Raw genomic sequence first — 71192 nt, 5'->3', positions numbered from 1 at the left:
GTTCTTGCATTAATATTGTTTCTACAATTTGTTCAACTAGCACACTGCTCTCGCTCATTTCACCACCAACTGAAAACTTTTTTTGTTATTGTAAACCACTGGAACCATTTTTTCACTTTGTGTACTGAGTACTGATGCGTACTGATAAGTTCTGATAAGTACCGACGCGTTCTCGATCCGCTAGTATTATATAATGATTTCACTTACCATGCGGTTGTGTTTGTACCTATCTTTATTTTTCGCGTATTTCCAGTTCTTCTAGTAATATTGTTTCTAGGGTTTATTCAAATAGCATCGTATTGCTGTCTTCCATTCCTAACTGGCGTGTTATTTAGCAATGTACCATTTGTGCTTTCTTATAGAAGGTCGCCCTAAGTTTTTATTTCGGAACCTCCTTGTGTACACCATGTACCATGTAAACTTGTCTGCGAAAGTTCGTTTGAAATAAACCTGAAATCGACAAAAACCGTGTGAAATCAGTACTCCCGCGGGGAACTAGAAATTCTCCCTTGTGGCCTCGAAAAACTCCTTTCGGAAGGCCTACAAAACTCCCCAAGCTTTGGAAAAACTCCATGCAAAAGAAGTAAATGCTTCCCTTGAACCTCCTAAAAACGCCCCTAAAATACCATAAGTACTTCCCAAGGGAGCCATAATAGGCTCCTATTCAACCGCCTAAAAATTCCATAAACATCACTTAAAAACGCCCTTTAAAAGTAAAGAATACTCCATTTTCAACTCCTTAAATTCTCCCGGACATTTCTTAACACTCCCTAAATACCTCCTTTCCATCACCTAAAAACGCCCTGTTTTGAGGAGGTAAACAAAACCTCCCTGTTCCATGTAGTAAAAAAACTCCTACAAGGAGGATCACTAGAGGACAAGCGAAAAAGAACCTCTAGGGAGTATATGGGAGGCAAAAAAGTTTAGAGTGTATCTTGGGGAATGATGGTATCTTGAGGCAAGTACACCAACTCGCCCAACTCGCCACCCTGCTACAATGATGGTATGCACGTCTAAAAAGCGACCAATGCCTTAACTGAAACCGCCCCGTCGTAACGCATCCATGACCGGAGCCTAATTGAGGTTACCTCTATATAAAAGAAAGTGTTTATCGCACTATTATATCGATATTGATCTCCGAAGCGAGGGCATGCTGTTTTGAGGACGGAGGCAACACCTGCAGAAAATTTCGCCCTCAAGAGTAGCCTTATCAGCCCAGCGGACTACGGACTATCGACCATGGCGCCGAACCATTTGTGCTTGGCCCTCACTTTGAACAAGAGTTTTCGTGGCCCAGTCAGCCCTTTACGGTGACATCATCCTATAACAGGACATGTTCATTTCAATGAACTTGGAAGTACATCTGCCGCTCGCCCGCGTAGGTCGCACGGACGTTTCCAACAATCAATATGCTTTTACAACAAAACTTCAATTGTATATATCTGTATATATCGATGGTTTTCACGGCTACAATACTCGCCTATAGCTGCCTGCTGACGGCAACGCATTAGTACGCGAAGCGGGAACGGGCAAGCGGTGAGTTGCAAACCGGTCCCGTCCACCGCTCCTTTTAGGTCCAATGTTATGTAGCATGGTTGTAGGCACGTATACGGCGAGGATAACGGGAATTCTTGTGGGGGTGTAGCTCAGATGGTAGAGCGCTCGCTTAGCATGCGAGAGGTACTGGGATCGATACCCAGCACCTCCAAACATTTTCTTTTGTTTCCCTTTTTTCAGCAATCTATGCTTAGCGTTCAGTTTCCCGCAACTTTCGCAAAAGAGAGAGAACTGTTGTTGTTATTGTTGTTATTGTTTTTGTCCTTGATTAATCACGGGAATGGGATGCGGCCAAAATAGGGGAAGGAAGGAATAGCACAGTTAAAGAAATGATGCTTCCATGAAGACCACAGAGGAGTTCCCTTCAGACAGCGGAGGCCCGGCTAAGGTGAAGAGTATTCACCTCCCTTGCACCACGCTTTGAAAATGTATTTATTGTGTCATCCTCTTATTTCCCGCAAAACAAACAAAAAATTCCACACCGGTGCCGACTAAACGAAAGACAAAAGAAGGCATCTATACAGAGCTAGAATATCTCTATACAGCTCCGTGTGGGAGCTATTATGCGATGCAGTACTGACCGGCACATTGGTGTATTGATTTGCTGGATGACGCCAGAGGTGTTCCTAGTACAAGAGATAGGAAAGAACTAACTGTGACAGGCGCTTCGTTTCGTTGTGCTTCCTCTGCGTTGTGAGGGCGAATTGCATAACAGAAGGAGGTTTGCGGAGATCACTCAGCCTCGTTGAACGTTGTGATGCCATGGTGCATGGAAGTTACCCTCCGTGATCCTGCGTTTACACCAACGGCCCATGTCAGATTTCAACGTCGACTCAAGAGACTCTGTGCAGCAAATCGCTCTTTTAATGCGTAGCATCAATTGCAGAGCATACCCCACACGCCCCAACCGTGCAACTCAGTGCATTTGCACCAAAATTCATAACTGGCGGAGTTAACACGCTTAATCGTTGCAATGGCGTTAATGCAGATAATTTCCCAAATGGGACATTAAAAGCAAGACCTAAAACAACTAAAAATCTTAAAAGCTATATGACATCGAACTTTCAAAGCAAAAATATGGATTTTATACGTTTTCAACAAAAACGAAAACGAAAATTAAAAAAGGAGTTGTTGCTGGGCTAGTTGGTGCATATTGTTTAGAGGCAAACAGCTAAACGTTGAAAGAAAGTACCATTAAAAATAAGTGACAGGGACACCGCTGGACTAGCAACTGGACGCTTAATACAAGTTCAAAGAAATATACTCCAAGTGAATGGTTACCACGTATGAAAAATAGAAGACCAAGGTGGTGGCTGAAATTAATTATTAGTAACAACAACAACTCGCCATTCGCCGTTTTCATTCAGCAGGCCTCCGAGCTTTGCTTTAAAAACCCTGATGTTTCTCATTCATGTGTATATGAATTCATGTATATGAGTTGTTTCTGCAATGTTCTCTTATTCGCATTTGTGCGAAGAACACTGTGTGTTGCGCGGTAAAAGCTGGTGTGCCGAGTCCACGCAGGCGTAACCTTCTTAAATGTTGTTATGCTCCGAACATGTAGCTCAAGTACATAAATGTAAACCAGGGCTAAGAGGAACTTACCATATTGGCTCAGAGTGTCCCAACTGTTTCTTGTTTAACTATTCCAACTCTCGACCAATACTTTGGTGGTAGCTCAACTATGTTCACCTGAGAATTTTTCCCAATCCCTTTATTATTGTTGGGCTATGCAAACATACCTCCACAGCATCAAGCAGGAGCATGCTCGCTGAATTTAGGGCCCAAACCGTTCTTTAGTATATCACACAATTGCAGCTGTGTGAAATGTTGCCTCTGTTTACCTTGTGCTAATATATTCCAACAAGCCGCTTAAATAGAATCAAAACCATTTTAAACCTTTATTTGCTACTTACAGCAAACAGTATTCTACATCTGGACGCCACCGCCCGTGGATGCACTGGGAATCTGACCATCAATGGCGAGGAGCTCCAGTGGAGGATCAGGGTGAGGTACCTGGGGCTTACCCTGGACCCCCGGCTGAATTTCCCACTGGCAGCCAAGGATCTCCGAGTCAAGGCGCAGCTGGCCACCACGGCAGTGCACAAGATGGTGGCCCGGGACAGTCGCTGCTCACAGTGGACGGTCCTCCGGCTGTACAGCGCCTCGGCTGTGGGTCTCCTTGTCTATCGGCTGCCGCTGCTGAGCCCGCGGAAACCAACCTGGCGGCAGCTGGAAAGAGACCAACGCAAGGTGGTCCGCCCTTGCCTTGACCTGCCCCAGAGCTCGCCGCGCGAGAGGACGCTGGCCGGGGCGGAGGCGTAGACTCTGGAGATGATGGCTAACCACTGGGCTCTTGGCCAGATTGACCGGCTGCGGAGAGAGGCCGCCCGCTGCTGCAGCGGCTGCGGAGCCATCCCCACTCGTTCATGGGGTGCATGCTAGCGTTCTACGAGGAGGTGGTGGCCCCCGTGGGTGCGGGCCCAGGTGGCCCGGCTCCTGCTCTATAACAGCTGACGTGTGGCTAGACATCCCGGATCATCGCAGTAAGCGGCGGACGCCCCCCTGCGGACAACTGCAGCTGGCTCGGGGCATCGTCTGGGGCGAGCTAGCCAGCAACGCCCTAGTTTACACGGACGGCTCGGTGGGCAGCAGCAGGGGTCGGTCACAGCGGCCGCCGTGCTTGGAGAGGCCACCCGGCAGACGCGGCTGCCGTATGCCTCATCTTCGACCACAGCTGAGCTTGGGGGGGTCGGACTGGGCCTGGACCTGCTGCTGGAGATGGAGCCATTGCCCAAGCGCTGTACCCTGTTGTGCGATTCCCGGGTGGCCCATCTCCGGGATGGTGATTTGCACATCGTGTTGGTGCGGGCCATCCGGGAGAAAGCGGTGCAGCTGGCACACAGGGGCACTCGACTGTGCCTGCAGTGGGTCCCCGCCCACATCGGGATGGATAGCAAGGAGCGGGTGGACAAGCTGGCCACCGAGGCACACGCGCTGCCTCTCTCGAACACGGTGGCCCCTACGGCAGCAGACGACGCCCGCGTGCTCATCCAGCTACATCTCCTGGCTAAGCATCCACACTCGCGGCTGCGTATCGGAGGTAGACGAAAAGCAAAAACGCCCGTGTGTACGAGATTGCGGTGCACGTTAAACATCCCCAAGTGGTCAAAGTTAATCCACAGCCCTCCACTACGGCGCTCCTCATCCCCTGCATTGCGTCGGCGCGTTAAACATCACAATCACATCCCAACCTATCACAACCTATCCCACCTCCCCTACACCATAGACGTTCCGTTGTCTGCCCCTACGCGAGCGCGAGACAATTTACGCGTGCTGGTGGGTCTTCCTCTCTTTCTAATGATCAATAAATACATACATACATTTTCGTAAGGCATTTCGTTGTAGCCTTACTCAAGGGTTTTTTACCCGGCTAGCTTGGTTCATATATTTAGGCGTGAACATCTACAACACACGTGCCTTATTGCAATACATTCACACGCCCGCCTTACAGCAAAGCTGCTGCGACAATAGCAACACGTTTTGGCTCTCCAGCAAAGCACTGGTGTCATGCAAAGAAGTATCGTCTTTTGTAATCTCTGCAGAGCTTTGCAGTCAAGGTGGTGGTGGTTGTGGTTTGCGACGGGAATAGGAAATGAAATTCACTGGGGATATGTTGAGCTCGGCAGGGAGCTCACCTGCATACAACCAATTGCAGGAAAGGGAAGTAAAGGGGGAGTGATAGAATAAACTAGAAAGAGAGAGAGATAAAGGTATAAAGAGAGCTGTCAGTCCTAGAAAGCTGTCAGTCCGGGCACATCAGTCAATCACTGCACTCCGGGCTACAGCCGCTGCGTAAAGCCGGTCGCCTTCAGGAAGTGAAGCAGATAAGCGAATTCCCGTTGGGTTGCCACAGGCCCCTTCGGGAACAGGTTCTCCATGCCGGCGGTAGGAAGGCCTCGACGCTGGAGTGCTCGGTAGAGCTCTGCTCTCGGCCCCGCGTGGTGGGGGCAGAAGCAGAGTAGGTGCTCGAGCGTGTCCTGTTCAGAACAGTCCGCACATGTAGGGGAGTCCTTGCGCCCGTGTCGGTGCAGACGCTCCGCCACATTGCAGCAGTTGAGCCGCATGCGGAGAAGCAGGTAGCGGTCGTCCCTGCTGATGCGTGCGGGCAATGGTCTGGGCGCCAAGCCGCTCACGACCCGAGGGTCTGAGTGCATCGTCTGCACCATGCGGGCCAGGGCAGTGCGGGCCTCGTCGAACGCAGTGACGTCTTGGGAGACTCACTATGTGGTTTGGCTATCCTGCAGGACCGTTGTGTAATGCAATAAGGTAACAGTTTAGTTTTGGCTTTTTGCAATGCTCTGGTGTCGCGCAAGAAAACTTACTGTAAGCCCTGGCATTTTGTTTGGAAACGGAACTTCACAGCCCAGACTGTGCAGAGAAAGTAGAGCTACTTACTGACTTTTACATAGCTACAGAAATCTGACAGAATCACTTGGCATTTGCAAACAGTGTTATATTTTCTGGCTTAAGATGTGAAGCTAAGCTATATGGTTAAGATTTGGGGGGGGGGGGTTACAAGCCGAAGAAATGTACTCATGTACAGGGAAAGGTGCTGTGATGAATGCAGTGTCCACGTGTTGTCAGCTTTTACAGAAAAGCTGTATACGTGTACCCCCACCGGTTTCATCTCCGTGGGCAAGAACGCCAGGGCCCCACGGCCTAAGTGCCGAGCACGTGCGTCAGGCTAGTCAGAGCATACAGCAGGGATTTTAGATTTCGTTTCAGGAAACCACAAAACAAGCATCGAAACCACATTATGTATAATAAGCCGCCTGTGAATAATGGCAATAAAGATTGTGTTTGCAAGTTATATTTGAAGTGTAGGCAGGACTATAGTCGGATACAAGTCAAGAAAAAAAGCGGCATCGCCCAGTCAAAGGACCCCCCTCCAGCCAATGATGTCGCTCTATTAACGTGACGTCGCGACCGCCTCCACGCACGCTCGCGAAAGAAATCAAAGACCGTGTTGTTCCGCGCTCACGAACTTCTGCCAAAATGGCCACCTCGGCTGTTCGCGTATGACCATGAGTGGCACCGTGCTTTCTGAGGGTGGCTTTATTGCCACTCACTCGTATCCCAAAGTGTTCTTTGAAAAGCATTGTTCGCGTGTTTTGTGCAGTGTTCTTAACATGCTCGGTAACGACGATCGCTGTGGTGTTTCGTGTGCTGCGTCAGCGCTCGCGGCGTTGCCGGGAAACAGCCGCCGCTGCAGGTACTGGAATGTGTTATCTGCAATGTCTGTACGCTTTGTGATACAAAGAAGCGGTTGACATCACCCTGTGCGGGCGTTTGGTCTTGAGTGTGAAGTGCTGCTCGTTCTACCGTTTATTTCCTCGCGTCCGCGCTGCCCACGTTTTTACACCAGTGACTGCGACGCGCCTCGTAGGCGTTGTGAAATCTCCCCTACCCGAGACTGATAATTCCGTGCAGTTCGCTTCGCAGCTATTCTGCTCACGAGATCGGCTGCCGCCGCCGCGACCGTGCGGCTCACAGAAGACGGGTGGACGGTCCACAACGCCTTCGATGCGCCTGCCGCGATAACTCATGGTTCATTTCTCGTCGATTACGTCGATTATTTCTCGTCGAGTAAGTTGTAAATGTTACTGTTGTGCATAGCGCATGAGGCGAAACGCAAACAGCGCGACGTCGCGGGCTGCATTCCGTTAGAGCATGTCGAGACATGTGTCCGAATCCATGCCGGGCGCAAGCGTATTCGCCCAAACTATGACCATGTCGCCAAATAGAAGAAGCTGAATTTTCGCGCTTTTTGCCCGTGAATGCGTACGATCCTGCTTAGCTCTGTGATGTGATCTAATATGCCAAATTCCCTATTTTGATTTTCGGTTGCGCTGAGATTCAGTTGTTAAATCTGTTAATTGCAACTGGTATGTTTTCGTCACCTGTTTTTTCTCAGAGTGCTTTGAAGTTGTTTTTTCGAACAAAAATCCTTTGTGAATTAATTACGAATAGGGATGTGGTTTGAGTTTGCATTGTCTATGATTATATAGGTTTAACGTGATTATTATCCCTCTAAGTTCAATTTCATTGTCCCACTAATAATACGTGTACAAGCTGTCCTTCACGATAGTGACATTTCAGCAGCCAGATTTCACAAGTATGACCAGCTACAACAATGCATGTCGACATGAAACGCAACATTGGAGTCAAATAAACCACCTTTCAGCTTTTCCAACAAATGGGCATGCATATTGTGCACCAAATGAAATTCTTGCATGAGAGATGTGCTTTATTGAAGCTATATAGGCACTGCTCGCCTTGTGTTTATGTCACTTAAGTAAGAAGCGGCTGCTACAAAGGTCATCTGTATGCACGTGCTGTAAATTCAAAATGGTGCGTTTAGGTTGGAGAACGTGTCAGCATTACACCCATTCTCACAAGTAGCTGCTGGAGCGAGAAGCATCCATGATGCTGCAGCAGTGCTCAGCATAATGGATGCCAATCGAACAGTAAGCTGCTGTTTTCCACAGTGCTGTTCACAACCTAACACGAGCAATGTATACACAGTATACATCAGTTCATGTGTATACATATATACACATCAAGTGATGCTCAATTCATAACACAGGCAGTGAAGTATGCTTGAAGGCTTGCTTGGTGATCTGTACCATTAAAAATTATCTGCACTGCTTGACGCATGGAATGTCGATTGAGTGTATGCATGGAAACACACATATACCATATATCATAATCAACCATTGGAGCGTCTGGTTCATGTTACACAGCGCTGGGCTCATTTGTCCGGATCATATGTTCAGGAAGAAATTCACTATCTTGCTGAATATGCACTACATGAAATTAATCCCCTACGGGGGAGGATAGATTAAAACCAGGGTGTCGAACCGGAACCGAACCGAACCGAAAACCGGAACCGAACCGGTATTTTTGCCGGAACAGAACCCGAACCCGAACCATTATTTTTTGAGCCGGCTGAACCCGAACCGGAACTGAACCGAAAAAAGAAATAACGGTTTCCGGTTCTCGACAAAACGGTTCGACCATCCCGTTATTGATAACGGGTGGTAAGTGTCATTAGGGGCTTCTTTCTTTCACGCGCCATCAACTTCGCAATCTCTCGCTCACTTTTACCCGTTCAATGAATCAAAACGCTCCGAACACGCTCATCACGGTCACAACATGGTGACAATTTGATTACTTGATTGATTGTGAGGTTTGTTAATGCGCCGACGCAAGGCAGGCGATGAGGCGCACCGCAGTGGAGGGCTCAGGATTAATTTTGACCACCTGGGGATCTTTAATGTGCGCTGAAATCTCGTACACACGGGCGTTTTCGCTTTTCGCCTCCATCAGAAAAGCGGCCGCCGCGGCCGGAAATCAAACCCCCGTCTTTCGGCTCAGCAGCACAACGCCATAGCCACAACATGGTGAAACGACTGCACACCAGTGTAGCAATTAAGGCTCCTAATTGCAATGGTATGTTGCTGATGGTCGAGCAAGCAGGGTGCAAGGCTGGGAAGAAGAAATGTCAAACTCTTGGCAGCCTGCACGATGTTTGAAGCACCGAATTCACCCTTCCCGCGGTCGCCGGTGCGCCTGTCACCACGCCCCCACAAGGGGCCTTAAAAGGCTCAATAAAACGTTTGTCGCTCTCTCTTTCTCCCTCATTGGGACAGTGCAAGTGTAATCAGTCCACGAGATTGTTGCACTGTGTACCAGCCAAGGTTCAAGCCCTACATTTGCCTATGCCTATTTACAGCAGCTAAAGAGTGTTGAAATTTTGGCTTTTAGGTACATGCATAATCACAAGAATTAAAACAGCGCCACTAACGGGACGCACGAAGAAAGGGACGCACATATGTTTGTTATTGGTTCGAGACATCGGCTTTATACAAGCGAGGCGAACCTCACGAAACGAGGAAGAGGGGAAAATAGGGCGAAGGGGCCGGAGAAATAAGATTCTTAAACGTACTGCACGGGGAAAGAGAACATTGATTGATTATGAGATTTAACGCGGCGACGCTACACAGGTGATGAGGCGCGGCCCAGTGGAAGGCTCCGGATGAATTTTGACCACCTGGGGATCTTTAGCGAGCGCCGAAACCTCGAACACACGGGCGTTTTCGCTTTTCGCCTCCATCAGAAAAGCGGCCGCCACGGCCGGGAATGGAAACCGCGTTTTTGAGGCTTAGCAGCACGACGTCTTAGCCACTGAGCCACCGCGGCGGGTGAGGTAAGCGAAGATACGTGTCTATTCGAAATTCTAGAGACTGTGTTCTTTCGAATTGACAGGTGTGCCCAGCGTTGGGCACTGTACGTTTGGTTTCGCTGATTTCCACTAGCGTCTTTGGTAGTCTCTTGTACAGGTAAAGCTGCTCTTCACAGGCGAATAAAACGCCATGTTGTGTGCGCGGGCGTGTGTTTGCGCGCTTTACGTGGAAGTTTTCTTTGTTGATTGTTTTGCAGGCAGCATTCGCTCTTGATTGTCGCAGTAAGCCCGATAACGAAGAGGCCGCAGCCCCTGGTCGGCGATATTTTTCCGCCGCGTCATCTTACATGCTTGGCCAAGGATCCTAAATGGACCATGAAAACAAAGCCCTACCTTGCCTTATTTGAAAGATCTGCCTTTGGTGACTCGTTAAGGAAGTTGTTTTTACAAGAAGTGGTGAGAAACACCGAAAAAACTTTCAAATTTTCTGCCACCCAGCATCAGCAGTGACGTAACAAGGAAGTAATTCAAGCAAAATGGGCAATGTCTTAAGTCATTATTAGCATCTAAGCAGTACAATAAAACGAAGAAAGGGGCACCAATAAATAACACACTCATGTCTCTTGGCGGCGGCTTTGTGTAGTCTCTAGGATAGGGGTGGTGAAAAAGAGGCTGGTACATTTTCTGTTACACCTGGCCAATATTTTCAAATTTGACAGTAGTATTGCAGCTCATTTTCAAAAAACCACTAGTTCGAGTGAAGAAAAAAAGTACTTCAGTTTTGATGAATTTAAAGTATACAAAACTGATTTTTCACGCCTTGCTAATAATTCAGTTCTGAACCGGTTCACGAACCGGTTCAACACTCCGAACCGGTTCGCGAACCGGTTCGTGGATAGAATTAGTCGAACCGGAACTGAACCGGAACAAAATAAATTTACCTGAACCCGAACCGTAACCGAACCCGTATTTTTTTCGGTTGGACACACTGATTAAAACCACCATCAAGTTTCCCCTTCCCAAAGCTTTGGGTACTGTTTTTATTAATAACAGGCTTCTACATTTTATCCAGTGGATTAGACAACAGGTAAAACCTATTTATCCAAATTCCTGCATAAGACAGCCGATAGCCAGACAGAAGCTAAACAGAATCAAATTCGAAATAAAACACTGAAGCAACTTTTCCTGTTCTTACTGCTGTATCAGAAGTCACATTTGGCTCACACAGCTAAACAGATGCACTGCTGCATCATGCAGAGCAAATCAAATGAGCAATGAGACACTGAGGCCGATTTATTTGTTCTTAACACTGTATCAGAAGACGACTTGGCTCATCCAGCCAAACGGGCACACAATGTTAAGTTGCATGCTTTCACGAAGGCATTTCATTTGCAACTTTGTTTCTGCATCCCATACGTGCATCATAAGTGTCCAAACAATGTAAAAAACTTGGGGTGACAACTCGAACTAACGCCTTTTCCTGTATGTTGAAAGTTGATTTAATCGCCATTTACATAGTGTCGCACAGTCCTGAACGACATTTTTGGGTGAAGAAGCCGTAGGCACGGCTTCTTCCAGGCGCGAGTGGTACGAGGCATTTCCCATGACAATAACACTACCGTGTGGCAGTTGGGGGAAAAGGGCCGAAACCACCTTTCAAAGCGGGTGCCGTCCATGTCCTTGTGGTAGTTGCCGGTCTTCGTACCCCGAAAGGTGTCGATGCAATCACCGACGAAGCCACCCTCGCTGCCGATGTGCGTTACAATCAGGCGCTATCCTTTTCCTGACGGCTGCTTCAAACCTATACTCAGACCACGCATGTAGGTGTTATGTCCGTCCAAACAGTCGATATCGCCTGTCCAGCATTCACGCAGGTTTCATCAGAGTAGAAGATTTTTTGATCTTCAATCTTGTTCCTGACGATGTCGTAGAGGTACTACTGCCGCCACGGAAAAATGTCATGCCGCTCGATCAGGAACGAGTTCCGGCCCCTCTTCTCATACCTGAACCCGATGTCATTCAGCAGACGGCGCACAGTCCATGGCTTGAGAGGAGTACCATCGTCACTAGTGTTGACATCCGTAGCAATTGCCTTCACTGTCGATATACCATTGCGGCGAAAAAGGCGATGCACGGACGTCAGCAATGCGCACTTCGTGAATTCGTCGTACACTTCTGTGCGTCGTATCTTTCCACCATTTCGTGGGCGCTTTCGGGAGGGCGTCGCAACATTTCCATCGTTATTTTTTCATTTCCTTCTTCGCGTCCACCAACCAACTCACGCTGATTCCAAGAAGATCGCTCATTGTCGCAACCGTTTTTTTAACGTTGCGCTCTGCGTGAAGATGCCGCAAGTGAACGTATGCGTTCCGGGATCATCTCCCGTCCGCAGCTGCAAGTGACACAGGCGCTTTTGTTTTTCTTGTACCATCGGCGTGGCGTGGATGGCAACGCACCACAATCATCAGTCGAGAACGATGCACCAAGCCGGAAACGGAAACCGGCAATGCATAAAACCAGAAACAAGCGGTTGAGGGAAAACCCGGAAGAGCAGAAACTTACCATCAGCAATAAAGTTAAAACTCACTACTCCAGCTGATGAATAAGTTCTTTCATGCGTTGCATTATACCGGCCAATAAAGAATTTTTAGCTAAGGCTTTTTTACCTCTCAAAATGAAGGCGTCCTGAAGAACTACTGTTCGGCACGGACTCAGAAAAGCTTGGCGAGCGCTGCCTGCAGGTGCAAGGCGGTCGGCTGTGACGTCACGTCGATAAGGCGACATCATTGGCTGGAAGGGGGTATTTGACTGGGCGATGCCCCTTTTTTCTTGACTTGTGTCCGACTATAGTGTCACTAAATCGATGCCCAGAGATACGTCAGGCTAGGCAGGGCTCACCGCCTGCCGCCAGAGAAGCCGAGCGTAGTGTCAGTAGCTAAGGTATTGGAGTACCACCAGTGAGGCAGGCAAGTCAGCAACGGCGGCCTTTTTGGTATTTATCAGTGTTGCGATGATTGCCGCATCTACGGCCTCGCCGTTAACTTCGACCGGGCCGTTTGTTAACAACACTACCGAAGAAGCAGCAAAACGGCATCTTTGGACACGCTTCTGCTGCTGAAATGCTGTTACACACGTTATCTTTGATTCGCATTCGGAACGACGTCCGTTGCGCTCAGACATAGGACAAGATAAGTCGACCAGAGTTGAATGATTGAAACGCATAAATAAAAAAATGGCGGCTTCATCAACCGTCGCAGTAAATGTCACGTAATGCGAACAGGTCAATGATCATGGCGGCGGCACGGAACAATGCGAGAAAAGAGTGCTGATTCTATGTACCCTTATCTAATGATACTAGCCGAAAGCAAGCGACAAGCCCGCCGAGATGACGAGAAACATTTCATACCCGCCTCTATCAACATTTGTAGCGGTTTAAAACTTTGCAGAACCTCCACTTCGTGGGTCGGGATGGCGACGAATTTTTTTGTCCAGTTTCTTTCCCGTGTTTTTTTTTTCTTTTTTTTTCAATATTATTCCCGGGAGTGCCTGAACATAGCCTGTTTTCGTGTAACAAAAATGCCAACAGCGAAGCACATATTAACGCTCACGTGCTGCCCATTGATACCATAGCAGAAGTATGTTCAGTGGTGTCCTTTCATTGGCGAAGCCATCCATTCATGATACATATACATTCCAGCTGTACTGGAACTTCCAAGAACACCAACAAAAACATTCACATCCACACAGGGGACCTGGTTTCCAGTTCATAAACACTGTATTAAAAAGTACTCCCCGTAGCGGGCACTGTCAAGCTCAACAAGAACCATTGCCTCTTAGTTTCACTCAAAAAACTATTTTTAAGCCTGTTATCTTAAAAAATAAGCTAATGGGCAAACAACGGAAGATACCTATGCACCACCCGAAAATGTATTTTCTAGCAGTTGGGCTCTGCCGAGATATGCACCGTTGCGAACGAAACGTCGGGCGTTTTATTATGCCCCTTACCAAGTAGAAGATTCAGTTAAGCAATTTACGCTAACTGTTTTTTACACACCTCACAGTTCAAAAGCAATAGAACGTAAAATATCCCCTCGAAATTAGGAAGTTTTTCCTGTTCAGCCCCCAAAGGCTAGGAGAGCAGACACCCAAGTACTCCTCACCACTTGTGAATACTCAAGCATTAATTTTGAGTTAAATTCCGCCGAGTGCTCGGGATGGGTATATTTATGTTGTAGCCAATCGGAATTCGTGAACCGACTGCAAGCCTTGGACTGAAGCTGTCATCATCCCACGCCCATCCCACTGAGTGAATACAAGAATATTGTGGTTACATCTGCAAAAACGTCTGCCAAGCCCTTAAGGTCTTGCCAATCATATTGTTACGGGGAAGAGACTATATTTGGAGGCTTGGTACAGCGGGATGCAAGCACCGGGCAAGACGAACATGGCTGAGCGCGCGAGAGAGAGCCGTGATGATAATGACAGGGTCAAATGATGATGATCGCAGTTAGTCGCGTAGATTGCCCACCTTGTATCATGGGTCCTGCTCACCAACAACATAACCATGACTTGTAACATGACTCCCCGCTGGAAAAGCGTCGTCCCGACGCTAACTTGTAGTCGATGAAGGCGCACAGTATGGCTTGAGGCGGAACACATGCACAATGCTAGTAGGCGGGGTTCTCTCGGAAGGTGAAGGAAGGACGGGGGTGATCTCATATGTTACGTCCGTAACCGAGCGGAGAACACGGTAAGGACCGCTATAAGGCGCAAGCAGTTTTTCTGAAAGTCCCACGCGACGGGATGGTGTCCAGAGAAGGACCAATGATCCCGGAGGGAAGTGTACTGGCCAGTGGCGCTGGTCATATCTGTTCTTCTGAGAGGCTTGTGATGCGTGAAGACGGTCGCGGGCGATCTGTCTTGGAAAAGTAGCTCGGGTGATCGCATCCTGAGCGTATTCGGTGGACAAGGGGGCAGAAGGGGGCAGTAAGGTGTCCAGGGGCAAAGCAGGCTCACGGCCGTAAAGAAGGTAGAAAGGGGAGAATCCCATGGTGTCGTGACGCGAAGAATTGTAGGCGAATGTAATGTAGGGAAGGGCGATGTCCCAATCACGATGGTCCGCTGAGACGTAGGCAGACCGCATGTCCGTAAGGGTCCGGTTGAGTCGTTCGGTGAGTCCGTTTGTTTGCGGATGATATGCTGTGGAAAATTTGTGCTGAGTAGAGCATGAGCGCAGAAGGTCGTCAACAACTTTGGATAAAAAGTATCGGCCACGATCGGTGAGCAATTGACGGGGAGCTCCGTGGTGCAGAATGACGTCGGCAAGGAGAAAATCGGCAACATCGGTCGCGCAACACGTAGGCAGGGCACGGGTGACGGAAAAACGTGTTGCATGGTCCGTCGCAACGGCCACCCACTTGTTTCCGTACTTGGATAGAGGAAAAGGGCCCAGTAAGTCCAAACCTACACGGAAAAATGGCTCAAGGGGAATTTCGATCGGTTGAAGCTGACCGGTTAGCTCATTTATCGGCTTCTTCTTTCGTACTAGCTTGTTGCGGTCCCTCCTCAAATCTAGCCTAATTCGAGATCTTACCATACGGTGGTCACTACACCTTACCCTTCCGAGCACTTCCACATCCTGCACGACGCCAGGGTTATCGCATAATATGAAGTCTATTTCATTTTTATGCTCCCCATTCGGGCTCCTCCAGGTCCACTTCCGACTCTCCCGTTTACAGAAGAAAGTATTCATTATGCGTAGGTTATTCCGTTCTGCAAACTCAACTAGTAGGTCCCCCCTGCTATTTCTACAGCCCAGACCATAGTTCCCAACTGCCTTGTCTCCAGCCTGATTCTTGCCTACTTTAGCATTGAAGTCCCCCATAACTACGGTATACTGTGTTTTTACCTTAGGCCATTGCCGATTGCACGTCTTCATAGAAGCGTTCCACTACTTGGTCGTCGTGGCTGGATGTGGGCGCGTAGCCTTGCACCACCTTGAGCTTGTACCTCTTATTGAGCCTCATTACAAGACCTTCTGTCCTTTCGTTAATGCTATAGTATTATTCTATGTTGCCAGTTATGCTTTTATGCTTTTTATGCAGTTATGCTTTTAGTCCCACTCGCAGTTCTCTTCTGTCCTCTAGACCCCGGTAACATAAGACGTGTCCATTTTTCAGCATCATAAAGGCTTCGCCTGCTCTCCTAACCTCGCTAAGCCCTATTACATCCCATTTAATGCCCTCTAATTCCTCGAACAACACCTCAAGACAAGCTTCCCTAGATAAGGTTCGCGCGTTAAACGTTGCCAGGTTCAGATTTTATTGGCGGCCTGTCCGGATCCAGGGATTCTTAGCACCCTCTGCTGCGTCACAGGTCTGACCGCCGCCGTGGTCAGTTGCTTCGGAGCCGCTGGGGACTGAGGGCCGTGGGTTAGTTGGCGTGTTCATGGGAGGTTGTGGCCGTTACTACACCAGGGTGGCCAGTCCTTCTCTGGTGAGGGAGTGCATTACCGGCAATGGTCGCCGGGGTCAGGCCGCACCCCAAGCCCCTGTGTGCAATTCCATCAATACGCGGATTTTCTTTTTTTTTAATCCGGTGGAAATTGTCCGGCACCGAAATTCGAACCACGGACCTTCTGCACGCGAGGCGGATGCTCTACCTCTACGCCATCACTGCACCAAAGTCGTTGTTTTGTTTTGCGTTTAGCCGGCGTAGGTTGTGCATTGTTTTTGGTTGTGCCATGAAAATGAAGACGACGAAATAAATCAATTTAACGAGTGCCACTCGTTAAATTGAGTTATTTCGTCGTCTCAGGTTTCAGGTAGTCAGTTATAACCGGTTCCTTCGATAGATATTTCTTGGGCAGATTTACGTACGGCAACACAGGCACTTACTACGCTCCGGATAGAACATATCTTCGTGGGGTGTAGCTCAGATGGTAGAGCGCTCGCTTCGCATGCGAGAGGTACTGGGATCGATACCCAGCACCTCCGAAACATTTTTTGTTTATTTTGAAAGCTATAAATTAGCGCTTGAAGCTCAGCTCCTGAAACGTTCACAAAAAGAGACAACATTGAAGCCCCAAACTCGCTTGTGTCGCAGGAAGTTATTGTTGCGTCCAGGCGCCATTGTTGAAACTTGGACGACTTGATTTATGTTTGGAAACAGGGCCAGAGCCAAACCGGCCGCTGCACAAGACAAATAGTAAATAAGGACAACTAAGCGCTGTTTTCTTTTCGTTTGTTTTTATTTCTTCGCTTTGCGTATCTAGTCGTGGTTGTAGTAAGCTTTATTTAATAAAAGTATCGTCCTGTGTTGTACTAGTTGTACGATGGGAAAGAAAGCTTTTCCAAAGCTCTCCTTTCCATTATTACCAAAAATTGAGCAAAAATGGAAGACACGGACGAAGCGACGACAGACACACAGCTCTGTATGTGTCTGTCCTCACTTCGTCCGTGTCCTACTTTTTTGGCGCAATTTTTTGGAATTCTGGAGTACCAACCTCCCAGAATGCTACCCTTATCAATTCCCTTTCCAGCGTACGCAAAAATGGTAGGATGTGGACGTACGGTTTTATAAATATGAAGGGCCGTAATAATCCCTATATGCATGTGGAAGACGTATGTTTCCCTTGACCGCTTATTCGTATTTCTACGTGGGATGAAAACGCTGCAGTGATCCGTTTTAACTGTCACATGACTTACAGCTGACGCGGACAACCTTGCATATCTGGTCCACGTTACTTTGCGCTGTTTCCAGTAAGTTATTAGCTGCTGCCTGTTCAGTGTGTGCTAACTTATGGCTTTTAAAATACACATGCTGAAACTGTCATATATTTTATGCAGTAGATAAAATATCGCATATGCGAGGCAATTTAAGTACAGCGCTCTCGTGCGTTTCTAAACCCTCAAGATCAAGCGTTGTTCACACGAAAATTTTTCCTTAGCTGGCACGGGAGGTTGTTGACGCGAGAATTTTTTGGAATTTTGTATCATGCATTACGGAATTGGTCGGCAGCAAATGTGACATAACAGTTATTGGTTGTTCGTACTTTTTATTTTTGCTGATCTCTTCGCGTAGTTTTTTTTTCAGATTTTCTGCAAATAATTTTATTTACTTCTGGCGTGATGGCGTTTAACTGACGTGACCATGCATGTCGAAGCAAAAAGCCTTCTGCGTTTCCTGGGCGATACGAGTTTACACGGACGACTGTAGTGCGTAAAACGGGACTATAGTGCGGGTCTTCCCGATCTATCTCTTCCTCTTCGCCTGCCCTCTCCTTTACCCCCAGAAAAAGCCCCCTTCCCCAGTGCAGGGAAGTGGGGGTTTTCTGAGGCTCAGGCGCCCTGATAAATGTTGGTGTGTGCTTCTTCAGACGGGCAGCACGTCCCGCTGCGATTCACGGCTGCGGGCGACGAGAATTTGCCTTCTCCGGCACAACCGCCGACTTCAGCCAGTGACGGCGATGATTGGCCGCACATTTCTGCGGCAGCACTGGCTCAAGATGAGCCGGCACTTTGGCGCGCACGAAGGACAAACTTTTTCCTAGCAAAATACCCCGGGCTCAAGGACTTGGTGGGCAAAACCAGATCACTCCGGTATGTCATCCTTGGCGTGCAACATTGCATGCAAGACGCTATAATTACTCCCAACGCTGCACGAACGCACTATGCAGTAGCTGCAGATAAACTACGAGAACGCTGGCGTTCTCGCTCAGATTTCTAGTTCCAAGCAATTTCAAATTCCCTGCAGAATGCTGAAGCTCACATACCTTTTTTTCTACTCAGAGTGCTTCAAATATGTGGCAGCCGAAATGAAAATATTCTGATCGAACAGCACCTAATAGCCGCAAACTTTCAGTAAGAAAGTTCTAAATAAAACGTCGTACATTCCTAGTATGCAACTCGTGTCAGTCGAGCACTACTTTATTTTACCCATGCGCTACTTAAACGGTGGTTTACTTTTCTTGCTTGGGACAAAAAACACCTCTGGCTGAAGATAACAGAGCTAATCACCAAGGTGTTTTTTTTCTGCAATATGACAGCCACACAAATGAGAACAAATGAAATCGAGAGACCTGTTGTACAAGGAGGCAAAAAAAATTCTGCAGAAATGGAGGGAATTATCTACAAGTGCGTAGAATTGTTATGCCGCCTCTCTTGTGTGAGTTTTTTACAGCATTTTTTTAATTTTTTAAAAAATCCTGTACGCTATTAAAACGATTGCAGGGGAAATTTTCGCGAAATCTTCAATATTGCGGAAATGCCAGCGTTATACGTTCTGCCACTTTCCGTATTTTTTTAATCTTTCTCTTATTTTGTTTATTTGGTACAACCAATTATGTCCATTTGCGTTATTACAACGATTACATTTGGAACTTTTCGAAAATTTGCATTATTGTGGAAATGCCAAGCGGTATACGTTTTGACATTTTCCGCACCTTTTATGTTTTTTTAGTTTTTATTTTCAAAATTTCGCCCTACCAATTATCTCAATTTACGTTATTCTAATGATTACATTTCAAAATCTCATGATTTCTGCATTATTGACGAAATCCAGGGCAGTACACGCTCCCGGCTGTGGGAGTACTCGTTAAAGAATGCTAGGCATTAAAAATGACAGTTCCTCTGGCGGTCACCCCATGTGTTGCGATCATGAGGAGTATGTCGGAATTATTGAATTGTTTAACTGTTTTGGCATCCCTCATACCTTGACTGACCTGTTCTGTTCTTTAACCGAGGAAACGTACACACCGGGAGCTTACTTCGATCTGGGAAAAAGAGTACAGCATAAACCCGAGGGTGCTTTTGGAGCTTGATGAGGCTTTCCCAGGAGGAAAGCCAGGGTAAGTGAAACTTTTGTAGTGCAAGAGGAGGAGGAAGTTGTGCGATATCCATCAACGCACGCTTTCAACAGGGACGGCACTGCAGCCGGAGGACCCCCGAAGACCTGCCAGTGCCGGTTGAGGGTGCTAGAGGGGGACCTCCTTAGGACGTGCCGGTGTGGAGCGAGGTTGCCCCCGTACCAAAGAGTATGCGGCACAGCCGGTCACAGCTTGGTCCGCTCTTGGAGACACTCCGAAAGATGGTGGAGGGGCAAAGGCATAGGCCTTCGAAGCCAGGCAGAAGGGGAAAGATGCGAGTGAGAATCGCCAGTAGGAGTGCACGCGAGGTTTGACCGCCTCCGAGATCTCCCATGGAAAAACTTTGCAAGGGATTACGAAATGGCTGGCCATGCGATATTTGGGCGCAGCTGTTTAGCTGTTTTGACTTTGCAAAATATTGTCACGAAGCCAAAGACGACGCAGTTGTCTTGAAGGACAAACAGGTTTATTGGAGGGAACTCGGGCTCCCCTAATATCTCAAAAAATACACAGGCGGTGAAGCAGCGGTCAACACACTGACGTGCGCAGGCGAGTGTCTGCGAGTCTAATACCACGGCGTCTGCTCTGCGGGCACTTATGTTGTGGGATATGTGAAGGGTTCCTCGGGGACCTTGCCAGCACTCTGGGGTAGGCCCCCACTATAGCTCCCGGCGTGTCAACCACGCGGGCTTCCATGCCTATACGGTAGCCCAGCGAGGTTCGCCGATACGAGAACACAGTAGACAGTAGTGCCGAAGCACAGCCATTTATTTGGGGAATCCCAAAGCATGCGAGCACAAGGCTCGACGGCGTTCTCGAATCACGCCGTCCGGGTCGTGACCGCGAACGGGAGGCAGGCACTCACGGCGCGCGACAAACAAAGCTCCCACCTGACATACATGTATCCGCCGACATGGCCGCGATGTTCCGCCGAACCAGCCCCGACTGCCCCGACCGGGTCTCCGACGAGACTCTTACTACTCCCGCGCGCGCACGTTCGCACCGCCCGCTTCCGCGAGCCTATGCCCGCACAGATCGGTGGTGCCATCTCTCGGGGGACGCCGACGAACCAGCGGGGCGCCGGACCGGTTTCAGCGCACACATCGCCGGCTCGGGATCGCGGGTCGCGGTTCTCCACGATTTCCACACTCCTCCCCCCTAAAACTGGACTCCACTTGAGCTCGAGTACGCCACGTTACACCACACTCGTCATGACGCCTCAAGTGAGCAAAACAGCCACCGAACGCCACTCCTACGCCAGTCCACACCAATGTTCGCCACACGATGTCGTGGTCGCGATGCTCGCCTCACAAACCCGCAAACACATCGCACAGGTTCCGAGTCTCTCGCGGCTGGGCAGCACAGCAGGTTGGCAGGCCCGGGGGTAGCCTGCCGCCGCAGCCGACGAACGCCGGGTCGCGCCATAATGCGACCCCCCCCCCCCCCCCTCCCAGCTCGGGGCGGCAACAGGAACAGCCGCTCCCACTGCGGCTGCACGAAGGCTCGCGCCGCTCGCGTAGGCGCCAGATCCCGCGGCCTCCTGGGTTCCGCGGCCGCTTCGGCCACAGGTCCTCCCGAAAGGTTGGCTGCCGCCCGGCAGGCCTGAGCAGCAACTGGCTGTAGCTCCGCGGGCAGCGCTCGACCCCGCCGATGGTTCAGCAGGCCATCCTCGCTGTCCGTGGCAGTGGGGACTGGAGTGGCTGCCGGTGGTATCCGTTTGCTGCAGGTCTCGCCCTCACCGACTGGTGCGGACGATTCCCGAACTTGAAAGTGGGAGAAGCGCGGTACTCCGCAATCTCCTGTAACTGGCCGGAAAGCTGCATGTCCGAGGGTACTCCCCCTTGCACGTTCGCTTGATCGCGGAATCACGAGTCCGGCAACTGTGCTCCAGCAGCCACCCCCGCCTGGAGGAAACTCGCCTGACTATTACGGGGGGTCGGCATCGAAACACCCCTCCGAGTAATTTCGTCTTGGTGCGTTGGTCGGCAAACCTACGTCAGCATCAAGCAGGCGGGGCTCCTGCAACTCACTCGCAGCAATGCAAGCTGCCGTAGAGCCAGCGCCAACCGCAATACCAGTGGCTTACGGGCGCACATCACCGGTATAGGTCGCCTGAGAGTCCGCCTCTTACTAAGACTGGCGATCTCTCGCGACCGATGAGGCCGCTGCCGAGCCGCGCCAAGCTCTTACTGCCTAAACGCAATCTCGAGCGGAGACTTCACGGCATCGAGACGCACGCACTCAGGAGGCGCGGAGACAACGGTCCCATTGCTCCCGCTTCCCCCCGCAGCGAGAGGAGACTGATTCTTCAGCGTTCCCCTCGCTCTTTGTCAGGCGTCAAATCGGCAAACACTCCGCCTCAGACTCGACAAGCAGTAGCGGCGGGCTTACCGTGCGGCTTGCGAACTCCCAAACGCCGCACCCTCTCTCGGTAGTGTCCGCCGCGCCTGCGGGAAACTTTAACCGGCGCCGCCGGCGCGACTGCGCGGGGACGGCGCTACGAGGAAGGCGACCCGCCGCCATGTTGGAACAAGGCCTACGTACCTCCCGTCTCACAAGCGGGCCGCGACTGCGGTGCTCGGAGCTATCCTTCTGACGTACCGCCTGGTGCGTGTAGGATGGTTTACACATTTGCCGTCACGGCTGTATAGGGCGCCATAACTGTCTGTCTGCAACCGACTGGCGCAACGCGTTTCGTCCGAAGTCTTCCGGACAAAGCGTAGCGGGCTACGACTGCAGCAACGCATTTCTCGGGGAGCTAGCAACCTCGAATTCATCTGAAGACGAGCCCCACTTCCGGCCCCATGTGGGATATGAGGGGTTCCTCGGGGACCTTGCCAGCACTCTGGGGTAGGCCCCCTCGCTAGCTCCCGGCGTGTCAACCACGCGGGCTCCCATGCCTACGGCAGCCTAGCGAGGTTCGCCGATACTAGAACACAGTAGACAGTAGTGCCGAAGCACAGCGGTTTATTTGGGGAATCCCGAAGCATGCGAGCACAAGGCTCAACAGCGTTCACGAATCACGCCGTCAGGGTCGTGACCGCGAACGGGAGGCAGGCACTCACGGCGCGCGACCGCCAGGAGGCGGCGGTTTTCTGCATTCCGCCGACATGGCCGCGATGTTCCGCCCAACCAGCCCCGACCGGGTCTCCGACGAGACTCTCACGACTCCCGCGCGCGCACGTTCGCACCGCCCGCTTCTGCGCACCTATGCCTGCACAGATCGGTGGTGCCATCTCTCGGGGGACGCCGACGAACCAGCGGAGCGCCGGAGCGGTTTCGGCGCACATGTCTCTCCCGATGCGCGCGCCGGCTCGGGATCGCGGGTCGCGGTTCTTCACGATTCCCACAATGTCTCGAAACGTCGAATTACATCCAGAACACTGTAGATCAAAGAAGATTATTAAAGACGATAGTCTTTCTTGGGCTACTTAAACCAAGAAATTTTGGTCTGTCTGTATGTCTGTCGTCTTACCATCTGTCTGTCTGTAACTCGATTCAGCCACCCGGCCAAAGTAAAATTGATATTGCGCAATAGTCTTATATACTCACAGCCAAATGTAAACGTCTAAGCCCGGTTTATATGTTCATACTTGTGAACTTTGTTGAACAAGAACAAGACATTACGCAAATATAAGACAGGAAATTAGCACACAAGGGATAGTTACAGTGCTCCTTTATTAAAAAAATTCATGGATGCTTGGTTTTTCGATAACAAATGATATTCTACATCTAATGCAGAAAACCGCCGCCTCCTGGCGGCATATGAAAACTCACGCGCCAACAGCAACGAAAGGTTCCACTAGCTAGGTTCCACGTTCTGCTTGGAACGCACGTGGAGCACGGCACGCTGTTCTATAAACCTTGTAGTCGGCCGCCTCCATTCACGCGCGTCTCCGCCGTACTGCAGCACTGGCATCGAGGAAGCCGGTCTGTACCAGTGGAACGCGGTAAATTGGAATCGCCTTGCGCAAACCTTATGTGTGTGTGTGTGTGTGTGTGTTACCTTGGGATGAGCGCGAAGGTACAGGAACAGCATGAGACGTGAGCGGGAAAGCAAAGGGGGGCATTTCCTAGGCAGCATCATCATCATCATCCCCAGCCTATCTGCGCCCACTGCAGAAAAAAGGCCTCTCGCATTATTCTCCAGTTACCTCGGTCCTGTGCCAACTGTGACCAATTTATCCCCGCAAACGTCTTGACCTCATCTGCCCATCTAACTTTCTGCCGCCCCCTGCAACGCTTGCCTTCTCTAGGGATCCACTCTGTTACCCTTAATGACCAGCGGTTATCTTGCCTTCGCATTACATGCCCTGCCCACGTCCATTTCTTCTTCTTAATTTCGACTAATATGTCTTTAACACCATTTTGCTCCCTGACCCACTCCGCTCTCTTCTTGTTCCTTAATGTTACACCTATCATTTTCCGCTCCATTGCCCGCTGAGTCGTTCTCAATTTAAGTTGAACCCTCTTAGTGAGCCTCCAAATTTCAGCCCCGTAGGTGAGTACCGGTAAGCTGCAGCTGTCATACACTTTCTTCTGCAGCGACAATGGTAGCCTGCTATTCATTATCTGAGAATGCCTGCCATATGCACCCCACCCCATTCTGATCCTTCTAATTATCTCTGCCTCATGGTTGGGATCCGGGGTCACAACTTGGCCTAAGTAGATATATTCGCTTACCACTTCCACTGCCTCGGCACCTATCTCAAACCGCTGTGCTGTCCCGCGGTTATTGATCATTACTTTAGTTTTCTGCATATTAATTTTCAGGCCCACGGTTCTACTCTGTTCGCCTAGGGCGGAAAGCATGCTTTGCAATTCGTCCCCCGAGTTACTTAGCAAGGCAATGTCATCAGCAAATCTGAGGTTACTGAGGTATTCTCCATTAACCCTTACTTCCACCTGTTCCCAATCCAATGTTCTGAATACTTCTTGTAAACATCTGAAAACTTCTTGTTAAAAAAAAAGTTCCTGCGTTTTTGCAGCCGCCCCTTTCCATACGGGCGATTTCCCGTGCAAGCCGCGTGAACTTCCCAAGCGTTGTAGTCCACACAAGAGCCGAGCGCCAGGCCGGGGAGTCGCTTGTACCTATCTTACCGGCAAGTGCCCGACGCGACCAAGGAACACGAATTCACATGGTGCCTTCTACAGCCACGATGAACGCTCAATTCGCAACCGCCTCTGGCAGGACAAGCCGCCAGACTCTTTCACCCCCGGCAATGCCGCAACGCGGCATGATGGCCGGGGGCCCCGCCAGATGGACAAGGGTCAGGGGCCCCTCGATAGGGTAAAGGCAGCTTTCCAGATGTAGATTCCCCTTTAAAGGGTCCGCACTCGACCAGGGACGCCTGTACGCATTAAAGAAACCGGTGGGTGCCCGGTGGCACCAGGATTCGAACCCAGTACCTTCCGCATACGAGGCGAGTGCTGTACCTCTCAGCCACCGCTGCGGTAAGGTAAATGTCTACAAATACTATCGTCTTTTGACGACATTTGCAACGAAAGGAGCAGATCCGCAGCCAATTTTTTCTAGGCTGGTGACGCTAGTTCGAAACGCTCTCCCTATCAAAGCAGATAACACGTGCGGCATAAACAATAAACAATTGTAACACGTGCTTCACTTGGCTTACGGATAACACAGATAACAAGACAAGTCAACCGCACAATAACGTCGTGGGGTCAGCTGTTACGATTCAGCGCGCCGCTATTCTTTTTGCACGTTTGCACGTGCTGCAAACTTCGTGCAGTGCTCCTGTGCTTAGTGGCAGAGCCTACCACTTCTTGTGCCTTCCACGTGGGCGTCTCGTTGTCGCTGACACAAGCCGTTGCTGCGGCAGCCAACGGTTAAAGTTGAAACTTGCCTCGGCGGGGTGGAGAGAGAGAGAGAGAAAATGACTTTATTGTGAAATAAATATCCTGCGGAGGTGGGTTCAAGTGCGACGCAGGGCACCCCCACCCCGACTATACTGTCGTCCTCGCGACAATGCCTCGGCCCGGGCTTCCGCGCGGGCGGCGCCACAAAGGTCTCTGGGGGTCACCCCCCGTTCCCCTCGCCTGCGCCTCCCTGCGCTTCTGCCGGCCGAGAGCCGCCTCGAGCCGCTGGATTGTCCTTCGCTGTGTTTCGTACTCGTGAGAGTTGATCGAGTCCGTGGCTTCATGGGGCAGACTCTCGTCATACCCCCGCGCACTGTGTTCCGCACAACCCCACAGCAAGTGGGCCACCGTCGCATTCGCACACGCACACTCACTACACTTTGCGTCCACGTATACCTCGGGGCACACGTATCGCGCCAACACCGGAGTCAGTACCGAGTCGGTCTGCAATTGTCTATACAGGACGGCTTCGGCTCGGGTGAGCCTCGGGTGCGGCGGCGGCCGCTCCCTCCTGCCGAGCCTGTACCACTGCAGGATTTCTCCACCGTTGAGTAGAGGTTCTTGCTCCTTTGCCTCTTCACCCTCCGTGCGTGAGACGCGGGGTGGCGCCGCGCGACCGGAAAGTTCACGCGCGACGGCGTCCGCAGTCTCGTTGCGGTTCGGGTACGCTCCCGTCGCGGTCCCCGAGTGCGCCGGGAACCACCGGACGTAAGTGACCGTAAGTGACCGCACGGGAACCACCAGCTATCTTCGCGGCCTGCGCGCACACCGCGTTCATCGCATATCCCGATATGGCTGTCCTAGAGTCACTCAAGATCGTGGTACATTCCGGATCCGCCAGCGCCAGCGCGATCGCGACCTCTTCCGCCTGCGCGGCGGTCGAGACCCTCACGCTGCAGGCGCTGCGCGTCTCTCCGCTCCTGGCCGACACCGCTACGGTCACGTACGTGTTCGGGCGGTCCGGGCACCTCGCCGCGTCCACGTAAGTGGCCCCGGCGTCGTCGTTGTAGATCTCGGCCAGCGCCTTGGCCCTGGCCGCCCGCCGTTCTCGGTTGCTGTCGGGGTGTACGTTCCGCGGCAGCGGCAGCACCCGCACTCTTTTCCGCACCTCCTCCGGCAGGCCGTTCTTCTCCTGTAGTCTTCTGCTCTGACCCAGGCCCAAGCTTTTCAGGATATTTCTTCCGGTCCGCGTGGTCTGCAGTCTTTCCAGCTGAGACGCTCGCTGGGACTCCCCGATCTCCTCTAGCGTGTTGTGGACGCCCAGCTCCAGCAGCTTCTGCGTGCTGGCGCTGTTCAGGAGCCCCAGCGCCGCCTTGTACGTCTTGCGGATCGCCGCGTTGATGCGGTCCCTCTCGTTGCGCTTCCACGGGTGAAAGGCGCCCACGTAGGCAACGTGGCTCGTGGCGAAGGACCGCACCAACCGCAACAGGCTCTCCTCCTTCATGCCGTTGTATCTGTTGGCCACCCGCTTGATCAGTTTGGTGGCCATTCCCATTTTTGTGATTACTCTCTCCACCGTGGCTCCGTTGCCGCCGTTCGCCTCCAGCAGCATCCCGAGCACTCGCAGCTTGCTGACTCTGGGGATCTCCGTCCCATCGCACGTGAACAACTTGATCTTACTCGCCTCTTCCTCGGCTCTCTTGCGGTACCTGCCCGGCGGTGGAATCACCAGCAACTCGGACTTTTGCGGGGAGCACTTTAGTCCGGTGCCCGCCAGCTGCTGTTCGATCGCCGCTATCGCCTCCTGCAGCGAACTCTCGATATGGCCGTCGCTCCCCCCGGGGACCCACAGCGTAATGTCGTCTGCATATATCGTGTGTCGAACCTGCGGGATCTCCGAGAGGCGTTTGGCCACACCGATCATCACCAGGTTGAACAGCACCGGCGAGATCACCGCTCCCTGGGGGGTACCCACGCTGCCCAGCTCTCTCTCCGGCAGCTCCAGGTCCCCCGCTTGTAGTTCCACCGTCCGGTGCGACAGAAAGTCGCGGATGTAGTCGTGGGACCTCTAGCCCAGACCCAGTTTCGAAACCTGCGCCAATATGGCCGAGTGCCTGACTTTATCGAAAGCACTCTGCAGGTCCAGGCCCAGCACTGCTCTGTTGTCCTGCGACGTTGTCGGACGCTCTAGTATCTCGTGCTGCAGTTGTATCATTGCGTCCTGCGTGCTGAGCCTCTCTCGGAACCCTAGCATCGAGTCCGGGTAGAGGCCCTTCTCTTCCAGATACCGCTGCCATCTGTTGTTCAACACGTGCTCCAGGACTTTCCCGACGCACGACGTGAGGGAAATCGGCCGCATGTTCTCGATACCGGGCGGCTTACCCGGCTTGGGTATCAGTATTGTCTTGGCCGCCTTCCACTGCCTCGGCAGTCTTCCCTCGCGCCAGCATCGGTTGAAATACCCCGTCAGCGCTTCTGTCGGCCCGTCGCCCAGGTTTCGCAGGGCTTTATTGGTGATTCCGTCGGGGCCCGCCGCGGACTTGCAGTTGAGGTTCTGCAGCGCCGCGCGGACCTCCCACTCCTCAATGTCGCGGTCCAGGTCCGGGTTGCTCGGGCCTCTGTAGTCGCCGTGGCTCTCGCTGGGAGTGGTAGGGAGATATTTATCGTTGAGCCGTTTACACGTCTCTTCCTTCCCCAACTTCTTCGTCGCGCAGTGCATGATCTGGGCGAGTCGGTGCTGCTGGTAACTCTTGCTGTTGGTATCGTCCAGCAAGTGCCTCAGTAGTTTCCATGTGCGGCTATGGTGGAGCTGCCCGTCCGCCTCTCTGCAGATGGCGTGCCACTGCTGGGTGCACAGCTGGCGACTGTATCGCTCTATTTCCCTGCCGATCTCGGCGGCCTTCTTCCTGAGATTCCTGTTGTTTCTGTTCTTATGCCAGCGCCTCTGCAGGGCCTGTCTGGCCTCTATCAGGTGCGCCAGGCGGCTGTCCATTTTCTGTACTTCTTCGTCGGTCTCCAGCTCCGTGGTCGCTCCCTTGATCTTGCGCTTCAGGGCGTCCGACCAGCTCTCGATGTCTGCGAATTCCTCGCCGAGCTCCTCGCTCTCCTCTCGGAAGCGATCCCAGTTCGTGAGCTTGTGTTTGCGCTTGCCCCTGCCGACCTCGTCTGCCGACGCCGGCAGGTCCAGCTCGATTATGAAGTGGTCGCTCCCGAGGTTCTGCCCCGTGTTCTTCCATGCCACCCCGCCTCTGGCCTCCTTCCTCTTGCGGACGAAGGACAGGTCCGGGCTGGTGTCGTGGGTTATCGACGTGCCGATGCGTGTGGGTGCCGCTTCGTCCGAATACAGGACGAAACCGGCCTCCTCCGCCGCCTCGAGCAGGGCCTTCCCCTTCGCCGTCGTGCGGCTGTACCCGAGCTCCTTGTGTGCGGCGTTAAAATCGCCGCACATCGCCACCGTGTCTCTGCCAGCGAGCTTCAGCATCTTATGCATGGCCGTCTTGAACTTCTGCTGCCTGTGGCCCGGGTTGCTGTATGCGTTGAGAAAGTACACCGACTCCTTTTTCTTTTTTCCGATCACTACTTCGGTCGCGCAGTACTCGATGGCGCTGCGCCCGAGGAGGTCGTCGTGCTTGACGAACGTTATCCCCTTCCTGACGAACGTGCACACGCCCTGCGCCTCTCCCTTGCCTCTTTCTCTGGCGCTGGGAGGGCTGGCGTGCGCCCGGTAGCCCGGGAGGGACGGCGCGTTCTCGGCGTGGGTTTCCTGGACGAGGATCACGTCCGGGGGTCTCTCCAAACTCTTGATGTACTGCTGCAACACCGCCCGCCGACACTGGAACCCGTTCGCGTTCCAGTGCCACACTCTCAGGCTCGCTTTCGTTCGTGATTTACTGGCCATGGTTCGGTGTTGGTTGGTTCGCTTGTACGTACTGCCCCGGTGTGACCTCGTCTCCACCCAGCATCCTGGGAAGGTACTCCTGTATCTTATCGAGTCTCGCATTCACGTTCGCCTCGAAAGCGTCCATCCGCTTTTCCAGCCTGCTGATGCGTCCGGCGCACCTCCTTAGGCGTAGCTCCCAGCTCACGAGCCTCTGCTTCTGCGCCCCTTGTATTCCTTCTTCCCCGCAAGGCGGGTCCTGATCTTCGTCCATCTCGGTTTCCGTTTCGACCGCGTCGCTCTGACCTTCGCGCTTCTGCAGCGCCTTCATCTTCATCGGAGGCTCCTCCTCTTCTTCCTTTTGCGCCGGCCTCGCCGGCTGCTGCGGCCGACGCTCCTCGGATCTTGTCATCGCTCCGCCACGTGGCTCCTGTTCTCTTCCAGAACTTTCTAGTAACTTTATCGCCCGCTCGAGCTTTTGGCTGAGGCTCGCGTTTTCCGCTTTCAGCGCTGCTACCTGCTCTTGCAGTCTGTCGACTCTTTCGTCACGAGGTTGCAACATCTCTCTCCGCTGCCGCGGTGACCTCGAACGCCTCCTTCCTTTCGGTGCGCCGGCGATCTCCGCACACATCACGTGCTCGCGCGACTGTGACGTGGCTCTCGACGGCCTATCGCCGCTCTTCCCGCGCGTTTTCCTGGCCGCCGATTGGCTCCTGTCGTGGGCGCCTCGGCTTGCCGACCTGTTGCCGGGTCGTTGCTCCCGCTTCTTGCTGCCGCTGCGACCTCGCTGCTGCAGGAGCGGCGGGAATTCCCTCTCGCTTCTAGAAATTTCTTTCCTTGCTGACGAGGCATCTTTCGTCTGCTGGCGGCTCCACTGCCGCCGCCGCACCAAGTATGGCGTCTTGAAGCGGTTGCTCCAGCTTGCCGCCCCTGTCGGGTGAGCACCCCCGCACAATTTGCAGCGCGGTTTGCACGTTTCTGCGTGGTTCTCGCTCGGATTTTGCTTTCCGCACGCGAAACACACGTTCTTTTCGGGCTGCGGGCACACGTCCTGTCTGTGCCCCACTCCGCCGCAGCACTTGCAAACTTCGTGGTGTTGCCTATACAGACTGCACCTAACGAGCACGGATCCGTATTTCACCGTCGTCGGCACTTTCTCGCCCTGAAAGAGCACGACGATTGCCGACGATTTTCCGATCCTTTGGGCGTCTATCGCCGCTGGATTGTAATCGTTCACGATGTTCTCTATTATTTCTTCCTGCGTGTCCTCCGTGGAGATGTTGCGAATCACGCCTTTTACCGTGCCGTTCGGCGCCGCCTGATAGGCATACACTTCGTACTCGCGGCTGCCGATCGTTAGAGCCTCGATTCTCGCGTATTTCGAGATTCTCTCCTCTGCGGGAGTGCTCACGATTATGATGTTTTGGGCCACGTTGAGGCACACCGTGTCTTGCATGGCCGTCTCTCTTGCGATGCCCGTGGCCACCATAATTGCGGTCGCCAACTCGGTCGGTCTGACCTTCTCTACCTGCAGTCCCCCTCTTGGTCTGATGATAATTTTGTGCTCTTCGCGGGGGATGCTGTTGGGCATTCTCGCCGCTCTCGACATGCTTGCATTCACCTTCTTCACGAATTTCTCCTTCCATTGTAGAGACGCGTTCGCCTTTGCGGCGGGCTTACCGGTCGACGGTGGAGATCGCGGAGCCTCCGCTCGTCGCTGCTGTGGCTTCCTCCGCTGGGTCGTCCACCCCGCATGGTCGCCCGGTGAGAGCTCCTCGCCCGGCACCACCACGGCCGTCCGACCTCCGCTGCGGTCCAATTGTACTTGCATTTCCTCGTCGCGCTCTCCGCAGGCCTCCATGGTAGCTTCCTCGCTGAATCCCGTCGATGCGGGCTCCCCTCCGGTCGACATCGGCTCGAGCGCCGTCGCCGACGGCCCGGCCTGGCCGTACTCGTACAAGGCCTAAGTTAGGCTTAGCTGAGCGGCCACGCCGCAAACATGAAAAGGGCCGTAAAATTCGGAAATTCGAAAGAACTCACCGATTTTTTGTTATTGCCAGGTCCGCTGAGCGAAGCCTAACACACTAGTGAAAAATGGGCACTGTGGGACCAATTAGTCCGCAATTATGGCTCATTAACTGCGGAGCCGATGTAACACACGTCCGCTCGTCCGGCTACTCGCAGCGCCCCCCCTCGGCGGGGTGGACGCCTCAGCTGAGATCTGCTCTCCCCCCGCGCTCAGGCTCAGCGAGCGCCGCTGCTGCCGACCATGCTCCATTCCAGTTAAATTGGTACGTGGACGTTTTTAGAGTAATCCATGGCCCGTTTGTTGGATAAACATTTTTTGGGAACGCTTTCAAAAACAGTAATGCATATTTTCAGAACTTCCATTGGGCTGAGACGATACGGGTTCAATTGGGAAATGTGTTTTGGGCGCGGGTTGAAATGGGAAAGGGCGTTTTCAGAATGGGTTGATACAGGAAGCGATCAAACGGGAAGGGCGTTTCGTAAATAGGTTCAAACGGAATGGGTTGTTTCGGCTACACCCATCTACAAACTTAGAAATTTGTTTTGTGGCCTGGCGACCGTAACGGTGACATAATTTCGACACTAGAGATCTACACAGTTATGAAGCTATTTCTCCGCAGACGCCCCTTTACAGTGACAGTGTTCCCCGAACAAGAAATGTTCATCGTAATACATTTACAAGTACAGCCGAAAAAACTCTTGTCTATAAAACAATTTTCGTACTCTGAGCCTTATCCTGCCTCGCCGAGCCGGATTTGGAGAAAAATACTGGGCCGTTCTAAAGTCTTAGCCCGCCCATTTTGTCTCCAACGCGTTTGTAAAAAGCAGTTTCTGCAGTTGTCCGATGTAACTTGTTGAATTTGAAATCGCTATTATAGATAAGCGTTTCACCGACCTTAGATACTTCCCGGTAGTACCAGCATGCTTCACTGGCGATTCCGCAAACTAAACAGAGCTTAATGAAAAACTGCTTTCATCGACAGTTCGCACCGGTAGAATGCTCTCCTAGCCGCTTCCTGGCAGCAACGCATTGGCATTCGAAGCGAAACCGCAAGTAGGCAGGCGGTGACAACAGGTTCTGCCTTACAGGACTGGTTCATATCACTATCCTTACAGAAAATATTTGGCTTAAAGAAGAGTTAAAAGGGACATAAAGGCAAAGCACAAGTTGGCGACATCAAAGAGAGTGTTGTTTCCAGATAACAATACTAGCAATTTCATCGCAAACATCTAGCAAATAATGGATATACTAAACAAAGCACATTCGACAGTGGCGACTCCACAACCATTTTCCGGTGATTTTGCTATGACGTCACTGGATTTTTGGGAAATTGGTGGCCGTCGACCAAAGCCGCCACCAAGAATCCTGACTGGGAGATTGTGGTGGGGCTACTGGTTGCGTTTGATGGTATCACTCGAATGCTAACGCACACTTAGCACACTGATTAAAATGTTTTAGTGCCGGGCCTGAAAGATGTCACCCCTCCCCGTATCAATCAATCAATCAATGAAAAAAATCTTATTCCAGAAACAAACTGGAAAGGGTCCCAGGGCTAAAAGCTGCGTTACGCAGCTTGATGGCCCCCAGAGGTCATTACAAGACATGTAGGCGACACTGGGCAATGCTATATCATGAAACACAGCAATTAATATTGACACTGCAGTTGAACCGAATACTTACATTGTAACAATACGAAACATGTTGACAGTAATAAAAATTTTACACGAGCAAACATACACACGATCTATTTGTACAAACAGGATATCACAGGTCTCAAAGAATGGAGTCATCCAAATTCACAATTTCGTCACTATGACTTTAAAGTTGAATTTTTTTTTCAATATTTCTTGCACTTCTTTTAATAAAACACGTTTATCGTGGCTCGAATGGAGCTGAATGAGCAACGAAAGCCTGTTTGTTTCAGATAGAAAAACGGTTGCATTTTATGTTCATGGCCTTTGTAAGCAACTGCACTGGGGATATTACGGAGCTCAGCTGAATGCTCACCTATATTCAATCAGGTGCGGAGATGGTAATGTAGTAGGAGAGAAAGGATGCTGCAAAGTAAACGAAATGTTAGAGAGGAAAGAAAGGTATACGATAATTTGCGACTGTTCTTAAAATCGCCGTGATCAAAACAAATAGCACTTCTCTAACGACGTACTAGTTCTGAAAGAAAACTCTCGATGCATGGTGAAGCGACGAGGGCAGCTGCTGAAGTGATGAGCCTTCTACAACGATCCCGAACCACAGATTTCACTGGCTATTAAACTACACTTGAAAATCCTGTATTGGGGATTGTTAGCTCGCTCTCGGCGGCCCCGCGTTGCAGAGCGCCCATTGCAAGACAGATGCCCAGGATTGAGACGTGTCGTTGTAGAAGATCTCAAATCCGAGACAGGATCAAGGGGCCTAAACGTAAACACGTCCATCCGCCTCGATGGCAACCAGAGTTACTACTCAATGCATGCACCAGTTTCGAAACTCCCCCTAGGTACGATGTATCAAAAAGTGGTCCACGGTAGCCCCCTTGCGCTCGTGGCAAAGGAGGGCAAGTATGGGGCAAGTTAGCTAGCCTGTCAGGAGCCCGCCAAAAAGTTGAAGTTTTGCTCAAACGCTTGCAGCTGATGCCGTAATCCATAAAATAAAAACCTTAGACGCATAAGTAAACATTACCTTACCTAATGTGTAATGATATCTAATACAATGTGTATTTTATTATGTTACTAAATGTCTAGCAAAGTTCAGTTTTTGTCCCCTAGGTGCCACGTCAATATAATTGCTCCACCGTTTCAACAAACCAGATGTGCTCGCGTCGCACGAATTCCGAGGTGGTGTTTCGCAGATGGTGTGTATTGAACTGTGGATGGCGACAACCCAACTCCATGTTAGAAGGTGAAGCAAAGCTGCCATTGTGGCTCCCATGACGGCACGCTATGCACAAAAATGGAACACAAATGCAGCGACGGATTTTCCTTTAAAATACCTTAGTATGAAACTACGCTACAAAACTGTTATTCCGTTTAAACTTTGTGCAGGTACAGTGCTCGCCTAGCTGCTTGCCTACGGCAACGCATTAGTATGCGCGAAGAGAAAACCGACAGGCGCCCAGGCAGTCAGTTGCAACCGGCTGCTTCGACCGCTCTTTTTTTGTGCTCATTTTATGTTCAGCGTTACAGGCACTCACTACGGTGCAGCTGACACTGGTCCTCGTGGGGGTGTAGCTCAGAAGGTAGAGCGCTCGCTTAGCATGCGAGAGGTACTGGGATCGATACCCAGCACCTCCAAACATTTTTTTTTGTTTTGGGCTACTTAAACCCGAAAAGTTTGGTCGATCTGTACGTTCTCCATCGTCCCTCGATTCAGCCTTTCGGCCAAAAGTTAAATATTACTCGAACGAGAGGCAAAACTTCCCCGAACAACTAATTACGGAAATACACTTAGTGCTTGTCAACATTATTAAGCGAAAGAAAAACATTCGGGATATTTGGAGAAAGACATCAATACACAAGTGGTATTTTCAGTGCCCTTGCACTTAAATATAGATGGCTGCATGATTATGCCGGCAACGAGCTCAGACCACGTGGCGACGTTCCACATCCAACCGTAACTAAACGTTCCCATAGAAGGCGCGCTAACAGTGGAACACGAAAAAATTGCACTGAGTTCAGCCAATCTCCCTTGTGCATATCGTTTGGAGGAGTAAATCGGCCATGGATAAGGGCGTGAAAGGGGGGGGGGGAATGAGACAGGCATTTTCGCGGCAGGGGCGGCAGAGGGCTATCGCCTTTCTGCGACATTTGCTGTGAAGTAAATAGATACGCGGCCGGTTTTCGTTTCCTTTTCCCCATAAATTTATGCTTGAAGTTCAGTCTCCCGCAAAGATTCACAAAAAGAAAGAATGGCAGGAACAAAGTCGTTTGTACCACTCGTTAAATTGATTTATTTCGTCATCTTCATATTCATGGAACGACCAAAAACAATCCACAACCGACACCGACTAAACGCAAACAAAACAAAGCTTATAATATATGTATTTGGCACTAGAATACCGCTGTATGGTTCCCCGCGGAAGCCATATAGAGGAATATATGCGGTGTAGTACTGATTAGTGTATTGGTTTGCAGGATGACGCCAGAGGCCTTCCTTGTGCAATGGTGAAGCGTGCAAGCGTGAAGCGGTGGGATTCCATAAGTGCGGCTGGTGCTTCGTTTTGTTGTGCTTCCTAAAAGTTGTGAGAGCGACGCGAAATTCTATGAAAAAATTCAGAGCCCTTCCACCCCGTGAAGAGGGATGGCCAGGAAAGCTGCGGTGCCGAGCTTCAACGTGAGGTTTGACTGGGTCGTAGTCCAAGGGGTGCACGAAGCAAAACACGTTTGTTTGTAATTTGCGATTGAGCATTGTTCCTGGTTATTAACTGAAGGTCCTGTCCTGTCCAGTCACTGCTTCTCGCGCATGTTCAGCACGGCTCTTCCCGAGCCACGTGAAACGGCTATCAAGTGGCTCCGACGCAGCGTCAGACTTGGCTACTGCGCAATTGAGGCGCACACCTGGGCACGCGCTGGCGCCAGTTCGTCTGCCGTGGCTATGACGCAACACAATCCAACACAATCTACTTTAATCCAATTCAATCCAAATCCAATCCAATCTGATCCAATCCAATCCAATCCAATGCCCCTCGCGCTTGCGCAGAACGGCCCTTCACGGCACACGTAAAACTGCTCAACCTCGGCCAGTGTAGCTTACGCTACAAAACACACAGGAATCGTGGGTAGAAATTTATTATAGCGCGGGTATGGTAATCACGGCGAATGCTTCATAAAGGACCTAGGACCGTTTTAATTTTGTTTGATTTTGTTCATGCCGCGGGGGTGTGGCGTGCAGTTTTACGATTCCGAGGATTTGAGTGGGCTCCGCAACGTGGCGATACGCTCGCTAGCGATTCCTGTCTGCATCGCTCTGTGACCGGTGACGATCTGCTGGATCCTAGCCATTTACAGCTTTGCTGTAAAAACGTGTTCTGCTGTGACCATTCACTTACGTAGAACGGTGGGATGCCATTGTACGTGGTGGTGACGCTCCTTTATCATGCGTTCACGTCAACTGCCCGCGTCAGACTTCAACGTCGACTCACGGGACTGTCCGCTGCGAATCGCCCTTGTAATGCGTAGCACTCATTGCCGGGTAAACCCCACCTGCCCCAGCCATGCGACGCACTGCATTTGCATAAACAATTCGTTACTGGCGATGATAAGATGTCTAATTCTTACAATGGCGTTAATTCAGATAATTTATCAAACGGGGTATTGAAAAACAAAAAATAACAATAAATCAATAATTTGAAATATATAAGACACTGAAATGAGGAAATAAAAATATTAATCCTCAGATAGAACAAAAACGAAAATAATAAAATCCTAGAAAAAACAGCGGAAGCACGAAAAAAAATGTGACAACATACGAACCACGCACAGACCTGCACTCGCCCAAAATGCACAACTGATGGAGTTAACACACAGAGTCGCTATGATGATGTAAATGCACTTCATTGACGGAAGCAAAGTAAAACTGTAAATGTGGCTGTAAAGAAGTCACGATAAAGACAAGTGGCGTAAAAACTGGTACTCATTAGTAGACAATTCTCTAAATTTCTCCAGACATCTTCGCCCTCGGTAGGCGAGCCCTACTTTTCTTAAGACAGCGGTTACTCTAGGCTCCGTGACAGCAGCCCCGTCTGTGAATGTGTTAAGAATCTACAACTAAATGTCTAAGAAATTGTAGTGAGCGCCTGGCTCAGCTTCAATCGTTCCTATTCTCTTAGCCGTGTCCCCTTGCGCGTGATCATGCTTTTTATGTGTATACAATCCGTGGTCTTATATAAATATGGTTTCGTTTTGCATTTGAATGCAATGCTCGGACTAAATTTCCGCTCTTCTGCCTATTAAAGCCAAGGTCAAGACGGCCACCCCTTGCCACTGCAGGTGATTGTCACTGTAATGATTTCCTTCCTGGGCCGACACCCGTAACTGATGCATAAATTTGTCAACTGTGCTCGGCAGAGTTCACGATCTATTTCTCGGCAGACACCTTTTTTCCCGTGACACTATTACCTAAACAGGACATATTAATCTAACAAACTTACAAGTATAGTTGCCGCAGCCCCAGTACGCTGCATTGGCGTTCCCTCCACTCAATATTGATAGGAGGATGCTATCGCCATCCCGACTCGGATAACTTGTTTGTAGAAGAGCTGTGCAAAAGCGTTGATTCAGCAATTCAGCAATGATCCCCGGATAATATACACTTAATTGGCGACTTTAATTTTCCCCAGATTGATTGCTCCCTCTTAACTTCCCCCTGCCACGAAGCAATGAAATTTGTAAGTTTAACCCTAGATTATAACCTGTTTCAACTTGTCCAGGAACCAACTCGGGGTACAAACACTTTGGACTTAATTTGATCTAACGCTCCTGGGACTGTTAGTGCTATTCTGCACCTATATGCTTTCAGTGACCATAAGCTACTTACACTGACACTTAGCCTCCGAACCCACATATTATATAGTACTGATGAAAAAATTCGGGAATACAACAAAGGTAATTACGAAGGTTTCTATAATGAATTGCAAGCTCTTTAAGGTCAGGTTTTTCTTACATCTTTCTCGAAACGATCCGTGAATGAAAACTGGGTTCTCCTCAGAAACAAAATAATTACTTTGGCTGATAAATATATTTTCCTAATTTCTATTTCTAACGACAATGAAAACCCCTGATTTAACAACACACTTAATTCCCATAGAACAAAGAAGAAGCGGCTCTACAAAATTCGCAAGCGCACTTCGAGCCCTTCAGATTGGAAAAAATACGAGGATTCCTTGAAAGAGTACTGCTCAGAAAGAAGCAAACGAAATGTAAATATTTTACGCACGACTTGCCTTCCATGTTAAATAGTAATCCGGAAAAATTCTGGCAAGTAATTTCCACTGACAATGCTACTAATTTCGTCAGTATACAAGATGCAAACCATATGCCTCTCGCAGATGCAGATAGCGCTTCAGTTTTGAACTCTTTTTTTCCATCTGTGTCCTGTGCGAACACCATTCCAGAGAGACCGAAGTTCCTGGGTTTGATTATACATTCATGGAGCATAACGCCGTCACTGCTAAATAGATTGCGAATCTTATTAGAAAACTTATACTGTCAACTTCATCAGGAATTGATAACATAAATTCTAAGGTGGTCAAAAACACGTCATCCTGCTCAAGTAAATTCCTGTACCATATCTTCACGCAATCTTTATCAACAGGAAAACTGCCGGCTGAATGGAAAAAAAGGTAAAGGGGTTCCCTTATTTAAAAGGCGAAATAGATATTCGCCAGAAAATTATCGCCCATATCACTAACCTGCATTTGCTGCAAAATGCTTGAGCATATAATTTCTTCGCACATTTATTGTCATTTAGGAACCAATAACTTCTTTTTTAAGAATCAGCATCGATTTAGAAGAGGTTTTTCATGCGACACCTAGTTATTCGAATTCACCACTGATCTTCACTTCAATATGGATAATAATTTACAAACTGACTGCATTTTTCTGGACTTTTATAAAGCATTCTACCGCGTACCTCCTTCCCGTCTGATTTCAAATTTAACAGAACTTCATTTAGATCCACTAACGTTATCCTGGATCCGCAACTTTTTGTCTTTTCGACAACAGTTCGCTGTGGTTAATAAAACTCTTGCTTTCCCATTTCCGACGTCACCTCCGGAGTGCCTCAGGGTAGCGTCTTGGGGCCACTGCTTTTTCTAATCTACATTAATGATCTTTTAACTAATGTTTCTTCTTCGATACGGCTTTTCGCTGACGATTGCATTCTATACCGTTCTATAACTACCACCGATGACCACCTTGCTCTCCAGAAAGACCTTAATCTCATTAACTGATTTGGTCCATGGCAAATGACTTCAAGTTTATCTAAATGTAAATTATCGAAAAACATTAACTGTTCTGTTTGATTACTACATAAATAACTGCACCGTGTCACGATCATCTTCGTATAAATACCTCGGTGTCCATCTGACCTATATTCTTAGTTGGGCGGCGCATGTAACCTACATATCTGAAACGCACTAGGATACTTACGTCGAAACCTACGAAACGCGCTACATAACACCGGCAAACAAGCTTACGTAGCCTATGTTCGCCGGCAGCTGGAATTCGCATTACCCATATGGTCCCCCTTGCAAGCCTACCTCATTAACCAGCTAGAAGCTGTGCAAAACAGAGCGTCATGGTTCATTTCACGCATTTACAGTCGCCCCTCGAGCATCACACAAATAAAACACAAGCTTTCATTACAGCATCTATAAATACGGCGCACAGTTGCCCTCCTGTCTTGGCTTCATAAAGAGATATTCATGCATCCAGGCCACCACCCATCCCACTAACAGCTCCACTGCGCATGTCTAAACGACTACACAATCAACGAAGCATCACATGCATCTTTGCAAAAAAAATTCATTCAATTTATCGGCTTTGCCCCGTGCCATACCACTCTGCAATAACCTTTCCGACGTCATTTTCAATTTAACTAATCATGCAACTTTTCGAGAACAAATATTGATACATCTATATCGATAGCGTTATTCAAACTCCTTCAATTCTTTTTTTTTTGTGTGTTCATGGTGGTTTTTGCGAATGTGAGATTCTTGTTGTTGCCTGTAAGCCCTCCTTGTCATTTATGCAATCGTTGTTATTAGTCCCAGTGTATTCCTTTGTAATGCGACACAAGTTTCCCCCACTAGCATTTATTTCCTATTACTCCGTGCTCCGTAATAGAGACTGTAAGGTATTTTTTTTTAAATAATCGATTTCTTCAAAACCGCTACTGTATCGACGCTTTGTGCAGGAAAATTGCTCCCCTAGCTGCTTGCTGACGGTAACTCATTGGTACGCGAAGCGGAAACTGATAGGCTTCAGGTAGTCAGTTGTAACCGGTTCCTCCGATAGATATTTCTTGCGCAAACTCGAAAATACAGGCACTCACTACGCTCCGGATAGAACAGATCTCCGTGGGGGTGTAGCTCAGATGGTAGAGCGCTCGCTTAGCATGCGAGAGGTACTGGGATCGATACCCAGCACCTCCAAAACATTTTTTGTTTATTTTGAAAGCTATAAATTAGCGCTTGAAACTCAGCTCATGAAATGTTCACAAAAAGAGACAACATTGAAGCACCAAACTCGCTTGTAGCACAGGAAGTTATTGCTGCACCCTGGGGCTATTGTTGAGACGGATGAAGCGAGGACAGACACACAGCTCGGTATGTGTCTATCCTCACTTTGTCCGTGTCCTCCTTTTTCTCCTGCAATTTTTTGGAATTCTGGAGTACCAGCCTCCCAGAATGCTACCCTTATCAATTCCCTTTCCAGCGTACGCAAAGGTGGTAGGATGTGGACGCATGGTTTTATAAATATGAAGGGCCGTAATAAACCCTATATGCTTGTGGAAGACATATGTTTCCCTTGACCGTTTCTTCATATTTCTACGTGGGATGAAAAAGCTGCAGGGCTCCGTGTGAAATGCCAGCTGACTTACAGCTGACGCGGGCAACCTTGCATATCTGGTCCACGTTACTTTGCGCTGTTTCTAGTAAGTTATTAGCTGCTGCCTGTTCATTGTGTGCTAACTTATGGCTATATAAATACACATGCTGAAACTGTCATATGGCGTATGCAGTAGATACCCTATCGCATATGCCAGGCAATTTAAGCGGAGCGCTCTTGTGCGTTTCTAAACGCTCAAGATCAAGCGTTGTTCTCACGAAAATGTTTCCTTAGCTGGCACGGGAGGTTGTTGACACCAGAATTTTTTGGAATTTTGTATCATGCATTACGGAATTGGTCGGCAGCAAATGCGACATAACAGTTATTGGTTGTTCGTACTTTTTATTTTTGCTGATCTCTTCGCGTAGTTTTGCCTTGTACATGTTCTTCGCTTCGTGGCGGGCATGAGATGGGGTCCACCTGTGAGCGCTCTTCTCCAGTTGTACCGGAGCCTGTTTTTGGGGTATCTTCGTTACGGCCTGCCAGCCATTTAAAACTTGCGAACTTCTTCCCGGCGTGCATTGGGGGGTTTGCAAGCACAAGCCCTCATAATATGCTTGGGACTGCCACGATGTACCTCTACTGCGTGCACCATTGCCGAGGCACATGTGTTTCCAATGGATGCACCTCTTTTGTGCGAACCCCTTCGAGTCTACCTTAGATGTTTCACAAGGCATGAACACCATTCATTATCGGCTATTCCTATAACGTGTTCGAGAACTAGTTTGCGGCAGCCATTTTGCGACACCAACATAGGATCTCATTAGGTTTCGCCCCAATGGTGGTTTCCCAGAACCTTCTGTAGGTACAATCAAAACCATCAATCCAGATTTCCATACTGCGAATTGAGAAGTCCTCTTTGCCATCAATAGCCTTCAAACAGTTGACTCTAGCGTTCTTGACAGACAAGTACGCTGGAACTGTACATGTATATACTGATGGCTCTGTGTCTGCATCCAGGTCTACCGCGGCTGTGGTAATTCCAAGCCTATGCGTTACCCAGGTTCACACAAGACCACAAGACAACTTCTGCTGCTACTGGGTTGGTTGCCACACGGGAGGCGATTCGTTTAGTCTCCCGTGAATCACCTCAAGCTTGGACCCTGTTTTGTGACTCCAAGCCGGCACTCCAGGTCCTCAACAGAGTAATGAGGCAAGGACCTTATTATGCCCTTGCTGCGGAAGTACTCGAATTATGCTCATTGGCACTGCAACAAGGACATGTCCTCACCATTCAGTGGGTACCAGGCCATTGCGGGCTAGCTGGTGACGATTGGGCTGACCAGGAGGCAAAGAAGGTTTCTGCAAATGCAGATGTTGTACGTCTGCCCTTCGCAAGGACGGAGATGACCGCCCTTCTGTCTACCATTCTCCGCCACGCCTCGGCGAGTCACTGGTCCCACCATGATAATCGTCATAGAAGGAAGGAAGGAAGTAAACTTTATTTTCCTGAGCACCCTTACTCCAAGGCGCCGTCTTGGGAAGCAGTGACCATGGCTTCCTCCGCTCTGGACGTCAGCAGGAGCTGTGTCGCAGCGCTGGGGTCAGCCAGACTTGCCTCCCAGGATGCTAGAGTTGTATTCGATATAGGGGTCAACTTTGGATGTCGATCACAGGCCCATATTGTGTGGAATATGTTTGGGTAACCTCCGCAGAACGAGCAAGTAGGGGTGCCGGGTAAATTTCGAAAGCGATGCGGGAGATGTTCAGTGGTTAATGTGTTTGTCAGAATCTGTCGGAGGAGGACGGACTGCCGCCTTGTGAGTGTACGATGGGGGAGGGATACACCTTGCGCTGCGCGCGAAAAGACTCGAGGTATTCGCGTGGGCTAAAAGACGGCTGTGCATCACTTAAGGACGGCTGTGCACCGCTTAAGGTTGACGAGAGCTGGTCAGGTGCCCGGTAAATAGTTACTCGGGCGAGCGTATGTGCCCGCTCACTTCCTGCCAAACCCTCGTGCCCAGGAGCCCAAATAACGTGGAACTTGTACGGTTTGTAGTTGAGCGCGTCTTTAATGAAGCGGGCTGGGCGGTGGCGCAGTTCATTTCTGATCAATTGTCTGCAGGAGGCTTGCGAATCGGTGACGATGCTGATGGGTGTTTGCGGACGAACTATATGGGTGGTAGCGGCGTATATGGCTCGTGCAATAGATCGAGTTTCTAGGTCGTCTATATCATGTACCTCTGGTTCAAGCGTGACTAGTTCGTAGTTGAGGGGTCCGACGACAGCCGTGATGCCTCCCTCATCTTCCCCAGGATGTCCGTCAACGTAGTAAACGGGCTTGACGGGGCCGAGGCGCTGCAGCGTTTTCGAGAGGACGTTGGTCCTGAAGACTACACCGTCTGGACCCCGATTGCAAGTTTAGGTTACCTCCTGGTATTCAGCGAAACCACGCCACGTTGTTTCACCGACTACAGCTTGGCGTAGCCTTTACCATTCGCTACAAGCACCTCATTGGCTTTACGAGTGACCCCGACTGTAAAACATGCCGTTAACCAGAGACTATTTTGCATGTTCTCTGGCACTGTCCATGCTATGCGCATCCTCGAGAACAATCAACGAGATCATTGGCCCGTTTGGACTGTCGTGTGGTGTCGGAGGAAGTACTGTTAGGACCTTGGCCACACACGCAGCGTTCCCATAAGGCTTTAAAGCTGTGCTCACATTTATATGCAGCGGCGGCCTCTAAGCGATATTGTAGTTGAGGCCCATCCGGCTGAACTTTACCACATGCACAGTATAAGTATAGGCATCTTCTGTACGTAGCCATTTATTCATTTCTCCGCCGTCTTCATCTCTCTCATCCTCTATCCACACTCTTTCCTCCCCTTTCCCTTACCACACACAGAATAGCTGGCCAAATATACTACCATCAGTCCGACCTTTCTGTGTTTTTTTCATTTCAATAAATGCTTCCCCCCTGCTTAAAATCAGATACTCGATCTATGATGCCTTGAAGTGAACGAGAGAGCAGCAGGCCGTTTGGCCTGAGCAGCATACCCCTGAAACAACTAACGAAGCAGTGCTGGGAGATATTGTCTGGGCGTGGTACGGAGTTCGAGAAGCTCAGAGTAAAATATGTTTTGAGAGGAGGTTGAGAGCAATGGATCCACGTAGGTGGACATCAAAAGTTTTTGGGTACCTATTCATTGAAAGCGTGGACACGCAGTAGCTAAGGAAGACTAGAAGGCTCAGAAATATATAAAGAAGAGTGCAGAATCAACGACATCCAAGGTAATGAAAACATGAAGCAAGGCAGATAGAAACAAATAAATCGAGAGAAAAAATGGAAGCTAAGACGTCGTTAGAGATGTACAGGGAAGAGAAATTGGAAATCAGAAAGGAAAACTTCTGCGATAATTCCAAGGGCAGTGCTTTGCTTTTGTAGGCTAGATCAGGTTGCTTGAGAACTAAGAGCTTTGTGCGAAGTATACACAAAATGATGGGTTAGGCGTGGTCTGCGAAAACGAAACAGAAACTATCCGGTGCATAATGTTGGAATGTGAGTGTAGCCATACCAAGGCTTCCCAAAGCCATAGGATTTAAGGGGAGCACGAAGGGAGTAATTTTCAAGGCTGTCGAGTTGACTAAAATAAGATTACAATGCTGGTGGACGAAACGGAGCGAGGACCGCTCAAGATAGCTACCACCTGTAACAGACAAATATTTTCGAGCCTGCCCCAAGATCAGCGCCAGAATTAAACGAAGAGTACAACGTAGATATATCACATTCTTCGGCAAGGTGACACGTCATCACCCCATTAAAAAGAAAATACTATTAAAAGAATCGTCCTCACCATCATCAGTACCTCTCGCATGCTAAGCAAGCGCTCTACCATCCGAGCTACACCCCCAAGGAACAGTAATGGCCTAGCCGTAATTAGTGTGTAAATCTGTACATTAAATCGACGTCCAAAACAAGCGGTTCAAGCAATCCAATGCAACTGCATGGCTGACTGTCGGTCAGCGCTTCGCCTGCTAATGCGTTTACGTCAGCAAGCAGCAAGGCGAGCATTCTACCCGTGAAAATTGTCGATAGAGTGCAGTTTTGCACTAAATTTATCAACACTTATAGCTTCATGGGAAGGCCAGTGCAACCTACTGGGGCTAGGAAATTTCACCGCAAAGGGTTGTCAGCCGAGAAAACTCTTGTTGCAGCGGGAATACCACACAAAAGTGGTTCGATGTCGCAGTCGATCTTCCCTGGTCTGCTGTACTAATAGTCTGCTATTAAGGCGAAAATTTTGTCAGGCGTTTTCTCCGTCTCGAAACAGCAGCCTTCACTTCGGAGGTCAGCCGACTTGTAAAAGTGAGCTGAACACTTCCTTTTATGTGTAGCTTAACTGTACTGGGCTCCGGTCGTAGTAAGGTCACGATGGGGGCGGTATCAACTCTTTTCCGCCATTAGTCCCTTCTATTGCCGTACCTACTGCCGTAAGATAATCACTGGGAATTTCGCCACCCTAACATCACAAATACGAACGCCTTCTGTAAAGTAAAAAAAAACTAACTATATTTAGATGTCCTTACAGAAGAAACATGCATGCTCGCCTCTATCCTTCTTGATCGTTTTTTTTGCCAACATTTCGCAGAACTATTTGTGTAAATTTTTACCACCAGCGGTACATTCGGCGTGCACTCATCCCTAACACAAGTGCATCTTTAGAAGCTTGAGACACGCGTACGCTCAGGCCGAACCAATTACAATTTGGACACACCGCAAAAGTGAAATCCTCAAAATAACAAACATTTTGAGTCTTACAAGAAATTGAAAAAATGCACTTGGAGGTGCTGGGTATCGATCCCAGTCCCTCTCGCATGCTAAGCGAGCGCTCTACCATCTGGGCTACACCCCCATGTGGAGTAGTGTAAACCGGCCTGTAATGAGTGCTTGAGATACTGCAATAAAAAGCGAACGAAGAACCGCTTGAAACTCAATGCCTTACCGAATACGGGCTTCCGCGTCGCATACTATTGCGTTGCCGCGGGCAGGCAACTATGCAAGCCGCAAGCTTAAACTGCCGATGTAATAGGAATTCTTCAGTAAGCTCTTACTGAGTTGCAGCCATTGGACCAGCACGAGGTATTAGCAAGCTCATTATAATGGACATGCCTTTTAGCAAATGCTGCCCCCGTACAGAGGTGTCTCTGACGAGAACTATTGTTGAGCGTGTATACCAGACAGATATTAATGAATAAATGTGCTTTATAACCAAGGAGGCATGAGGACCTGGCAGGAGAAGGATGTTGGTAGGAAGGGGAAGAAAGGCGATACCTCTAAAGCTCATAGCAGAATCATAGGCCTTTCATGGGGGGCACCTTCATTCTTCTGTGCCGTCTGGAAGCCATGGTAAAGCCCGCTCTACACTGATTGTAAAGACCACCCTCCAATGCGTATTGGCCCATTGCTCCGACTAAGGATGCATAACTCCTCAAGGGATAGCTCCAAGTGCGAGTGCGCGTCAGATGGCCGTGGCCATTTATCAGACAGGGCGGCTCTTCCCTTGCCAATTCTCGGGCAGTGCCATATGAGATGGTATATGTCCGGAGTTGTAGCCTGCCCAAAAAAGGTGCGCGTGGGTGCCGATGTTAGGAAGTGGCCCAGAGTGTACGCCACCTCTGCCACTAAAGGGCCCACGCAAGAGAGTCGCACCCTGTAGAAGTGGCCTAGGAGGCGGCGGTTAACGTGCTGCAAGCTGTGCCACACTTGCGCAAAGGAAGCGGTTGCTGTCCTTATATCACTGGGTCGTTGCAACCATTTGGTGACATCAGCTTATGGGCGTCCCGCACCTGGAGGTGCCCACTTCGACTGATTTAAACGGTTTCAAACATTCGACCGAAGATATTTGGTTGCGTTTGCATGCAATTGAAGCTCCTTCATCCCAAGTTGTGGCCACCGCATCTTTTTAGTGTGAAGACAAGCGCCCTAACAAGTTGATGCCGACGCGCACTTACTCCTGGTCAATGACTGGAAGGTGTCGCATTGGCTTGGACTCTATCATGGAAACACGAAGACAGACTTAGCGTTCGCGAGCCGCAACACGCTTAGTGGTTAAGTGACTTTATCCTGTCGGGCAGTGGCCGCTATCCCTTTTGGATACAGCTACTTGTTGGCACAACAGGCCGCGCTAAGCTCACACAGCCCACATTTTGAGCGATGATCCTTCATATTGATTGATTGTGGGGTTTAACGCGCCGACGCAACGCAGGCGATGAGGCGCGCCGTAGTGGAGGGCTCCGGATTAATTTTGACCACCTGGGGATCTTTAACGTGCGCCGAAATCTCGTACACACGGGCGTTTTTGCTTTTCGCCTCCATCAGAAAAGCGGCCGCCGCGACCGGGAATCGAACCCGCGACCTCGTGCTCAGCAGCGCAACGCCTTAGCCACTGAGCCACCGCGGCGGGTGATCCTTCATATTATGGGAACTACAGCGCCAAGGGAGACATCCCAGTGCAATTCAAGCTGGCTCTACAAAAGCTAGCCCTCTGTAAGTAGCTTCTAGTGGCAGTACACCCCCAACCCCTAGCCCCATGCACAATGGGCTTTTTCTTTGATACGTGACATATTTGTACCAATACTTTTGTACACAGCCACCTTCCTGTCATTTCGTGCACTGCGTCCCCTCACCCCCCTACGCACACAGACAAGCAGGTCGCTCCGGTCTCCGCCCCAAGCCGAGGCAATTTACTCCTGCTGCTATAGCCTTTCCTTTATATTTAGTGAACAATAAATACCTACTTTGCTTTGTGCACAACCAGTTATTTGCCTTTACTTTTCACTCACTGAGGCGAATCCATTATAGCGGGCTCATCCCTAAATTTGTACGCGCACTTACACGCTGCCCCATTAGTGAAGGCTGTGCGAGACTAAACTTCAAGTGCTAATTTACAGCCTAACTAAAAAAGATTGGAGGTGCTGGGTATCGATCCCAGTACCTCTCGCATGCTAAGCGAGCGCTCTACCATCTGAGCTACACCCCCACGAGGAGCCGTGTTATCTCCCCTCTAAAAAGAGCCCTCAACGATGTTACATAAAATCGGCGCTAAGAGGAGGGAGCGGTCGCAAGAACCGGTTGCCACTGCCTGCCTACTTGCGGTTTCGCTTCGCATTCCAATGCGTTGCTGTCAGCAAGCGGCTAGGAGAGCATTCTACCAGTACGAACTGTCGATGAAAGCAGTTTTTATGAAACGCTATTTAGTTGGCGGAATCGCCAGTGAAGCATGCTGGCACTGCCGGGAAGTATCTACAGTCGGTGAAACGCTTGTGTATAAAAGCGATTTCAAATTCAACAAGTTACATCGGACCACTGCAGAAACTGCGAATTTCCAAGTTTGTAGATTGGTGTAGCCCGAAACAACCCATTCCCATTTGAACCTATTCCCGAAACGCCCTTCCCGTTAGACCGCTTCCTGTATCAACCCGAGCCCAAAACCCCTTCCCATTTGAACCCGTATCGTCTTAGCCCATTGGAATTTCTGAAAATATGCATTACTGATTTTGAAAGTGTTCCCAAAAAATATTTATCCAATGAACGGGCCATGCATTACTGCAAAAACTTCCACGTAGCAATTTACCTGGAATGGAGCATACGGACGATATTTCCGGCCGATAAAATTATCGGATGTCTGAGGCCGATATTGTGCTCTTGAATCATTTTGAAGAAGGAAGTACTTCCGCATTTCCAGTTTGTCTGGATTCTTCACCGAATAAAAAAAAGTTTGTTCCTCCATTCATGACTCTCGCCAGAAAAGAAACAATCGCGCTGAACAAATTAAATTGTGTTGTTGGAAGACATTTTTCTCGTACCGCTGCTCCTAGCGCCCACCGCGTCGAACTAATCAGTCGGGGCCGGAAAGATTTCACTGTCAAAAACTTTTTTCCTATCCTACACCAAATAAATTATTAATTGTACTTTTGAAAAGAGCCAACTTGGTCTCTGCAAGAGCTACGGATGCTACAAACTGGCACTGTGACCTTGGAAAGGGTCTATTTTTTTAATTCTCGTTTTACCCTTTTCTGTGTGGGTAGCATACAGAAAGAAGGGCATGTACATTCGTATATAAAACAATTCAATACTTTGAAACTGAGATATGCAATCTTTGGGACTAGCACCCACACCGCTGCCGGAGTACGCATGCGAGTACGCACGTTCCAGACCATTCGACCAACGCGGAACCATACGGAAGGGTGCGGTTTCAGCTGTAATTCACCAACGCTGTACCGGGTCGGACGTAACGCAGCAACCTATGTGTTGTGTTTTAATTGGTTCCTCGGACCATTGCAATAAGGCTGTAGGTTAACTGGGCGTCTCCATACTTTGGCTCCGCCAGGCCTAACACTTTTTTACTGTGGAGTACGTTTGACGCAACTGCGGTTTAATTTTCATGTTACGGCAGACGCAAGTAATTTTGGACTTTCCGTTACGTTGGACGTTACTCAAAACATGTGGTTAAAACAGAGTCGGTCAAACATTTAATTTCAAAAGTCGCACGCCTCGGTCCGAGTCACCCGAGTCGAAACTGTGTTCGGTATTCTGGAAAGAGGCTAAATGGGAAAATACGAAACTGGAAGGTTGTGTTATACCGGGTTGAAGCGGCAGGAAACAAACAAGAAGGTTGAAATGGAATATGTTCAAACTGGAACAGGCGAAATGGGAAAGGGTGAAACAGGAAGATCGTTCTGCTCCGGGTTGAAGTGGGAGGGATCAAGCGGAAAGGTTGCATATCCGACGTCACTGAAGCTACGAAGTTGTTGACGTGCGTGCAGTGTGAAAGGCCGCGAACTGGCTGAGGAACGCTGGTGTTCACATCACGTGCAAACCATGTATATACAGAAACATTTGCAAGAAAAAGGAAAGGCCAGTGGTAGAAGAAACATTTGCATGAAATGAAAGAGTGTGCAGTGCTGTGTTACATACGGGAAGGCGTCGCCGAACCGGGCTCCGTCGCCTCCGTCATGCGTGTGGTAGCGTGGGGGTGAGCGGCCAGTAAATGTTGCTGCCTTGACGACGACGACAAGAAGCCGAAGGCAAACTTAATTGGTTCGCTGCATGGCGAGAGATGAGCTGAAGCAGTACAGGAAGCATACCCTTCCGGGCGAGGTTGCAGCATACTCGAACAAAACGACCGCATGGATTCGCCGCTCCAAAACGAATGAATTTTGCGCTCAGAGACACCCCGTATTTATGCCCGATGCGCTAACTGTCAAAAAGATCTCTGATATGTCGCCAGAAGACGACAACGATGATGTGTGCGCGAGAGAGGCGCTGGGTTCTGTGGCACGAGCGCGCCTCACGCGTCGAACGCTGGCCAGTGCTGTCTCCAACGCCCGAACTACTACTGCCTATGTTCCCAACCTCTTGAGTTGTAATAAATCGTCGGCAGTCATCCACGGCTGTGCTGACGCAACAATTTGGCGACGAGGATGGGATACCTAGTACTTTCTGCACACCGGCGGAACGTAGTACAGCCACACACAATAATCTTTCCAGAGTTCGTGAGGGGTCGGAAGCAGCGGCGATGGTTGAGCCTGAGAGTGGGGGGAGAGCATATCTCAGCTGAGGCGTCCACCCCCCCGAGGCAAGTTTCAACTTTAACCGTTGGCTGTCGCAGCAACGGCTCGTGTCACCGACAACGAGACGCCCACGTGGAAGGCACAAGAAGTGGTAGGCTCTGCCACTAGGCACAGGAGCACAGCACGAAGCTTGCAGCACGCGCAAAAAGAATAGCGGCGCGCTGAATTGGAACAGCTGACCCGACGACTTTACTGTGCGTTTGACTTGCCTTTCTTTCAGGGCACAGCCCTGCCCTTTGGCGCCTGTTCGAGGGCTTAGGGGCGTCGCCGTGGGTGTCATCGAGCGAACGATGGCAAGTCTGAAGAGTGAAAGAAAGCTGTGAAAAGAAAGTGAAAAGAAAGTGAAAAGAAAGACTGTCGAGAAAATTGGAGGGGAGGGCAGTTCGCCGTGGCGGCGCGGGACGCTGCTCCGAAAGTGTGCCTGGGGGAAGGAGAGTATGCTGTGCCCGAATCGAGACGCTCGACTGTGCAACGATCGGCGAAAATTGAAGGGGGCGTGTACGTGACGGTCATGCGCGCTCTTCAATGCTTCAACAAAAAATCAAGTTAGCGACAAGGCGGCACCCTTTCCATATCAAACAATATAGCCCTACGGGACGTATGACAAAAAGAGCAAACGGGCGCTCCGGTTGAAACGCCAGATAAGAAATTGTAATCGGCCACGTGTGGTTACAAAACAAACAAAACGAACCCTAACGGATAATTCCCGGAAATACGAGAAGTAAAAGCACAAGGACGTCCCAAAGCTTTTTTACACGCGAGCCTGAGCGCAAGGTAATACAAGTTTGCAAACAGGTAATGAAGCACCGCTACAACGTGACTGATATTACAAAAATCCGGCTTTAAGTTAGCCTTCTACCAATTCTAGGTCCACGATGCTCTCAAAAGGGTACATTGCTTTTTCCATTCTCACACACAGTGCATTTCCACATACTGTCACACACTTATAATCGAAGCTGAAATCTCCCGTTGCTTGCCTTGGAATGGGGCGCCTCCATTTCTCACGCAGCTGCCCGTCGCTCGGTCAACAGAACAAGGAAACATTTTCTGTGGTATCGTTGTACAAGGAACGACATCCCGGGACGCAACACAGGTTCGGCATCGTCGTTGCACTACTTAAGTCGCATCACAAGAGCGCGAGATGCACGTTACATTTTTTTTTCCCGCACAACACAAACACAACTTCGCCGCGGCTCCGCCGTTCGAGCCAGCGCAACGCATCCCGAGAAGTGACCTCAGTGAGAGGGTGGCGCCACCGCGCGGCGGCCAAGCGCAGCATATGAAGCTCTCCCATTGAGCTACAGAGCAGTTTCGTGACCAGTAAAGCATTGAAGAGCACGCATGACCGTCACGTACACGCCCCCTTCAATTTTCGCCGAGCGTTGCACAGTCGAGCGTCTCGATTCGGGCACAGCATACTCTCCTTCCCCCAGGCACACTTTCGGAGCAGCGTCCCGCGCCGCCACGGCGAACTGCCCTCCCCTCCAATTTTCTCGGCAGTCTCGTTCTCTGCTTTCTTTCACTCTTCAGACTTGCCATCGTTCGCTCGATGACACCCACGGCGACGCCCCTAAGCCCTCGAACAAGCGCCAAAGGGCAGGGCTGTGCCCTGAAAGAAAGGCAAGTCAAACGCACAGTAAAGTCGTCGGGGCAGCTGTTCCAATTCAGCGCGCCGCTATTCTTTTTGAGCGTGCTGCAAGCTTCGTGCTGTGCTCCTGTGCTTAGTGGCAGAGCCTACCACTTCTTGTGCCTTCCACGTGGGCGTCTCGTTGTCGGTGACACGAGCCGTTGCTGCGACAGCCAACGGTTAAAGTTGAAACTTGCCTCGGGGGGGTGGACGCCTCAGCTGAGATATGCTCTCCCCCCACTCTCAGGCTCAACGATCGCCGCTGCTTCCGACCCCTCACGAACTCTGGAAATATTATTGTGTGTGGCTGTACTACGTTCCGCCGGTGTGCAGAAAGTACTAGGAGATCTTTTTGACAGTTAGCGCATCGGGCATAAATACGGGGTGCCTCTGAGCGCAAAATTCATTCGTTTTGGAGCAGCGAATCCATGCGGTCGTTTTGTTCGAGTATGCTGCAACCTCGCCCGGAAGGGTATGCTTCCTGTACTGCTTCAGCTCATCTCTCGCCATGCAGCGAACCAATTAAGTTTTCCTTCGGCTTCTTGTCGTCGTCGTCAAGGCAGCAACATTTACTGGCCGCTCACCCCCACGCTACCACACGCATGACGGAGGCGACGGAGCCCGGTTCGGCGACGCCTTCCCGTATGTAACACAGCACTGCACACTCTTTCATTTCATGCAGTTTCTTCTACCACTGGCCTTTCCTTTTTCTTGCAAATGTTTCTGTATATACATGGTTTGCACGTGATGTTAACACCAGCGTTCCTCGGCCAGTTCGCGGCCTTTCACACTGCACGCACGTCAACAACTTGGTAGCTTCAGTGACGTCGGATATGCAACCTTTCCGCTTGATCCCTCCCACTTCAACCCGGAGCAGAACGATCTTCCTGTTTCACCCTTTCCCATTTCGCCTGTTGCAGTTTGAGCATTATCCATTTCAACCTTCTTGTTTATTTCCTGCCGCTTCAACCCGGTATAACACAACCTTCCAGTTTCGTATTTTCCCATTTAGCCTCTTTCCAGAATAACGAACACAGTTTCGACTCGGGTGACTCGGACCGAGGCGTGCGATTTTTTAAATTAAATCTTTGACCGACTCTGTTTTAACCACATGTTTTGAGTAACGTCCAACGTAACGGAAAGTCCAAAATTACTTGCGTCTGCCGTAACATGAAAATTAAACCGCAGTTGCGTCAAACGTACTCCACAGTAAAAAAGTGTTAGGCCTGGCGGAGCCAAAGTATGGAGACGCCCAGTTAACCTACAGCCTTATTGCAATGGTCCGAGGAACCAATTAAAACACAACACATAGGTTGCTGCGTTACGTCCGACCCGGTACAGCGTTGGTGAATTACAGCTGAAACCGCACCCTTCCGTATGGTTCCGCGTTGGTCGAATGGTCTGGAACGTGCGTACTCGCATGCGTACTCCGGCAGCGGTGTGGGTGCTAGTCCCGAAGATTGCATATCTCAGTTTCAAAGTATTGAATTGTTTTATATACGAATGTACATGCCCTTCTTTCTGTATGCTACCCACACAGAAAAGGGTAAAACGAGAATTAAAAAAATAGACCCTTTCCAAGGTCGCAGTGCCAGTTTGTAGCATCCGTAGCTCTTGCAGAGAACAAAGTTGGCTCTTTTCGAAAGTACAATTAATAATTTATTAGGTGTAGGATAGGAAAAAAGTTTTTGACAGTGAAATCTTTCCGGCCCCGACTGATTAGTTCGACGCGGTGGGCGCTAGGAGCAGCGGTACGAGAAAAATGTCTTCCAACAACACAATTTACTTTGTTCAGCGCGATTGTCTCTTTTCTGGCGAGAGTCATGAATGGAGGAACAAACTTTTTTTTATTCGGTGAAGAATCCAGACAAACTGGAAATGCGGAAGTACTTCCTTCTTCAAAATGATTCAAGAGCACAATATCGGCCTCAGACATCCGATAATTTTATCGGCCGGAAATATCGTCCGTATGCTCCATTCCAGTTAAATTGCTACGTAGAAGTTTTTGCAGTAATGCATGGCCCGTTGATTGGATAAACATTTCTTGGGAACGCTTTCAAAAACAGTAATGCATATTTTCAGAAATTCCAATGGGCTGAGACGATACGGGTTCAGATGGGAAGGGCGTTTTGGGCGCGGGTTGATACAAGAAGCGGTCAAACGGGAAGGGCGTTTCAGGAATAGGTTCAAACGGCAATGGGTTGTTTCGGGCTACACCCATCTACAAACTTATAAAGTTGTTTTGTGGCCTGGCGACCGTAACGGTGACATAATTTCAACACTAGAGATCGACACAGTTATGAAGCTATTTCTCAGCAGACGCTCCTTTACAGTGACAGTGTTCCCCGAACAGGAAATGTTCATCGTAATACATTTACAAGTACAGCCGATTAACCTCTTGTCTATAAAACAATTGGCGTACTCTCAGCCTTATCCTGCCTCACCGAGCGGGATTTTGAGAAAAATACTGCGCCGTTCTAAAGTCTTAGCGCGCCCATGTTGCCTCCAACGTGTTTGTAAAGAGCAGTTTCTGGAGTGGTCCGATGTAACTTGTTGAATTTGAAATCGCTTTTATATATAAGCGTTTCACCGACTGTAGATACTTCCCGGCAGTGCCAGCATGCTTCACTGGCGATTCCGCCAACCAAATAGCGTTTCATAAAAACTGCTTTCATCGACAGTTCGTACTGGTAGAATGCTCTCCTAGCCGCTTGCTGACAGCAACGCATTGGCATGCGAAGCGAAACCGCAAGTAGGCAGGCAGTGGCAACCGGTTCTTGCGATCGCTCCCTCCTCTTAGCGCCGATTTTATGTAACATCGTTGAGGGCTTTTTTTACAGGGGAGATAACACGGCTCCTCGTGGGGGTGTAGCTCAGATGGTAGAGCGCTCGCTTAGCATGCGAGAGGTACTGGGATCGATACCCAGCACCTCCAGTATTTTTTATTTGTTTTGTATGCTATAAACTAGCACTTGAAGTAGAGTCTCACACAGCCTTCACTAATGGAGCAGCGCGTACATTTTCAGGGATGAGCCCGCTATAATGAAATCGCCCGAGTGAGTGAAAAGTAAAGGCACATAACTGTTTGTGCACAAAGAAAAGTAAGTATTTATTCACCAAATATTAAGGAAAGGCTAGCAGCCGCAGTCAATTGCCTCGGCTTGGGGCGGAGACCGGCGCGACCTGCTTGACTGTGTGTGTTGAGGGGTGGGGGGATGCAGTGCACGAAATGATAAGAATGTGGCTGTGTACAAAAGTAGTGGTACAAATACAAAGTGGTACAAATATGTCACGTATTAAAGAAAAAGCTCATTGTACATGGTGCTTGGGAGGGGGGGGGGGGCACTGCCACTAGAAGCAGCTTACACAGGGCAGGCTGTTGTACTGCCTGCTTGAATTGCACAGGGATGTCTGGCTTGGCGCTGTAGTCCCCAGTATATCAAGGATCCTCACTCAAAATGTGTGCTGTGTGAGCTTAGCGTGGTTGTGCTAACAAGTAACTGTATCCAAAGGTCACTTCACCACTAAGCGTGTTGTGGCTCGCGAACGTTAAGTCTGTCTTCGTGTTTCCATGATAGAGTCCAAGCCAATGCGAAACCTTCCAGTCATTGACCAGGAGTAAGTCCGCGTCGTCAGCAACTTGTTCGGGCGCATGTCTCCACACTAAAACTGTTAACGTGAGGTGCACACTTATTATTTTTATAAGAAGTTGCATTTATCGACCTTGTAGGCGCTGTGTATTTCGTCTTGGAAGAAGTTTGAGTCAAACCCTGCCGTAACCAGCATGTAGTAAGTGAAACGATCCTGGCCAATCCCCCAAGTGGGTATGCGCAACAAACTGCGCAGGAGGCCGCCTGGTTCTTGCTGCGGCAGGAAACTAAACATCCCCCTCGCGAGGGGCACGATCAAATGCAGAGCATTTCCAGGGGCGCACGACGTTAAGTAGTTTTAGTTTGCGTTACGTTAATGTTGTTGCACTTGTTGCTGTTGGTTGTTGTATTGTAATTAAATGAGGAGACGTAATTACGTGGTCACGTGACATCATTTATTAGCAGGTGGGTATGACATCATTTATTAGCAAGTGGGTATGATTATTGTGGCGCAGTGGGAAGAGCACCATGTACCTCGTGTTCCGCCCACAGGTAGTGAATGCGTTGTATCAGCAGCTTCTTGACGTAGTTTGAATGAGTCAAGGATATAAGGCGCGTTCGTAGCCCTCCTTTCTGTGTCGGCTTTGTGGCGCACTGGGTAGAGCACCATGTACCTTGCGTTCCGCCCGCAGGGTCGTGGGATCGAAACCAGGCGCCGGTAAGTTATATTTTTTTATACAGGGTGTCCCAGCTATCATGCACCAAGATTTAAAAAAAGAGCGTTGGAGTTACTCGAAGAAAACCTAGTGCATAATTTTGCGGTACTGTGGAGAAGTGGACAGTATTTTTTTCGTTAATTATAGTTAATTAAATAATTGTAATTAATTATCTAACTCGGTAATTATTGTCCTGATCCCCAAAGTGTCAATGAAGCACTTGTAGGTACCTGCGAGGGGCATCCAACGGCGGTATTTTCAGCGAAGAACTATTTGCGTACTCATTTATTCTGGCTGATAAAGAAAACCCGCGAAATATGAAAAATACCACGTGACCACGCTCCCGCGCGTATCGTAAAGCAGCGCCCCCAAATAAGTTGATTGAAAACAACTACTTCGCCTGTCACCCGCCCGAAGAGATAGCGTATCACCTTGATAATGGCATGCATGGAAGGAGCAGCAACAGCAAGATTCGCGGGGCGCGTGTGCAGATAAGGCACAAACGCGGTCGCGATTTCTTCTTTCTTTTGTTTATTTCGTTCTGGCTAACTCAGACTCAGCCTGTTTGAGGGCATTGCTTTACGAAGCGCGCTCACGCGCGCGGAAGCGCCGTCACGTGGTATTTTTCATATTTCGCGGGTTTTCTTCATCATTCAGAATAAATGAGTACGCAATTAGTTCGTCGCTGAAAATACCGCAGTTAGATGCCCCTCGTGGGTAACTACAAGTGCCTCATTGGCACTTTAGTGATTAGGACAGTACTTCTCGAGTTAGATAATTAAATACAATTAATTAGTTAAGTCTCATTAACGAAAAAAATGCTGCCCGCATCTCCACAGTACCGTAAACATTATGCACTAGGTTTTCTTCGAGTTACGCCATTACTCTTTTTTTAAATCTTGGTGCATGATAGCTGGGACACCCTGTATATAGTGTAGGGGGAGGGGTGCGGACGACGATGGACAACTAGAATGGGTGACATCGTGAGTTAAAGAAATGCTCTGCATTTAAAAGATTCGGTGGCCACAACCTGCCATGAATGGGCTTCAATTGCATGCAAACGCAACCAAATATCTTCGGTGGAAGGTTTGAAGCCGTCTAAATAAATCGAAGTGGGCACCTCCAGCTGCGGGACGCCCATATGCTGATGCAAACAAAAGGTTTGCAACGACCCAGTGAAATGAGGACAGCAACCGCTTCCTTTGCGCAAGTGTGGCACAGCTTGAAGCACATAAACTGCCGCCTCCTAAGTCACGTCTACAGGGTGGTAATCTCTTGCGTAGGCCCTTTTAGTGGCAGACGTGGTGTACCCTCGGTGCCACTTCCTAACATCGGCACCCAAGCGCACCTTTTTGAAGCAGGCTACAACTCCTGACCTATACCATCTCAAATGGCACTGCCCGAGAATCGGCAAGGCAGGAGCCACCCTGTGTTATAAATGGCCACGGCCATCTGACGCGTACTCGTACTTGGAGCTGCCCCGGAGTTATGCATTCTTACTCAGAGCAATAGGCCAATACGCATTGGAGGGTGGTCTTTACAAGCAGTGGAGAGCGGGCTTGACCATGGCTTCCAGACGGCACAGAAGAATGAAGGTGCCCCCCATGAAAGGCCTATGAATCTGCTATGAGCTTTAGAGGTATCGCCTTTCTTCCCCTTCCTACCAACATCCTTCTCCTGCCAGGTCCTCATGCCTCCTTGGTTATAAAGCACATTTATTCATTAATATCTGTCTGGTATACACGCTCAACAATAGTTCTCGTCAGAGGCACCTCTGTACGGGGGCAGCATTTGCTAAAAGGCATGTCCATTATAATGAGCTTGCTAATACCTCGTGCTGGTCCAATGGCTGCAACTCAGTAAGAGCTTACTGAAGAATTCCTATTACATCGGCAGTTTAAGCTTGCGGCTTGCATAGTTGCCTGCCCGCGGCAACGCAATAGTATGCGACGCGGAAGCCCGTATTCGGTAAGGCATTGAGTTTCAAGCGGTTCTTCGTTCGCTTTTTATTGCAGTATCTCAAGCACTCATTACAGGCCGGTTTACACTACTCCACATGGGGGTGTAGCCCAGATGGTAGAGCGCTCGCTTAGCATGCGAGAGGGACTGGGATCGATACCCAGCACCTCCAAGTGCATTTTTTCAATTTCTTGTAAGACTCAAAATGTTTGTTATTTTGAGGATTTCACTTTTGCGGTGTGTCCAAATTGTAATTGGTTCGGCCTGAGCGTACGCGTGTCTCAAGCTTCTAAAGATGCACTTGTGTTAGGGAAAAGTACACGCCGAAAGTACCGGAAGTGGTAAAACTTTATATCAGTGCACACAAAGACGTCTGCGCAATGTTGGCAAAAAAGACGATGAAGAAAGGTAGAGGCGAGCGGGCATGCTTCGTCTGTAAGGAGATCTAAATAATGTTAGGGTTTTTTTACTTTTGCGTTCGTATTTGTGATGTTAGGGTGGCGAAATCCCTAGTGATTATCTAACGGCAGTAGGTACGGCAACGGAAGTGACTAATGCCGGAAAAGAGCTGATACCGCCCCCATCCTGGCCGTACTACCACCGGAGCCCAGTACAGTTACCCTACCCATAAAAGAAAGTGTTCAGCTCACTTTTACGACTCGGCTGACCTCCGAAGTGAAGGCTGCTGTTTCGAGACGGAGACAACGCCTGACAAAATTTTCGCCTTAATAGCAGACTAGGGAAGATCGACTGCGACATCGAACCACTTTTGTGTGGTATTCCCGCTGCAACAACAGTTTTCTCGGCTGACAGCTCTTTGGGGTGACAGTTCCTAGCCCCAGTAGGTTGCACTGGCCTTCCCATGAAGCTATAAGCGTCAATAAATTTAGTGCAAAACTGCACTTCTATCGACAATTTTCAAGGGTAGAATGCTCGCCTTGCTGGTTGCTGACGGAAACGCGCTAGCACGCGAAGCGCTGACCGGCAGTCAGCTATGCAGTTGCATTGGATTGCTTGGACGACTCGTTTCGGCGTCGATTTAATGTACAGATTTACAGACACTAATTACGGCTCCGCCATTAATGTTCCTTGGGGGTGTAGCTCAGATGGTAGAGCGCTTGCTTAGCATGCGAGAGGTACTGATGATGGCGATGACGATTCTTTTAATAGTATTTACTCTTTAATGAGGTGATGACGTATCATCTTACCTAAGAATCTTATATATCTATGTTGTACTCTTCGTTTAATTCTAGCTCTGATCTTGGGGCAAGCTCGAAAAAAATTGTCTGTTGCAGGTGCTAGCTATCTTGAGCGGTCCTCGCTGCGTTTCGTCCACCAGCATTCTAATCTTTTTTCAGTCAACTCGACAGCCTTGAAAATTACTCCCTCCGTGCTTCCCTTAAATCCTACGGCTTTGAAAAGCCGAATATTTCCCTCATATATCTTTGTATGGCTACACTCACATTTTAACATTATGGGCCGCATAGTTTCTGTTTCGTTTCCGCAGACCACGCCTACCCCATCACTTTGTGTATACTTCCCACAAAGCTCTTAGTTCTCCAGCAACCTGTTCTAGCCTGAAAAAGCAAAGCACTGCCCTTTTAATTATCGCAGAAATTTTCCTTCCCGATTTCCAATTTTCTGCCCTGAACATCTCTAACGGCGTTCTAGCTTCCATTTTTTCTCTGGATTTATTTGTTTCTATCTGCCTTGCCTCATTTTTTTATTACCTTGGCTGTCTTTGATTATCCACTGTTCTTTATATATTTCTTAGCCTTCTAGTCTTAGCCACTGCGTGTCCACGCTTTCAAAGAATAGGTACCCAAAAACTTTAGATGTCCACCTACGTGGATCTATTGCTCTTAATCTCCTCTCAAAACGTATTTTACTCTGAGCTTCTCGAACTCCATACCACTCCCAGCCAATATCTCCGAGTACTGCTTCGTTAGTTGTTTCAACATACGCTCCTGAAGCCAAACGCTCTGCTGCTCTCTCGTTCACTTCAGGGCATCATAGATCGAGTGTCTGATTTTAAGCAGAGTACTGCATTCGCAAATGTGAGGCCTCGAACCATTACTTTTTTTTTCAAACTCCTCTCACTACTTCGTATTTGTTATACCCCCCCAGATATCTATGATTCAACATAGCTGCGTCTCGCTTGAATTTATTCTTAAGCTGTTCCTCGTGAGTTTTTAAGTAGTTTTCCCCTTCCTTTATCCGCACTACGAAATAGTATTTATATTCTTGACTATGGGTAATTCGCCGTGCTGGATCGACAATTCGTCAGTAATTGTGCAATTGAAAGCTATATTTTTTTTATTTTTCAGTGCCAGAATATAACCCGAGGTCTGTGTCTTTCTGGCGACTAATATTTATGAACCGTTGCATACCTCTGTGGTTATCAGCTAAAGAACAATCTCGTCTGCGTATAACATTCCAAGAATACGCTGTTTTATCACTTCTACTTGCCACGTGTGCTAGGTTGAACACCGACTTTGGTTTTTTTTTTTTTTTTTTCGTTTCTAATCCTACCATTTATAGCATGAACAGCATTGGGCTCAAAGGGCTTTCTTGTTTCAGTCCCCAATGGGTGTTGACCTGCTGCGTGCACATCTTCCCTTCACATGTCAGGTGCGCTCTATTATCCTTATAAATTGATTTAGGAACTGTATTAACTCGTCTTCTCTAGGAATACACTCTGTTACCCTTACCTTCGGCTACCCTCTGTTACCCTGGGGGCGGCAGAAAGTTAGATGGGCAGATGAGATCAACAACTTTGCTGGGATAAATTGGCCGCAGTTAGTGCAGGATCGCGATAATTGCAGATTAATGGGAAAGGCCTTTGCCCTGCAGTGGGCGTAGATTATCTGTTGATGCTGATGATGATTAACTCGTCATCTGAGCCCTACATAGCAGTTCTATATTTACGTTGTCATGTGCCCTTTAATGTCCGAGAACGTGGTCCGAAATAGCCCATTCTGAGCTTTCGTAATTTCAATTCACTGTGTTATTACGAACAAATTATCATCCAAGCGCCTCTCTTGTCTAAATGTATTCTTCAGATCCCCTAGGATTTCACTTTCTTCCATCGCTTCTTGATTTTCTGTTTTTATCACTTGCAATAAAAACCTATACACCACTTATGCTACTGTAACTGGTCTGTACTACTGGCTTACCGGCCTCTGCCTTTATATATTAAATTCATTGTACTCTGTAGCCATTCCTCTGGTATTTGCTTGGTTCGGCTAACCTTATCTAGTGTACTGATCAACGATACCTTACTTTTTGGTCCAAGCAGGATTATCAGCTGCACTGGTAATCCGTCAGGGCCCACTGCTTTTTAGGGGGCAACCTTTTGCTCTGCTTTTTTCCAATCAAGGTTTCTCAAATGTATTTCCCTTTCCGCTGTCTTCTGTGGCGCGGTTGCCATTGTAGGATTCACTTCCTCTGCTTCAATAAACTTCTCACTAATCACTCGATGAATATGCGCCTATGCCTGCTCTCCTAAAACCGTTGTATAAAGGCATATCTCTGTGTTGTAAAAGCTGTGCTACCATGTTGATCATGAACCGTGAACTCCGTAAACCTACTCCCATTAGATCCTCCGTACGGCAAGATTTGCCGTTATCATCCCGTTTATTCGGTTTGTACCTTGAGATCCCGTGCTTTAATATTCTCCAAAGCAATGTCATTCATGTTTTCTCCCTAGCAAACTATGAAGTCGAAGTTCTAACTTATGCAGATGACCTTGCCTCTTTTGTACAGAGAAGAAAAGTATAAGCTTCTTTTTCAAGATATCTCTAAAACAAGCGCTTTTCAGCAAATTGTAAGACCTTTTACCTTCAGTCTGTTGTGTTCAAACTACCATGGGAAGGTACACTGGATGCCCGGATATAGTTTCGACGACAAGACAAAAGAAGTGGTCTGGTTGCATGTGGGTTCTTGGGGGACTCCACACCACTCCGTTGATTTGGCAGAGCGCCTGTGATTCGGTGGTTGAGACGCATTGAGCACTGGAACCGCTTTTTTATGTTTCCTGGATGCTAGAATTAGCATTGTTTTTACACAGGGGCCCTGTATAGTCAGATAAAAATATAAAAACAATACGGCATCAAGACACGCTGCAACTGACTTCCCCACTGTGAAGCATGCTGATTAGTGCTAAAGCACAAGATGCTCTCTTAGCTGAAAGAGAGTCTGGGGAGATTATCTAACAGAGTTATTGTTTTCTCAACTGTTGTCTAAAAGGCCTTACAGTGCTGATAAAATTTCGGGGTAAAGCGTACTGCCGAGTTGGGCTACCTAGCGTCCACGAGGCCAACAACACTTCCCCGCTTTACGCAGCGGAGAAGCGAAAACATACACCCTGCACGCAAGCGGTAGCGCACCCTCAGTAAGTCGATTAACTGCTCTGAGGTCACTATAGAAGACCGTCTGAAGGAGCCTCGACTTTGTCGTGTTGGCAGCTAATTTCACACGTACGTGTTTCCTTCCCTCCATCAATCCCCACGCTGTAGTCTGTACATAGGTCGATTCAAAACATGATTCAAAAGCTCTGCCTTGGGGCAGTTTGTGGCACGTTCGGCAGGTGCCGCTCTATCACCTTCGGCCGTAACCTCTCCGAGGCAACAATCTGTATTGCCGAGCCGTGAGATAACGACCCTCGATAAGGCACTCAGGGCTGGTCCAACGTCTGCCCCGCAGTCGCCTCCCGGAGCGCCGGGCAACCGAAGCCGCCGCCATGGACAAGCTCTTCTTAGCCGACTCGTTCAAGAAAATCCTAAAGGAGAGCGCCGTGCGGACGGACAACAACGTGTTCCGCCTGCACTACCGCTTCACGGGCCTCTTCCTGATAGCCTGCAGCTTGCTGGTGAGCGCCACGCAGTTCTTCGGCAACCCCATCTACTGCGTGGCCCACGATGCCGTGCCCGAGGCGGTGATGAACACCTACTGCTGGGTCGAGGGGACCTTCACGCTCGCACGCTCCCTCAACGAAACCGTCGGCGCGAAGGTGAGGTCCTCGAGGGAGAGGAAATGGCTTCTGTGTATGCACCTAAATGTCTCTGCGAATACTCAAGGTTACGGGGCGAGTTAAATCGCAATAACTGAAGACAGTAAGGCGTGCCGGTGGGTTGCGCTGTTCGCTTCGCTGTTAACGTCACGCCCGAGGATAAGGAACATCTGTTGTTGCCATCTCTGTAGGCTTACAAGTGTGCGAGTGTAGTCTGTTGTGCTGAATGGAACCGCGACAGCTGCGTTTGAGTAACAAATAGACAGTTACGCACAAGGAAGCTCAGACATGCAAGGAAGATATCTGAATACCGTCTTCGGAAACCGTATACTGCGACAACCGGACGGGGTCGAAGGCTCTGACACCGCACGCATGCAGCTAAGCATGCGTGCCTGGAGGTCGTCTGTGCTCATTGTCTTGTTGCGGCAGCGCATTGTTTCACAGAATAGTAATGAACTTCCAATAAAATTCGTGTCAATGATTTTCAGATATGGTACGCGAGTGCAATTCTTGGGTCCGCTAAGCCCTCTCCGAAAATCCCCCCCCCCCCCCCTTCCGCCTCCACTCGGCTTTTTTCCTTTGTGCCAAATCTCGTCTGCACTCAAAAAAGGAAGAGGAGGGAGGGGTTTGGCGCTTCGCTTCTCATAAGAAACGTTTTAGCGTCGGCTTTTTTCACAACATGCATGATCGCTTAGCGAAAAAGCTAGACAAAAGAAATGCAGGCGTGTAATAAGTGTTTATAGGTGACTTAAGCTGCGAGAGGAAATCGTTTGGCAATAAGGCAAGGATCACCTTGAAAGTCTGACCCACAGGCAGGCATTGAATGCGGAATGGGCGAGTTTAGCTGAAAGTTCAGATTGTTTGACATTAGGGCAGTGATCACAGTTCATTATGATGCCACTTTTGCAAACCCAAAAGGGGTGCCTAGCAGTCTCATAGCTGATAACGGCTGGGATAGAAAGTGGTAAAGCTTTGCAGATGAAGTATACGTATCGCGGGATGCCGGAAGCAGCAGTGCTCTTATAAAGCGGACTTACATGCTTATGGCGACAGCTGTCGATAGGTTAGTATATTGAATACTTTTTTTCGTGGGTATCCGCCTCCGGTGTGCGTCGTCGTGTGTCCACCGCCGCTATTACGGCGCATGCGTTACCGTGCAGATATGAAAAACAGTATTGTTTTCACTCTTTCTAAGTTCAGGAGATTGAACCGACGCCCCGCTGCTTCTGAAGCGGGAATTGTGCATAAACACTCACACTACAGTTCTCACCTATAACAAGCTTTAGGCTAACTGCGTGTTTTGCATTCAACTTTTGTGGCCTGGGAGGCAGAAGTTAAATTCATTAAGGCTTAGGGATTTTTTCGCAGTTTGAAATACAGGTCATTGCTGCTGCCTACCCATGCCCACGCACACATGTAACATCGCACGCAACCCCGTGGAGATTGACCAAAAATCACAATTTCTGTAACTTGGCAATTGCCCCAGGCGAACAGCCACATATAGACGCTTGACACATGCACACACTCTACTTTGTTTTGTTATGGTTAAAGCTAGAATTACAGAATTCCTCGCATGAAATATTGCCCCTGGAGGACCATCCAAATTTCTTATGCGCCGAATGTGGACCTGACCTGTCAGGCGCTCTGTTACGAAGGGCTGCGGATGTTGGCGTTTTGAAACTTGCCTGCGGCGGTGGCTCAACGGCTAAGGCTTCGGGCGGCTGAGCGCCAGGACGCGGGTTCGATTCCTGGCCGCGGCAGCTACATTTCAGATGGAGGCGAAAAGCGAAAACTCCCGTGTGTTGATATTTCAGCGCACGTTAAACATTCACCGCGTGCTCGAAATTAATCGCCAGTTCTCCACTCCGGTGTGCCGTGTGTACCGTGCGTACCGTGCGTGCATTGTGGGCCGGGACCCGACTGACCATGCGCGCATTTGTTCCGGTAGGGTGGCTTAGTTTCGCTTACGCGTGGCCGGCCGTCGCCGTGCCCGCGCATTCGTTCCGCCCGCCTCGCCGTGCCATGCGCGCGCATGCGCAGTCGGGTTCCGATACACGCGTTACGCACGATACACACGGTAAGCTAAAAATTTCTATTAACACTTCAGCGTGCACAACTGATAAGCAGTGCCATAGGCGCCCGCAGAATTGTTTGTTCTGCTTACAGCTACACCTGGCGTAACCAAACCGTCAAAATCAAAACCGATAGCACTACGATGCGAGAAGGGGTTCTTATCTTGCTAGCTGCCGAACACACGAACTAGGGAAGTAGACCCCATTTGTCAATACTCTTTTCGAATGCCACGAATTGTAGGAACTTCAGCGTACCGTACTGGGGCACGTGAACGCCTATTCAGTACAACGCACGTAACATTCGAGGTATTCAAATGTCGCCAGACTTAAAATTTGAACCGCCCTCACTTCATGTGAAAGGACAATGGGATTCAGGACAAACTATCTTCCTTAACATCACCAATGTGAACGAGGCGCCTCCAGTGGGTGGTAGGGTACTCCCCTAACAACAGCCGTCTCTATCTACAACGTAAAGCCTGTCCTGTATTTCCTCCCTTTTTTGTGGCAGTCTCAAATTGCGCAGTTTTTTACTTTACGTTGAAGATGCACCGACTCGCCCACCAACAAGTTCTTCTAAACGTTCTATTGGGTGCTAACGGAGCTGCCCCTTGAAACTACATTTACCGCAGTAGCTATAAGCTGTATCTCATTGGGCAACGTGCTAATGATAAACCGTTAAACTTAGGAATCGTTGAGCGGTAAATCGTTAAACGGTTCCACGTGCGTTAAACTTAGCCTAAAGCTAGGAACACCAGGCTAAACGCATGAACTTATGCTTGTTTGGAAGCATACCTGGGCTTCCTGTGGCCGTTGCAGCCATGCAGCTGGCGGCTGCAGCTTTTTGCAGACCTGAAGTGAAAACCCCACACCAGGCAAGCCTAGGCGATCGCACTCACCCGTCTGCACGTCCACCGCCAAAAAAGAAGCTTGCAGCTCTCCGTCTAACGATGGCGATGGTTGAACGCGAAGCTTTCTCGTGGTGGATTCTTTGGTTGGTGAATCCTATGCTGCGAGTATGTTCTACTCTGGTGGTGCGCGCAACTTTTCCAGAATGCCCACAGCAACTCCCGGATGTGCGCTCCGTAGGCCTAACGTATGGGCAGAGTTCTTCAGTGCCCTGGTTTGGTTTCGGGGTGTAGGGCGTGAATCGGTACTTGCTACTTGGCGTTCGCTTTGGCCGTATCGCAATGGAGCATTAAGGCTGGGATCTGTGTTATCAGAGTATGTTTATCGGCAGAGTTCTTCAATGCCCTGGTTTGGTCTTGGGGTGTACGGCGTGAATCGGTACCAGCTGCTTGGTGTTCGCTTTGTCCATGTCGCAATGCAGCATTAAGGCTGGGATCTGTGTTATCAGAGTATGTTCTGACTACAGATTATTTGCGTGGTGGGGTACGCGGCTATTTCAAGGAAGTTGTTTGGTCTCTTAGTTTCCATAATGCAAGGTTTTCACTTGATGACTTGAGTACAGTCACGAGAAAAAAGCTGTACAAAGATATTGAAGACATAGCGTTGCCTATACCATTGTATCGAAATTTGTAGACCCTGGGGATCGAGCGGGACGTATTAAAGAGGGTAAATAATATGTTTGTTCCATCCGGTGAAAAAAAATCTTTTTTCAGAATGCACACCGGCGCACTCGAGGTTAAGACATAGATGAAGCAGAAGCAGTTGTTTGTCCCCTGGAAACCGTACTGGTTTGTTTATAGAAAACCGGAGGCGATCGAACGCGTCTTTTTAGATTGTTGGAGGGCCGTGTTCGTTTGGGACATTCTGCAAAAAAACAATTAAAAGAGAATTCCCGGTTAATCTTCAATGTATAAGCTTTCCTCTTAGTACAAAATGAGAATGGTATCCCATATGACACCGTCATGCTGTTAGTTTGCACGGCATATAGCGGAATAGATTTGCCGTAAGATACAGGGATGTCGATGTAAGAAGAATACCGGACTATTTTAAGAATCAATACATCTGTTGGTAGAAATGTACAAAGTGCGAGATAGGGAACCGGAGTGGATGCCGATTTTTGAAGAACTTTTGAAACTGAAACAGTACTGAAGCACCAGCGTCAGCGAAAGCCAGAATGACGTGTTTTTATCAACTGACCGATGTGCGTGTTTCTTTTGACATGTAAAACGGCAAGAAAGAAAAGTGTCGAAATGGAGCATTTAATTAGACCTTGGCTTCGCAACGCGAGGTACCCAGGTTCGATTCCGGTCACGGCACGCGTTTTCTTTTTCTTTCACTTTACCTGCGATCATTCATCACCATCTTCAGAGAAAGTTCGCTTTTCCGCAGGGCGTATTAGCGTAGAACGGCATCGGTGAGGAAATTATAGATAAAATCTCTGTGAAAAAAAAATCTAATGCGTATTTTTTCCAAATGCTTTACGTGGACTTTTTCCGACTCGCAGGTTGCCGCTCCGGGAGTGGACCAGAAGCGCGTCGGGGACGCGGACGAAGTGATCGAGCACGCGTACTACCAGTGGGTGTGCTTCGTGCTGTGCCTGCAGGCGGTCATGTTCTACTTCCCGCGCTGGCTGTGGCGCAGCTGGGAGCACGGCCGGGTGCGCAGCCTGCTGCTCGAGCTCAACAAGCCGATCCTCGAACACGAGAAGAAGCAGAAGCAGGTGGACGACGTGGTCGACTACTTCTACCGACACCGCAGCCAGAACCAGGCGTACGCGTTGCGCTTCTTCCTCTGCGAGGTGCTCAACTTCGTCAACGTCATCGGGCAGATGTACTTCATCGACACGTTCCTCGGGGGCACCTTCTCCACCTACGGCCCCGACGTCGTCCGCTTCGTCAACGAGGACCCCGAGGTGCGCGTCGACCCCATGACCAAGGTCTTCCCCAAGATGACCAAGTGCCGCTTCCACCGCTTCGGAACCTCCGGCGACGTGCAGAAGCACGACTCCATCTGCCTCCTGCCACTGAACATCATAAACGAGAAGATCTACATCTTCCTCTGGTTCTGGCTGGTACTGCTGGCCGTGATCACGGGATTGACGCTGCTGTACCGCCTCCTGGTGTGCGGATTCCCGAGGTACCGGTACCTGCTGCTCAAGACGCTGAGCCGCATGGTGCCCCCGAAGAACATGGACCAGCTGGTGATGAAGGCGGCGTACGGAGACTGGTTCGTGCTCTACTTGCTCAAGGACAACATCCAGGCCCATCACTTCCGGGACATCGTCATCGGTCTCTCGCAGAAGCTGGCGAAAGAGCGGGACCCCGACCGAGTCGACGGCAGCCTCGGCTCCGGCGCATGATTCGTAGCCTGCCTCCTTGGCGATGTATTGATGTTTTTTAAACGTGTTTGTGTGTTCACCTTTTCTTCTGTGTGCATAATCGAGCATGAAAACAACATCATACTTTTAGTTTCACGTCCGTCATCTTAAACGAGTGTCTGATTTGCACGCCACTCAAGTATGACTATTCGGTACTTGAATATTCATATAGTGTGAATTGGATGAGGCAAGGTCTTGTTAGGTCTAAAGGAATGACGGGAATGTATTTATTGAGATGCTAGCCGACACTCAGTTGGAAAGATAAGGACGAAGGGTAGTGAAGGTAACATGTAAAACGTTCCAGTTTCCAGGGTTAGGTTGCAAGGTGTTAAATTTTCAAACCCTGCCCTGCACAAGATAGAAATAGCATTAGGCTCCGATCTTTAAAGCACGCGCAGAAGAAAACAAAGCATTTGTTGTGGCTCTCCGCCATTGCTTTTCACTATATATGCGCGCATCGCCTGCATTGATACAAACGAGAACGGTTACATGGAAATATGTCGTACGAAAAATGTGTCATAGCCACTATATTTGCGTAACTGCATTCTATCCACAGAATACATTAAGTTAATTATCCATTCCCACCAGAGTTTTGTTTAGTGTCCGAGCGGACATTATTCTTTATTCGGCCCCATGCCACTTCCGGATATTTCTCCATTACCGAACATTTTACCTTTTGCGTTATCCCTATTTGTAAAGAAATAGGCGGAACAGTGCATCAGGCATTCTTTGACGATCGATGTAAACAAGGGTCTGCATCCGCATGGCTTTGGCTTAGTGGTGCCGAAAAATAAAGCAATATCACCATACGGCTTGTTAGTAAGATTAGTTAGTTAGTTTGAAATAAAAGTGCGTCTGCATTGTTCATGATTGCCTGAGTGGTGGCGAAAATGAAGAGATGTCACCATACGACTTCTTATTGAAATTATGTTTTAATTTTTGTTTATTTCTTATTATCACAACCAAGCAATATAAAACACAAGTTCTTTTTTTTTTTGCCAATGGAAAATTACCGTGTGTGTCATGCTTGTATTACATGAGCCGTATCGTGTCATGCTGGTTTATGGGAGCTACCAAATACATATTCGTAGCTCCTGAATACGTATTTCCCAGTGTTCTGGGGTGTAGTAAGCAGGGAAGACGAAGAAAAATGGTGAAGAAAGGGACGCAGGCAGGACGTAGAAATTTTCTGAGCCACCCGCTAGTTATATATATATGGAGCCATGGGGGAAGCGCGCTTGTTTTTTCGTTCTTGCCAAGTTTTTTTTTTAATGCCATAATCTTTGTTCCTGAACGGGGATGGTTCGCAGAACGTGCGATGCTCTTGGGACCAGAAAAAGGGAGGAAGATGGGAAGAGTGTAACAGAACTGGGGAGGATAGGTGAGAAAACTGGACAGGTAAAGAAAAAGGAGGAGAAGATTCAGCGATGAAAAATTGCAGCGGTAAAGGATAGGTGAGGAGGAGGGAGTTAAAAGAGAGGAGGATTGAGAAAAGGTTAGCGGGAGTGAGTAGGTGGGGATTCGGAAGGGGATGAATTGGGAGGGAGTATGACTGGAGTGAGGGAATATGAGGGGGAAGGAAGTGGAGAGGATTCGGTTAATCGGCAATGGAATTACATGATGGAGATGGGAATCGGAGGAGAGCGCTGTGGAAGGATACAAAGAAAACGCGAGGGGAGGGGCGCAGGGGTGGAAAAAAGTGTAGCGGAACGGATGGAGTAGGGAAGAGGGGATGATGAGGAGGAGAACAACTGGGAAGGGGAAATATGTGTGGGAGAAGGAAGTGCGAAGGAAGGAGTGAAAGGGGAATGCCCGGTGGTGAAGGGAGTGGGGAGTATATAGAACGGAGTTTGTAAGGGGAGGAAATTAAGCAAATTGCAGGGAGAGAGAGAGAGAGAGAGAGAGAGAGAGAGAGAAAATGTTTATTGAACGTGTAACGCTTACAAAGCGAAGTTTTGCCTCTAAATAGAGCAAACAGATCTTGCCCGGGGTAGGGAAGAGGGATGGTCACTGAAATAACAGGTGATGCACAGACTATTTATAGGAGGATATGTACACATAAGAGCGCTGATTAATTATATTGCGGGGAGTTTGGGGGGAGGGGGGGGGGTAAAGGGAGAAGAATGTTCGGAAAGGGGGAGTGACGAGAGAAATCGAGAACGGAAGTAAATAGGCAAGCAGATGAGTTTAGGGCGAGGAGACGTATTGGACAGCGGGGAAGTGGAGGAAACATAGGAGGGCGGGAAAGCTGAGATTTAGTCAGGGGTAGAGAGACCAAGGGGAGGTGAATTTGTGGAGTGAAAGGAAGAAGAGAGTCAGGGGTAGGAAGGAGAGATCGAAACGATCTTATTCTGCAGAGGCGC

The 71192-nt window shown here is 49.3% G+C and overlaps 1 protein-coding gene and 7 non-coding genes across 8 annotated transcripts; 6 read left to right on the top strand and 2 right to left on the bottom strand.

Annotated features, from left to right (window-relative positions):
- Nucleotides 1-1635: 1635 nt before the first annotated feature.
- Trnaa-agc (transfer RNA alanine (anticodon AGC)) lies at nt 1636-1708 on the top strand. The gene has a single exon. It is a non-coding gene; the product is annotated as a tRNA-Ala (tRNA).
- Nucleotides 1709-34607: 32899 nt separating this feature from the next.
- On the top strand, nt 34608-34680 carry Trnaa-agc (transfer RNA alanine (anticodon AGC)). The gene has a single exon. It is a non-coding gene; the product is annotated as a tRNA-Ala (tRNA).
- Nucleotides 34681-40465: 5785 nt separating this feature from the next.
- Trnaa-agc (transfer RNA alanine (anticodon AGC)) lies at nt 40466-40538 on the top strand. Its single transcript has one exon. It is a non-coding gene; the product is annotated as a tRNA-Ala (tRNA).
- A 5240-nt stretch (nt 40539-45778) lies between these two features.
- Trnaa-agc (transfer RNA alanine (anticodon AGC)) lies at nt 45779-45851 on the bottom strand. Its single transcript has one exon. It is a non-coding gene; the product is annotated as a tRNA-Ala (tRNA).
- A 2054-nt stretch (nt 45852-47905) lies between these two features.
- On the bottom strand, nt 47906-47978 carry Trnaa-agc (transfer RNA alanine (anticodon AGC)). The gene has a single exon. It is a non-coding gene; the product is annotated as a tRNA-Ala (tRNA).
- Nucleotides 47979-55060: 7082 nt separating this feature from the next.
- On the top strand, nt 55061-55133 carry Trnaa-agc (transfer RNA alanine (anticodon AGC)). Its single transcript has one exon. It is a non-coding gene; the product is annotated as a tRNA-Ala (tRNA).
- A 3429-nt stretch (nt 55134-58562) lies between these two features.
- Nucleotides 58563-58635, top strand: Trnaa-agc (transfer RNA alanine (anticodon AGC)). The gene has a single exon. It is a non-coding gene; the product is annotated as a tRNA-Ala (tRNA).
- Nucleotides 58636-63142: 4507 nt separating this feature from the next.
- LOC144172337 (innexin inx2-like) lies at nt 63143-68869 on the top strand. Its single transcript, XM_077701096.1, has 2 exons — nt 63143-63474; nt 67957-68869. The coding sequence occupies exons 1-2, from the start codon at nt 63205-63207 to the stop codon at nt 68809-68811; spliced, it is 1125 nt and encodes a 374-aa protein (XP_077557222.1). The 5' UTR covers nt 63143-63204; the 3' UTR covers nt 68812-68869.
- The last annotated feature ends 2323 nt before the right edge of the window (nt 68870-71192 follow it).

Source organism: Haemaphysalis longicornis, unplaced genomic scaffold (assembly GCF_048455015.1).
Source record: "Haemaphysalis longicornis isolate Haplotype H1 unplaced genomic scaffold, Haemaphysalis longicornis Haplotype H1 scaffold_20, whole genome shotgun sequence".
Taxonomy (NCBI): domain Eukaryota; kingdom Metazoa; phylum Arthropoda; class Arachnida; order Ixodida; family Ixodidae; genus Haemaphysalis; species Haemaphysalis longicornis.
Note: the sequence above shows the minus strand (reverse complement) of the source record. Positions and strands in the feature narration are given on the sequence as shown.

Excerpts from the sequence above, each read along its gene's own strand:
- LOC144172337 (XM_077701096.1), top strand. The coding sequence starts at position 63,205 with ATGGACAAGCTCTTCTTAGCCGACTCGTTCAAGAAAATCCTAAAGGAG. Across the intron at positions 63,475-67,956 it reads ACGAAACCGTCGGCGCGAAG|GTTGCCGCTCCGGGAGTGGA; the intron begins GTGAGGTCCTCG and ends TCCGACTCGCAG.